The sequence below is a fragment of the Megascapheus bottae genome, chromosome 9 (assembly GCF_031878675.1).
Source record: "Megascapheus bottae isolate mThoBot1 chromosome 9, mThoBot2.hap1, whole genome shotgun sequence".
NCBI classification, from domain to species: Eukaryota; Metazoa; Chordata; class Mammalia; order Rodentia; family Geomyidae; genus Megascapheus; species Megascapheus bottae.
In genome coordinates this window covers 64,208,847-64,280,935 of record NC_143517.1, presented here as the reverse complement: position 1 = coordinate 64,280,935, position 72,089 = coordinate 64,208,847, and positions in this window count along the sequence as shown.

Sequence of the window (72,089 nt, the reverse complement as noted above, 5' to 3'; positions counted from 1 at the left end):
TTGTCTTTAAGTTTTTTTATAACTATTTCCATTTGTAAATTCGGACCATAAGATGTAACAATGAATTATTGACATAAGCTGATAAAACATGCCTAAGTTATTTTTTAGATGCCCAATATGTGAAGACTTGTGCTTATAAGCTTTTAGAAAAGTAGTAAGGAATTTTCTTATAGTCATCAGATTAGCTTATCATTCCCAGTAGTATATTCCTCAAAATTAGAGAAAGTACTATGACAATATTTCTAAGTTTTATTGCCCATAACAACATAAATTTATGTGATAAATTTGTAAAAATTAATTCAGTTGCCAAAAATACTTGGTAAACACACCTTTAGACTGAGTAATCTCAGTTGTAAAATTCCAATGTCTGCTCAGATATTATTTAGAAGTAAATGTGTAACTGACCTAAAATAGTCTGTATGTAAAGACATTAATCATAATGTTGTTTTAATAGTAAAACAATACTATGAAAATATATATGACAAAAGTATACGTATATGCATAACATGTACAGTAGCATGTTTTGCAGTCACAAAATCTGATATAAAGTGTTAAACAAAACCACAAGAAAAAGAAAGCAGAAATGACTAAGCAGTATTTGAAAGAAAATCATAATATTAAATAGTTGTATCAGAAAAACATAAAACAAACTACCATATTCTCAAAGTTTCACAAATAGATAATTGGCCAAAATCAAAGAAAAGAGACAAAGGTAATAAGGATTGGGCCAAGATGAATGGAACAGCAGCATAAACAGTAGCAGACTTTTAGGAAATCACAAGTAGGCTATTTAATAAGACTACATACCAACTAAAGATGAATGCTATATTAATCAAGGTCATTAAGAAAACATCTGAGACCCACTTTAGGTTTCTTAACAAGAAGTAAGAATCATCAGCAAATTTAGCAATAAGACAATGCATCCTGAATATAGACTGCTGTTTAAAAGAGACTAACACAGACAAGTTGATGGGCAGGTAACAAAATGTCAGAAGAAATAATCAAAGCCAGATAATTATCAGTGAATTAATATACACAACGGGTGTTGACAACTATGACCCTGGAGTCTGATCTAGACAAGAACCTTTTTTTTGGCAAGTACAGTTGTAATGGAATAACTTATAACTGATAACTATAGAACAGGGAAAATTTAAGAAAATTTATGAATGTTGGAAATTATAAATGCTTGCAAGAATGTAGAACCAAAGAAAAGCTTCTTCATTTCTGGTGAAAGTCTTAAATGGTGCAAATACTTAGACAACAGCTTGGTAGTTCCTTACATAACTAATTATACTTTTACCATTGGTTCCAGCAAACCCAGTCCAAATATACTCATTTACTTAAATGAGTAAAGAAAGTATGTCCACACAAAAATCTGTAAGGAAATATTTATAGTAGATTTACTCATAATTATTTGAGTTCCAAGCAACCAAGATATCTTTCAGTATATAAAAGGATACATAGACTTTGGTATATCTAGATAATTCATGTTCACTACTAAACTGATATGAGCAACAAATGAGAAAAAATTCAGGGAGGAAGCATAAAGATGTACTATTTCAATAAAAGAATACAAACTGAAAGGTCTTCATTTTGCATGACACCAACTATATGACATTTTAAGGAAAGTATACCCGTAGGCAGTAAAATGATTCATGGATCTAAAGGGCTGGAGCGATGATTTGAACAGGTGGAGCACAGAGGCATACCAAAACCATGATACTATTCTATATGCTATTCCAGAGGTGAATAAATGTGTCTATGTATTTCATAACCCATAGTCTACAGTGTAAAGGACCAAAGTACAGATTGAGTGATACAGTAACAAATACACCACTCAAATGTGGAATGTAAAGGCATGTCGTTCATATACTATGCATGTAAAATTACTCCACGAGCTGAAGTCTGTAAGGATTTGTTACTGTCGTGTTGGGGTGGGGAATCTATTATCAGCAAAGGAAATATTCTGCTTGTATCAAGCAGTGGTCCTTTTACGGTCTAAAGAACAGATAAAGTGTCAATTTTATATGCAATTAAACCCATATGAAAGAAAAAAAACCCATATGAAAATACTAAAACTGACCTTCCTATCCAAACCCGGATCTGAGCAAAACCAAAGCCCCTTTAGCAAAAGAAAATGGCTGAGAGAGAAAAGAAATGGGTTGTTTTCAAAAATTCTTTGACTTATTATAATTCTCCAAAGTGGGGGTAGGGCACAAGAGCCTATGTTTTTGCGTTTAACTGAATCTGATGGTTAATTTTTCCAACTTGAATGGGCCAGAGTATAATCCCATATTCTAAGAAAGTCTGTGACAATGTTTGATAGAAAACGTCGAGTGTGCAATCTCCTGTGCTTCACAAAAATGTTTCAACAGAATAGAGGCGAGTAGAACAGAGTTCTCCCTGTCCCACTGTCAGGCTAAAAGACGCGCCTTCACTACCTTCCCACTCTGAGGTAGGCTGAAGTTGACATCACTGGAGTTTTAGACTGGCTCAGAACCGTAGCACTGGTCTCCTCATCTCTATCTTGATGACAAGACATCAGAAATTCTCTATCCTTACAATCACATGACCCAGGTCTTCATCGTACCTCAACCAACTAAAAAAGAGTCTCTGTCCATTTCAGTATGAACTCCACCATCTAAAGTCATTTTTCAGCCAATATTTTTGAAGCTTTTTTTATATGAGAAATACATGAATTTGAGGGTAGGGTAGAATATTACAGATGAAGCATGTTAAAACTCTTATCCCCAATATAATGCTAGTTAGAGTAAGATCCTTTAAGGGAAAATGATGGTTAGATGAAACAATGACAGAGGGGAACTCTTCGTGAGATTATTTTTTTATATCAAACCTCTCTCTCTGTCTCTCTGTGTCTCTGTGTCTCTGTGTCTCTCTGTCTCTCTGTCTCTCTCTGTCTCTGTCTTTCTCTGTCTCTATCTGTCTCTCTCTGTCTCTCTCTGTCTCTCTGTCTCTGTCTCTGTCTCTCTCTACACACACACACACACACACACACACACACACACACGATACAGGGGCTCAGCAAAGAGACAGCTGTCATTATCAAGAAGAGCTTCCTGTTTTGGAAGTTCTTCACCTAGAACATCCCCCAAATTCATGGATTGCTCGTAAGGAGAATATGTTCAAATATTGTGAATGAAAGTCTAAATCTACTTTAGTCAGTAGAATTCATCCTGAAATAGATGAGGAGACACAGTGTTGTAGTAGAATAGAGGCTCAGTAGCTATGTGCATATGATTGTATAAAATGCCATTTATCAAAACGAATCCCCAGAAATGGAAGCAAGAGAGTTTTTGTTATTTGGCTTTTTTCCCATTTCTTGCTGTTTCGTTTTCTGTACCTTTTGTATTACATGTAAGTTTATCTGTTTGGTGAGAGAGTTGGGGGAGCACAGAAATGATGAGGCAAGGCGTGAACGAACAGCAAACAGCAATGATAGTCACTAGACACTATGTTTACAATGTTTAGAATATACAACTTGTGTGGGGGTTGAGAGGGAACCCTGGGGAAAAATGAGGGAAGAGGTGAGATCGTTCAAAACAAAATGTACTCCTTATTGGACTCATGTAATTGTAACCCTCCTGTACATCTTTATAATAACAATAAAATTTAAGGGGGGGAGGGAGAAGACTTCAAAATGAAACCAACCTTGTTAACATGTGTAGCTTGGACATTCTCAACATTCTCAGTGGAAAGCTGAATTTCTCTTGTTTAAGCTGCACAGTCTATGGCGTTTGGCTATACTTAAATTTGGTATATAGCCAATGTAAATCAATATGTAGGGTGATTATGAAAGACACATGTGACCTTCAGATTTATATTTTCTTTTCTATTTAATTCTTCTATTTGCTTGTTGTTTGATTGGTAGGTTGGTTGGCTGGTATCATGCGTGAACTTAATGCCTTCAACTTATATGGCTTGCTTTATTGCCTGATATGCTCCTAGTTCAGCCATACCTCCAGTCTGTCTTTGTACTGATTCATTGGAAACAAAATCTCCTGGGCTTTTCTGCACAGGCTGGCTTTGAACGGCAGTCTTCAGCTTCATTAGTATATGGGCTTAAAAACATAAGCCACCAATGTCTGGCTTTCATTCTCTTTTCTAGAATAGATTATAAAGCAAAGGTGATTGAGTATTGTGTGGTACCGGTAAGTATTTTCAATTTTGAAGCTAGATTTTTCCACACATTGATCACTTATTTTACCATTTTCTGACAATAAATATTAGGCAAGCAGAGAAGATTAATTCTTTCATTTGTTTCTTCAGCAGATAACCATAAATTGTAATAAAATCTTCTTTGTAAGATTATAGAAAAAATTATATGGGATAATAGTAATTATTTCAGTAGAGCAAATGCCTAATATAGCAAAAGTTTCCTAAGGAGGATTCATGCACATCCACATAACCTTAAACAATCATAACTTTATTTAATTCCCTGTACATTTATATGCTTGCTTTCCTGCTTTGCCCTTCAAGTTCTGAATCACCTGCTTTGCCCTCAGCCTGCAGAGCCATCAGCCTTTCCATTGTATCTAAAGGAGGATGGATCTCTTCTAGTTCTCTGCAGGAAGTGTCTGGCTGCAGCAAGGTAACATTAAAATGCAAAAAAACAAGGGAAAAATGGAAACACCTCTAATTTTAGTTTGCCTACTGATTAGCAAAATAAAAAAGCATGCTAGCAAGTGGAGAGTACTGGCATTCTATGTGGCTTGGTCCGGTGTGAGGTCTGACTACACACTCTTCCTGCTCTCTGTTTGGAGAGTTCTGTGTTCCTCTGGGCTCTGGCAGAGATATTATTTTGTTTTATTGTTTCCCTCCATGGCAAGTGCACAAATCTAAATGTCTGGCCCAGGAATTTGAACCATGGTAGTAATGTTGCCTGTTAGTCAACTGATTTGCAATCCACAAAGATATTTTTCTATGTAAACTCAACTCCTATCCAAGCCCTGTAAGACTGGCAGAGTATTTCCACCCATTTTGTAGATGAAGAAATTGTATTCTGTCCCAGGGTGTAGAGCTCTGGCTGAGAGAAGCCATACTGTATCTATGGATACATTTTCAGGCATAACGGCCTATGTGTGGGGATGAGTGAATGAATCAGCAAGTTCATGCAGATGAGCTGGCACCTGGGGAAAGGTAGAGCTATGCAGACAATATGGTCCAGCTGACATGCTCACCAGCTTTGCCACCTTTGGACTGTCACTGCCTCTGTGCCTGATGACACCTTTGTGGGTATTTAAGTTGCAGATGAGTTCCTGGGATATCCAAGTGCTCATTAATTGCAACTGCCATCATTTTCTTCTCTCTTCTCCAGCTGCTACCAAGACTCATTGCTTAGACTCAGCAACCATCATAGCTTGCTGGGCTTGGAAGCTGAGTGACTTTGATTGTGAGTTATGGAAGCATCCTTTTCTGCAAAGAGAAAATCTGATTTATTAACTCATAATGATCAAGCTTAAAAGTAGAATGTACCGGGGCCAGGAGTTTGGCCTAGTGGTAGACTGCTTGCCTAGCATGCATGTAGACCTGGGTTTGATTCCTCAGTACTACATACATAGAATAAATGCTGGAAGTGGTGCTGTGGCTCAAGTGGTAGAGCTCTAGCCTTGAAAAAGTCCAAGGACAGTGCTCAGGCCCTGAGTTCAAGGCCCAGGACTGGCAAAAAAAAATTACTCCCATTCATCTAAAAAATATTTTTGTTTATAGTGCTCAGGGAAATCAGGCAATGAGAAGAGAGAGGATTTACTTGAATTCACAACGTTCAACAGAATACACAACTTTAGTAGTTGGCTTCCATACCATGTCCTACCTCTTGTAATCCAAACTTGTATTTTCCTACTGTATTAGCCTTAGTAGTAGTTTATGCCTCCATCTTAATTATTAAGGAATTAATAATTGCATCCAGGTTAATAACTGTCTCTAGGCACTAGTGGATCATGTCTGTTAACCCAACTATGCAAGAGGATGTTACAAGGAGGATTGTGGTTCCAGACAAACTTGGGCAGGAAGATGCACTAGACTACATCTCTGGAGGGACCAGAAAAATCATGGCGGGCAGAGTGTTCCAAGCGAGCTAACATGAGACACTGACTTAAGCTAAGGTAGAATCAAAATTATAATGATTTGTTAAAATGTTTGGGACCCATTGTGCACTGTGGATATACCAAGTAAGAAGTCTCCCAAATGTCGAAAACACAATCCCAGGAGTCTCGGTATGGGACTGCTCTGTATACACTTACAAACCAGCAAATCTATGGCTTTCTTGCCTCTTGTGGAAGAGAAGAGTAATCCTGATGTGGAAGCGAGAGGCAACGTCAATCTTTGTAGGGACTTCACCATTTGTCAGCAGGTTTAAGCCTATAGAAAAACTGAAAAAAAGTCATTTGCAAAGATGTCTGATGTGATGGTTATCTCTAGGCATTTTTTGCTGAATGTGATGAATTTATTGATTCATAAGCAGGAAACTACAAGGTCAGGTCTGTTCTATCTGATGGCTTTGGGTTGAATAGCATCTAAAGTTGAGGCAGTGTTTCCTAAGAAAAACCACACAGAGTCTGAATCAGGAAAGCTTACCTAGGCTATCTCCAGACACAAAAAGGTGTTATTATCTGCCATGGCTGTTAGGTAATGGTAGGTGTTGGAGACTGGTCGGATTTGGGGCATGCTATGAATACAACCCACACAGTTTAGTAATAGGTGAGGGAAATGCTATATAAGAAAACAGAAGTGAAAAGGCTCCAAGGATTCAGGCTGAGTCGTCAGTAAAATATAATTTCTACTTAAGTGTAAAAGCAAAGATCAAAGAAAGAAAAAGTTGGAAGCAAAATGCCAGGAGCTCATGTTTGAATGTTAAGTACGTGTACATCATGGCTCACAAGGAGATAATCAGTTATCGCGATGAGTATGAACTTTGGAAGAAGAGTCTTGTCTGGAATATGAGCTTGGACTCACCCTTTGCTGGCATAAGTGATGGTCCGAGCTCTGGGCCCCCTCTTCTAGGCTGGTGCCCTATCATTAGCCCGCCCCTCCTCCGTGCTGGATTTTTCATGGGTTGTTATTAACCTATGATTTAGCTTCCCTGCGGACCCACCTGATCTGCGATTCACCTGATTTTAGGCCTCCTTGTCTTCTCTGGATGACAGACACATGCCATTGCATGTAGTTTCTGTCTGTAGAGATGGAATCTCATTGACTTCTCAGTCAGAACTGGCCTGTTATCATTGTCCTCTCACATCTTTCCACACGATTGATGGAGGTACTTTTACACCCATGCTTCGGTTGAGAAGCAGTCTTGGGAAGTTTATTTTCCAGGCTGCCTTGAATTGTGCTCTTTCTGTTCTCAGCCTCCTGAGTAGCTGGGATAATAAAACACAAGCCACCTTGGCTTGGCTACCTTCGCTAGCCTTTGAAATAATGATTAGGAGTGGTATCATCAGGAGGCTGCAGAGGGAAAGGAGAGAGGAGTGAGTGTTGAGGGAATAGACATGCATCCACCAGGAAGACAAGAAACAAGAAAGGGGAAGGGGGAGGATAAAGGTTGCAGCCAGGGAGCAGAAGGGCAGCGTTATACTCTGGAAGCTTATGAAAACCTCTACTTGATCCAAATAAAGGGGTGGGAAGCATTAGGACTGTCAAGTGCAGCTGAGGCATTGAGAAGGAGGACATGGAGGAAGCGACAGGATTAATCAAGAGCAACGTTATCAGTCTCTTCCCTGGCATCCTGACCTTTACACCCGAGTTGTTTTCAGTCCTCTGTGCATTCAGGATTCCAACTTAAGGGCACAAGGTCCTCTGCAATAGTTTACTGAAGTCTGATAAACTTCAATGTGGTTATATGTTTAAAAAAAAAACAGCTGGGTATGGTGACTCACCACCTATAATCCTAGCTATTCAGGAGGCTAAGATCTGAGGATCATGGTTCAAAGCCAGCCCAGGCACTAAAGAACATGAGACTCTTATCTCAATTAACCAGCAGAAAATTAGAAGTGGGGCTCAAGGGGTGAGGCAGTAGTAGCCTTGAGCTGAAGAGCTCAGGCCCAGAGTTCAAGTCCCATGACCCACAAAAAAAAACAAAAACAAAAACAAAACAACAACAACAACAACAAAAAAAGCATGTGGTTGTACTTGTATTAGAGAATGTTAAGTGGTTTGAGTGAGGCAAAGTTAAGCATCAAGGCTGCGTTCACATTTAATGTGCTTGTTCCTTTTGCTGGAGACATTTATACTGTCTCAGGCAATGTACCTGGCTCAAGGTCAGTATTCAATTAATGAAAGAATGGCATCACATGTGTTTCTTTTACCTATTGTCCACTGTTAGTTGACACTTTTTAAATGACAAGGATACCAGAAATGTCAGATGACTGAAAAGTCATGGTGACTTTGTGTCTGTGTCATTTCCAGTGCAAGTAACAACATCATGAGTTGTAAAATCAAAAATCCTCATGTGAATTAATCAATACAACTCAGTGTTATTATGTAATAATTTAAGAGCATTTTTCATCTCCATTATCTCATTAAATTCTTAAGGTTGTTAGTATTATCCTCTAGGGATACATAATTCATAACTCAGGTCATCTAAGATTGGGCTCATTTCTACTTTGACATTATCCAAATAAGCATTTATTTTGAGTAACAATAAATATATTAATGTTGTATGCCAAAGGTTCAGATGTTCTTTTTACTTGTTCTATGTTGATATTTACTCATGGAGAACTTGTGGCATCATATTAGGGTTCTTCTCTATAAATAATCAAGGCAGACCCTCCTATTCTACTCAAATCTCAGTTTGCCCACAGTTAAGAACTCCTGTCAAAGCTTTAGACTTGATCTTCTGATGGGTTATTGTTTCTCACCTGAGAATTTTCCCCTGCAGAGGTTCAGAAAGACTGCAATGGATAACAGGAGATGGCAGTGAGAGATGGGGGGGGGGTCCCTGGTGTTGAAAGGGCACCCGACAGCAAGCCCATGGAGAGAAATGTGCCTCTAACCAGAGACACCTGTAGCCTTGGGATAAGATTGGTATAATCACATTTCAAGGATGAACCAAATCTGAGACATGACATACATCCTGGATTGTAACCCACGTTCTTGGAACTAACCTGCCTTAGAGCCTGGCTGCTGTGTGCTATGTCCTGATACCTTCCTGTGATTCCTCAGTGACAAGCTGTCTTGTCCATCAGCTGTTGTCATGGATCCTTTGTTCTGATCCATTTCCTACTCATTTCGAAGCAGGCATCAGCAGAGCAAGCATATTCACCCAATTCAAAATAACTCTAAGATCTACAATCTGGTCAGCTAAGTAACCCAGAGTCCCATCTGTAAATACCCTCGCCTGTGGCTCAGCTGCCACCAGAAGTGGTAACGGAGCGGTTGCTGCTGGTGGCTCTGAGCTACTGGTTCTGAATAGAATCCCGGGAGTTGTGGGGGTGCTGGAGAGCCTGAACCACCGTCAGTGACACTGGGCTAATGCCAGCATTGCTGCCAGAGCCCAGAGGGCCTCAGGCATTAGCTGCACCAATGCCAAGATTATGGGAGGGAGGGAGGAGATAAGCCCCACTTGCTGCCTTCTTTCTCCCTGCCAAGTCCTCAAGTTGGCAGGATTTGGGGAATATATAAAGGATCCTGCCTCCTTGAAAGTCAAACATCAGAGAAACATGCAAGCTAGGCTGCAGAGCAGAGGAGAATAATAATTATGATTCGTGCTCAGGGTTCACTGTTATCCTTTTGCTATTGTACTGATATCACTTTTTAATAAAAATTACCAAGACCATTAGTCCTCTCTTCCAGGGGCCTACTAAAGTAATAGGTAGGGAATAGAAAACAGTCTACAATACATAAGGAAAATGTGGCATATGCACACAACAGAATTTTACCTATCCATTAGAGGAAAAAATGGAATTGTACTATTTGTAAAGAAATGTAAATAATTGGGGAAAAAGTTATGTTAAGTGAAATATGTCAGGCTCAGAGGAAGAAAGGATACATGTGATCACTTATATGCAGAAGGTAGATATTGCCTATAAACTTAAAAGTAAGAAAGTGGTATGTCATCCAGGCATTTACAAATATATTTACCAAAATATGGTAGGTTCAAATGAGACCACAAATAGTGTAATTCCTTATAAAGTCAAAGACAAAGTTCAAGAAAATAAACACCAGCAAGAAGGTACTTGAAAGTGGTAGGGTAGAGAAATGGGTTAATTAATGAAAAGGAGAAAGGGGGGCGGGAGATACAGACAAGAATTGAAGACAAAGGGTGAGCAAATGCATCAGTGATACTAACTGGAGACCATGTGGAAAATGAACTATATAGCTGGGCATGGTGGCTCACACCTGTCATCCTAACTACTCAGGAGGCTGAGATCTGAGGATCAAGGTTCAAAGCCAGCCAGGGCACATGGTCCGTGAGACTCTTATCTCTAATTAACCACCAGAAAACTGGAAGTAGGATGTGGATAAAGGGATAGGGTGGTAGCATTTAGCTGAAGAGCCCAGGGACAATGCTCAGGCCCAGATGACCCAGGATGGACCAAAAATAAGTAAATAAATAAGAAACTGGGAAAGGGCAAGGGAAGGAGAGACAATGTTCACAAAAAGATGTGATCTTTATCTGACATAAAACTGCTCCCACCTTCTGTATATGACCTTTACAGTAACCATTTTAAAATGTGAAAAAAAAAGAATCCAATGTGTATTCTACAAAATTAAGGAATGTGAGATAAAGGGTGGGTTGCAAGGCATAAGTGAGAACATTGAAACAGGCTACGTTAAACGGCAACACTTTTGAACAACGATTTAAATAGAATAAGATAAAGAAATAAAATTCAATGGGGTTGGATGAAAGCCCTCGCTCCCATTCTGCTCTGTTCTGGCCTCATGGGCCTCAGCTCTTCTTTGTGAGTGAAACCATTTTAAAATGTGACTCTTACCCTTATGAAACTTGATGACATTTTAGTAAGGTTCCCGACTTTAAGGCATCTAAAACATTTTTTTTTTTAATTTTGGCCAGTCCCGGGCTTGAGCTCAGGGCCCTGTGCACTGTCCTTGGGCTTTCTCAAGGCTAGAGCTCTATCACTTGAGCCACAGCACCACTTTCCGCCTTTTCTATGAGCAATCGAACCTGAGACTTCATGCATGCTACACAAGCAGTCTAACACTAGGTCAAATTCCCAGCCATCTAAACCAATTTTTATTTTTTTTAAGATTTAATTGTTTATTGTTCCTTCAGATGTAGCTTTTGACATATACTTCACAATGGAGGGTCTGAAATTGTGGTTTTCCTGATTTATAGGATTTCTTAGTTAAAATGTCTGCTGAATAAATATGGGTTTTGTTTTGAGGGAAAAAAGTAAAGGCAAAAACAAATGTTTTCAGCAAACATATCCAATAAAGAATTTCTATCTAGCAATGTACGACTCAGAATTTAATCTGAAGATATATAATCCAAATAAAGATGGGGAAAAAATGGATGCTTCACCAAAGTATTTACTAATGGCCAATATCAAGAAAAAGTTCTCAGATTTACTGATCATGAGGAGAATTCAAACGGAAGGCAACATAATGAAATCTGACATACTAAACAGAAAGAATAGAATGAAGACTGAAAATATCAGTGACAGTAAAATATGTGATAATTGAAAATTTCACACAATGTATTTTTCTTGCTGTGATTAGTAAAACAGCACAGATACTTAGCATTTCAATATGAAATTATACATAGACTGAACTTATGACCTTGGGATGCCCTTTTCCTGAATCATTGAATACCTGGCATGCCACTGTGCTGAGGGCCACACACACTTCATTGACTCCTAAGAACCTCAGTTTTAGGATGAAAAGGATTATTTTTACGTGCTTTCTTTTATCCTCTTTTTTTTCTGCCTGTCCTACAAAAGAGAAAACAGCTGCTAATGGACAAATTAACTTAGCAATTAAAAAAATAGCAATGAACAACACAAATATTTTAGCAAGCTTGAGAAAATGGATGCAAATTGGCCTCAAACCACCAATGGTGCTATATATGTCTCAGACTCCTGGTCTTATTTGGGAACGAGACATTAAACATTTGTCCTGTTTTGAGTGTCTCTTTCTTTTCTTAGGAAAAGCTTTTCTTTTCAGCTGAATTGATTGCCTTTCTTCTCCTATCTTTCTCTTCCTTCTTGTCATTCCTCTCATTTTCCTTTTTTTCTTTATCCTTCATAATCTTTATCTTCTTCAGATTTTATTTATTGAGATTTTTGGCACTAATATGATATACATTGAGACCCTTTACATGTGCTAAAATAAATTTGCTTTTCTTCCTGTCTTTATAATTATATCTTATTACACTTCTGTTCTTTGCTAGGTTATATAACTAAATTCTAACCAGCAATTATTCTCTGACTTGAGTTATTTTTGCCTCTATGCTTATATGAAAATCTTTTTACCACATAATAACCTAATAATGACAGCTCACTAACTGTAACCCTGCTAGAGTTTGGAGAGGAATCTTGTATCTTCTTGATTCTTCTAGTCCTTCCTTACCTTCTTCTTAGGTCTTTAACACTAATATACAAAGCAGAATCCATTATACACAACCCTACCTCTACTACTTTCTTCATTTCTTATTACTCAAGTTGATAGAAGGCTCTTGGGATTTTAGTAGGAGACAGTAATTTTCTTCTTTTAGGGCACAGCTAGATATAAGTGATGGGAACATATAAAGAAAATTTAAAATGGGTCTTTGGGAGAAAACACTATACTGTAGAATTTCTTGACATGATATATTTACCTTATTCCTGTAAAATGGAACTAGGGTTAGGCATTATTCATAGATAGGGCCAGCTCATACTCAAATCCCAGTGGCAAATGTCATTATAGTTTATTGAAAGTATATTTGTAAGGCAGATGTACACTGGATTGATTAATCTACACAACAAGATAAGTAAGAGTTTTCATTACATACATGTTACCAGTCAGTATGAACTCCATGATAAAGAGAAGAAGAAGGTTCCAGAAAGCAGAAATCCCTTGGATCAGGAATGGTGCAGGAATTACAAGAACCTTCCTCTTCTTCAGTGTAGCACGAGATGACAGTGACCTAGTAAAGCGGAAGAGATATCTGGAGTTGTTCTGTTGATCAGCAGGATCAGACTCACCTATGTTGAGCACCTTTGAGATTTCACTCCTGCTGTTTGTCCATTCTGAGCTGTTGTCTATTAGGCTTTCTCCTAAGCAATAAAATGTTTAGGGAAAAAAATGTGCAAACCATAACAAAAAGGGCAGAATGAGAAAAGCACTAAAACCTTATGTCTAGGCAGAGGAGGAAAAGAGAACAATACAGATGAATGTGAATACAAATTGAGTAGAATGTGAATTGTAGTAACGTGGATCAATGTCATTGTCATCCATGTAATCAAGGTTGATGATCCTAGAGAGTGATTTAAATTCTATAATTAAAACCAAGGCACATTTAAGATACTAGCCATCAGAGATGATGAAATGAGGATCACATAAATCACGAAAGTGGGAAACATTTTGCCAAAAAAGGAACTTGAAAGATGGCCCTCAAAGTTGTGACCTAAGAGAAAAGAAAGGATTGGAAATCTTGCAGAATACCCCAGTTTTCAGAGCCAATATCTTACAGTCACTTCAAAGCATCCATTTTCTCACTTAATGGAATCTTGTAGACCAAACAATGTAGAACAAAAGTGCACAGAGAAAAGAAACACAGCTAATTAGGGAGTGACAAGGATTGTGCAAAAATAACATGGTCAAAAATTAGAACTAGCCATGTGTCTTCAAGAACTAAGAACATAAGAAGGAGAGTGTGGCTGGAGAGCAAGCCCTCTGTGGAGTAACTGAAATAATAAGTTGAAAGGGTGTGCAGTTATTTGGGAACAGGAAAAAGGGGAAACATTAGAATGAGTCCCTAAGACAGATGTGTATCTATGTGTGCAAACAGACACCTCGTTCTCATCAAATGTCTGCAGAGAGAAGAACCATCACATCCTATGTATGTGTGTATTTATTTTGTTCATCACTGGGATTCTGGAATCCCTGAGTGATCCTTTTAAGAAATAACAACAGCCATTTCCCACCATTAAAAGTAGTTTTTACATTATTTGCCTATTTACTCAAAATTGGAAGCCAGTGCACTTCCAATTACAGTATGGCAGAATAGAATTATTGAAAACAAATTTTCCTATTAAGTGATCTTTTTAAGAGATCATTTCACCTTAAAGCAGAATTTTTTTTTACCTCAATATTGAGTATCCTTCTTATGACTTTGTAAACCTGAGCGCTGTCCTTGGGCTTTCTCAAGGCCAAGGACTTGAGCCACAGCACCACTTCTGGCTTTTTTCTATGTATTGGTACCGAGGAATTGAACCTGGGCCTTTGTGCATGCTAGGCAAGCACTCTAACATTAGGCCAAGCTCCTGGCCCCTAAAATTTGAGTTTAAAATTTATTTAATGCACATTATGAACATTATTTTTATGACAGTAAAAAGACAGGATGAATTAATTAGCAAATGAAATAATTCTATGAAGATCCCGTATATTCTGGTTCTTTCTTAGGCACCTTGTGTCCTAATTTGTGAAGCAAAAATGACTGCAGTAGACAATATTCATATCCCTTTAAAAATGTTAGAATTTCATGAGTGTGACTTTGGAAATTTTATAGGAAAATGTTAAAATTAATCATGATTTGACAATAGATATAATGAAGCCAATATTAGTAAATATGAAATATTTCATAGAATATTTATGAGGGTACAATGATAAAAACAAATGTTACTATTATACTTATCTTGGTAACTCTTGTGGTAGAGGGAGGAGGAAAAAGGAAAAATAATATCAATACCTAGTTGCAACCACCTTCAGGAATCATAATATTAAATGCTTTGTTGATATAAAAAAAACAGGTTCCAGTATTTGCAACCACTTCTTCCACCAACAATGAAATATTCAGCTTCCAGATATGCTTGTTGTTCATTGCTGCAGGTTTCTGTTTCATCTGAAAAATAAAAAATCAAGCCAGTCAATGTATTATCTTTTCTCTTGCTATTCTGTCTTCGGTTACAAAGATGTCACCGAGATATCAGATGGGTAAAGAAAAGATCTTATTGTCTACCCTACTAGGACATCTTAATTTTAATTTTTGTAGTCATATTTTTAAAAATTAAAAAAGTAACATGTAAACTTGACTAATATATTTTATTCAACTCAGTCTATTCAAACACTGCCATTTTAATATTTTATGAAAAATGATTAATGGAATATATTATATTCTCTCATCCTAGTAAATATTGAAAGCCAGTGCATATTTCCACTGTATAATAGCTCTGTTTGAACTATCCAGATTCCTAGTATCTGTGTCTATATATCTCTACCAGAGTGGAAAATACATCTCTAGATGTTTGAATTATGTGCTCCTTAGATGGAGGGATCTATTTGATCATTATTTCACCAAAAAGATAAAGCTATGACCCCTTCCCACTTTTCATCTTATGACAATAATCACTTTTTCTCCCAATTTCATAAGAATCGAGCTAGCACGATGAAGATACACTCAAGTCACACATGACATTTTTCTATGAAAACCTCAGCTGTCTGATATGTCACGAGGCCTTCCTGCCCTTCTCTGAGACTCCATTTCCTCATCTGTAAGGTGGAAATCATCTTGCCTCCACACCACCTTCCTCAGAGATTTCAAGGCGGGACTGAGAAACAAATGAGATGAGAACCTACGATTGCTTTATGAGCAGTGAAAATCTGTGTGGGTGAGGACCCTGTCTGCAATTAGTGTTCCAGAGCTTTCTATTTCCAGTGTACAGAATCCTCCTCATTCTTGGACATCTGCTGCGTCCATAGCTACTTCTTTCTTAGTAAGCGCTGCTACTGACATGGTGGAAACCTGATCAGTGGCCATGGCATGGATTGAGGAGTGACAGCAATCCCAGTGGGAAGTGCTCTCCCCAAGCATATGTATTTACACTGAATTAGAATCCTCTGGGAAGTCTCCATACAGCCGAGATTCCACCATGCCATCCATCACCAGAGAAGCTCGGTGAACCTGGGTCGGAAGCGGACCCACACTGATGACCCTATTTGAACTTGGCCAAATCACTTAGCCTCTCTGAACTTGGCTGGTGAAACCTAAATTGCATTAATGGAACATTTACCTTACAAGCCCGTTCATGAGGAGAAAATGAAAGCTCTTCTGAAGTTCATGATTCTTCTTCTTATTATTATTTTTTTTTACAATGAAACCAGGCATAAACCTGTATTGGCCAGATGGAGAGAATCAAGCAGTAGTCTGAATTCTGCTGCTGCTGCATTGATTTATGCAGAAAAGGTCAGTAAACCTCCATCTCTAGCATGAACTTGCCCCTTAGGGATGCATCCAAAAGTCATTTCTCTGCATAGTATGAATTATTTTAGGGGCAGAAATACAATGCACACACCAAAAAATATTCTGGTCTTCATGGGGAACTACAAATCAAACAAGCACATCAAATACTTTGTAGATCCAGGAATGCTGATAGTACAGAGAAATGAAGCCAGCTGAGGCCATAATGAAACTGACATAGAGGATATGTGACATGAAGTGGTGTCAGAACTGTGGTAGAAGCATTTTAAACAAAGGAAGCAGACCAAGAGCGCAAGCAGGAAAGAGCATGCTTTTTTTGTAAATAAATAAATAAAAATGGGTAAATGACTTCATGTGTCTTGGCCTTGAACAAATTCTTGCAAAAATAAACATATTTCTGATGAATCTCATCTGCAGTCTGTGGTGGTTATGTTTGCCAGGGTTCCATAAAGCACTGTTATATAAAAGCACGTGACATCCTGAGATTATGAGAACTGTGAAGATGTGAGAAATCAGTTTATATCAGCATGCCTCTGCATCTGTCCTCTACATTCCTGATACAATAACCCTCCAGCCACACATAGCCAACTTCACTTCATCTGCAGGGCACATCACTGGGCCCTCCCCATTTTCTAATTCAATCCAAACTTCTACTTTTAATTTTAAATGAAGTAACAGATGGGGCTTTTAGAAGAATACTAAGAAAGAATGTTAAGGTCTTATCATGATTCTGTTTCATTCTCTGAACAGGAAGAGAAAGAATTCTCAGCTTTGGATATTTGTCCCTAAAACTATGTCTGACAGTGCCTACAACTGGCCTTCTCCTGTGTCCTTTGGTGAAACTCAACAAGGAGGTGAAGATGCAGCATTTCTCTAGGTTTCTGACCAGATCAGTTTCTTAAGTGGATTGGGAAACTGTGGATTTGGTTGTAGAAAGCAGAGTACATTAGTGACCTAAAGGGGTCTTGAAGAATGTCATAACCTAGGGGCCTCAATTACCTATCTTTCTGGAGGACAGAAGTGTACAGTCAAAGTACAATTACAGTTTGTGTCTGATCAGCATTCTTTTTTGGAATGGCAGATGGTAGTTTCTCACTGTGATCTTCATGGCCTTTATTCAGTGTGTTTTGGAGGCAAGATATTAGACAGGGGCAGTGACAGAGACAGAAAATAAGCTATGTTTTGTGTTTTCTCTCTCTTCTTATAAAGATAGTAACCATATGCACCTCTATCTCTGCCTCTATTGCTCTATCATCTATCTATCTATCATCTATCTATTATCTATCTGTTCATGTATCTCTCTATGTATCTATGTATCTATTTATGTATGTATCTATGTATCTCGATCTATCTATCTATCTCCTCATCTGTCTTTATAATACAATAATATGGTCGCCATAGTTATCAGTGTTCTCACATTGGTTTTATTATAATAACAAAATGAATTTTCTCTGATAATGACAACAGAGGCAGAAAGAAAAAAGAAAGAAAGAGAGAAAGAAAGAGATAAGGAAAGAAAGAAAGAAAGAAAGAAAGAAAGAAAGAAAGAAAGAAAGAAAGAAAGAAAGAAAAGGGGAGGGAGGGGGAGAGAGAAAGAAAGAGAGAGAGACACAGAGAGAGAGACAGAGAGAGAGACAGAGAGAGAGAGAGAGAGAGAGAGAGAGAGAGAGAGAGAGAGAGAGAGAGAAAAAAGAAAAGAGCATAATTCTACTGAAGGCCACATGTTCACCATCGGTGAATGAATGAATATTCATTCATTTATCTTCCTCTTTTGCTTTTACATTTACAGTACTTGCTTCTACTTAAAAATAAAATAGTTGTAAGCTCTGAAGGGAACTTTCAAACTTAAAACTCATCAAATGTGTTAACCATTATTATTACTGTGATGCATTTATTTTGTTTTTAAATCTTATAAGCTAAGGTTCCAAGGTACTTAACTAACTTCCATAAATCTAATAACCAACAATGGTAATAATGTTTTTTTACTGATATAGTAAAATTCCCTTAGATTATTCAAGCTTGGAATGATAGCAAAATCAAATTTTTCTGTTCACATTTTAAATGAGAATCAGTTTAAGCTGCTGGATACCCTATTATGTCAAATTAGATTTTAAGATGCCAAAATTCTCCTAAGATGTAGGTGATTAAAATGTCAAGTAAGATCAAGTTATTTTGAAACAGTACAAAAATATTAATAGTATGAGTTATAATTCACTCCATCATATTCTAAATTGTCTATAATTTTCTATGGTAAAATTTTTATTCATGCATCAATCAATTCATACAACCTGCAAGGCATACCATGAGTTGAAAATATGAGATGCTAATAAGAATCTCTTGATGCAATCATCTGGGCCTACTATGTGCAAGCATCATATGAGCTGCAAGTGGTCACACAGCAAAAAAAGGGGAATGTACTGGAAATTGCCTCCAGTACTGAATCTCATTCTTTCTCCCCTCTTTGTATTTCCATTTCCCAAGGTTGCACATGAGGAGAGTAAAAATTCCGAGAAAGAAACAAAAAGAAAATGGAAATTTGTGGCATTCAGAAGGTGATGGAGAAAGAAAAATGGCTACACAGTTTCTAATTATAGTCTAAGAAGGGAACTTCAGAAAAGAGGAAAAAAAATGGTCACCTTTTGGAGGAGGTAAAGAGGTTCATTGTTGGTTTTACTGGGCCAGGAGCAAACAGTAGAAACACAAGCTGGTGGTAAGCCCTGAGGAGAGACTGTGGCTGACTGTGAGGGGGGAGCCTCAGTGCAATTCACATGGGAAACCAAGAAGGAGAGACTGTGATGGCAAAAGAAGAAAGGTCTGGGATGGTGGAGTTCTCCTAGCCCTATATTCTTTTTTTTTTTTTTTTTTTTTTGGCCAGTCCTGGGCTTGAGCTCAGGGCCTGAGCACTGTCCTTGGACTTTCTCAAGACTAGAGCTCTACCACTTGAGCCTCAGCACCACTTGTGGGTTTTTTTCTACGTATGTGGGACTGAGGAATTGAACCCGGGTCTTCATGCATGCTAGGCAAGCACTGTACCACGAGGCCAAACTCCCGGCCCATACCTAGCCCTGTATTCTGAATGAGAAGAATTCAGAATAGTGCGCTGAGTAGAGGTACAATGTGAGGAGCGGTGTTTATTTGCATGTAATGTTAGAAAGATGACACTTGCCTCTGCTCTGTCAAATTAAGGCTACAAATCAGAAAACAATTTGAGAGCTGCACAGTATTACCAGTGAATGGAAATTGTTCTTTGATCATAGATGTGGAGGAAATCTTTGACATTCTGGACAGAAGAGAAAGGAAACACGAAGATGTACAGAAAGATTCCAATCTACTAGTAAATGATGTTTGCCTTGAGGTCCTGTTAAAAGGGAATAGAGGTGAATGGAGACAGGTTGATGGTGTTCAGGTTAGGACATGCTAAATTTGGAAATTGAATTGAATATGATGTTGGTATTTTTTGGTAGGATTAGATATATGATCCAGGGAAAAAGGGGGCGGTGTGTTCTATGTAAGACAAGGTTGTTATTACTTAGTTATTTAGAAAATTAGTGTTTGGCATTAAACAACATTCCCCACAGGGAACTGACCATTAGAAATGTCAAGAGTTGTGGAGGAACACAGAAATATTCTCTGAGGCCATGTCTACTAAAAGCCGTCTTTTATCTCAGGTCTTCTTGGCACTGATTTAGACTAATCTAATAATTAAGTCAATGTACTGATGGCGTTGCACTGGTTTCTACTCAATTATCAAGACACAATTTGTCTTGCCTTACTCTGAAATCTTTCTATATTTTTTCTGCCCGTCCAGGCTAAGATTTTCACTGTTATTTACATGGATTTAATTGTGTTCTATATTTATTTTATCTTTTTTGCTCAAATTTTTGCCTATAATAGCAGACCCTGTAGAAAATAGTAACAAAGATCTCTTTATTTCTTATTTTTGTTACTGCCATCAATGTACAAATGAGTTGCTATTTAACAAAGCAGTTTATGAATACAATGCATTTTGATCGATGTCACCCTTTCAACATTCCTATTCTCTCCTCTCAACCCAGCCCTTCTTCCCTCATAAGTTTTCAGGATATACATTCAATTCTTGACTGCAGTCTTCCCCCTCATACCCTTCTCTTCTTCATTTATCAACCACTTTCCCTATGACCCCACCCTACCACTTTCAAGTACTTGCTTCCTGGTGTGTGTTTTCTTAAACACTGACTTGACTTTAGACAAAATTACACTATTTGAGTTCTGGGTTAGATCTTCTGTCTGTATTGTAGTTCATACATTTGTATACATTTGCATTCCACCCAATGGATGTTGGAGGCAAGGTAAGACTTGTTTAAAGATGCAAAAATACCTGAGTCAAGCCACTGTGTAAAAATCAAATCACATTTTAATTGTTGCTTCTTGATTGGAAAGAGTTAAGTTAAAAATAAGTCTTTTATTAAAAGTTAAGGGAGGGTTCCCTCTATGAAGCAGGATGATGCTGTTGCCATAGGAACACACTTTTCCAGACTACACACATGTAATCCAGTAGAAAGTATGTCCACCATCAGAGCCTCACTCCATACCACGGGCACAAAATCTACTTCCCAAAGAGTCCAAGCAGCTTTAGGAACAAACACAGGAAGAAGCTGAGTGCTTTACTGAAAAATAACTCTTCAAGTTTTCCATAAACTTCATTCCAGAGCTTTAGCCATTCTTGGTAATTGCAAGACATAAACTAGTTGTCATAGATGTTAGTTGGGGTAAAGTCATTCTGTGAGGGCTGATATTCCAGGGGCCAATGCTCTGCCTGCGTGTCTGTGTCTAGAGTTCACCCTGGCCCAGCCTGGCCATCTGGCCTGGTCAGTGTCATTATCACTGTCTCCTTCTCACAGCACAGTCCCCCTTCTTCTTGCAAGCTCCCTCCCTATAAATACCCCTCCCTAATTTAATGACAGCTGCTGCTTTCTGCTGCGATGGAGCCAGCCTGCCAGTCTCCCTGGTATTAAACATTTCCTCCCCTCTGGAGAGGACCTGTGAGTTGTGTTTTATCGGGTTGAGACATCTAGCATTGGTGCCACGACTCACATCCTGGCCTCCCTCTCCCCTACCTCCATGACTCTACTTGTACTGTTATCCTTAAAAAGTATTAAAAGTGCCATTTACCATCTTCCACTATCAGTTCAGGGCAGGCTTTATTTACATTTAAGGATGATCATGAGATGTTTATTTTTTTTTTCTTCAAGGACCACATGCCCTTAAGTCAGCATGAGGCTTGGCTATTTTTAACCTCTTCCGTAATTAACCAGATTGGGTTTTTACATATTTCTTGTTAAGCCCCAGTTTTCAAAAGCATTTTATCTGCAGTTTGCTGCACTTCCTCATTACATAAACATGCCTTTGTATTGGTCACTTTCACTAAGCTTGTTCAGGTTTCTCTTTATTCTAGTGACGAGCTCAAAATTCTTTTGTAGGTAATGATCCACTATATGCCCTTATGGATTTATCCTGTGTTTCATTTGCATCTTTATTCTTTTAGTCTTAGTATAAACTTTTCTAATCGTGAACTAAAAAGATATTCAATAATAAAAATCAGTTAAAGCCATTTTCAGTAAACACAGTACTTGATCTTCAAATTCCTACACCATAGCCTTTCCTGAAAATATCATATTTGGCATATTTTTGTTTTATTCTACTTTAGGGGATATCACCCTAAAATGGACACATTTAGCTACTTCTTTCTGAAGTTCAAGAAGCTGTAGAATAAGGTGAGAACTTCACATGACCATCTAAGTGTTCAGGGCATTCTAGCCAGTCTTTCATCATTTCTCCCTATCCTATCTGACTCATTTCATATTCCCTGCTGCCTTTTTCATGTATTTACATTGAATATTCCTTCTGCACCTGTCTCCTGTTCCTTTTTCATTCATCTATTCCCACTGCCTCACTAGACTGCTCCAGTTTCTGTCCCACTAATCAGACCATCTCTACTCTCAGATGTTCATTTTGTTTGTTAAACCATTAATTGCTCAAAAAGCTTAGTCCATGAAATTTCATGTCTGTACATACTATACTTTATTCAATTAATTAAGGTATGTGAACATATGCCTCTAAGTGTAATTTTTCTCTTCATGTAATAGAAAAAATCATGCATGCTTTAACTTTCAGCCTTGGGCAAGATTTATTTCACTCAAAATGATATTTTTCCAGGTCTATTCATTTCCCTGAAAATGGCATCATTGAATTTTTCCTAATGATTGTATGTAATTCCATTTTCTGATCCATTGCTTGGTTTTATTCTATCATTGTGAGGTAGCTGGACAGTTTCTACAACAAGGCTATTGTAAACCCTTCCGTGACATGCATGAGTGCGTAGGTGCCTTTGTCGTGTCCTGACATTCAGTATTTTGGATAAATGCTGTAGTGTTATTGTTGGATAACATGGCAATTCAGTGTTAAGTTTTGAGGAATCTCCATACTGCCTTCCATAGTGGTGGCACAATGTACATTCCCACCAACCATGGATGAGGTGTTTGTTTCCACGTTCTCAGCGGCCTCCATGGCTGCTCCTATCATGAATGAAGGCCATTCTTACTCGCATGAGATAGAATCACAAAGTAGTTCCCTTATGGCAAGAAATGCCAGGAATTAATGAGGACTTTTTCATATTCAGCCTATGACAACCTAGTAACATAGACACCTTCTGTACTATTGAGAGGTCAAGTACCGCCTGTCTTTTTCACACCAGAGTTCTGTGCTTCTATCTACAATCTTATGGTAAACCTGAATCAAGACTCTATGAATATCATTAGTCCCCAGAACAAAAACATTAGGAGGAAAAATAAAACTAAGAAATCAGCAGAAAGGTTATTGTTTGATGTGGATAATATTTAAATACTTGAATTTCATTCTTTTAAAATGTACCTTTCTTCTGACTTTAATAAAGCCAGCTCCATAAATGTTTACTTATTTATTTCATTTTTTTTCCAGTCCAGGGGATGGAACTCAGGGCCTGGGCACTGTCCTTGAGCTTTTTTGCTTGAGGCTAATGCTCTATCATTTGAGTCACAGCACCACTTCTGGTTTTGTCTGTGCTTGTGGTACCAAGGAATCAAACCCAGGGCTTCATGCATGCTAGGCAAGCACTCTACCACTAGGACACACACCCAGTCCCACAACTGTGTTTACTATAGCACTATTTACCATAGCCAAAGTATGAAATCATCCCAGAAGCCCCTCAGTGTAAGAACAGATCAAGAAAATATGTTATATGCATGTTTTACTTATCAGTTAGAAAGAATGATATTGTATCTTTGTAAAGAAACGGAAAGACTTGGAAGCCATTATGGTTTCCATAATGGGAAGTAAAGTAAAGTAAAGTAATGTGATGTAAAGTGAAGTAGATCAGACCCATAGAGAGAAAGGTTGCATGTTTTCCCTACAGGTGTAAGATATGGTTTTAATACATGAATTTTAGGAGCATACAAGGATCCAATCTATAGCAACTTTCTCACTACAGTTTTCACAGTCAGAAGGCTCCCATTTTTCCCTGGATATTTCATATATATATTTTTTCTGATATCCTTCAGATACTTACACTTATTTTTGAAGTGAGACCTGCCAAACAAAGGGATCTTTAGCAGCCTTTTAGTAGAGTTTGAAAGTAGGAGCTCAACAGAGGCAAGTTTTCCCCATAATAAATTTGGTGGAGTATTTTGCTCTTTGTTTATAAACATAGCACTAATGAGAGTAGAAGAAATTTTGTTTATTTTGTATCATTCCTACTCTAGATAGAAATCCCATCAGGGTAGAAACTTAAGAACTGCCTGACACTTGAAAAAGACTAATGTAGGAGAGATGGAGGAAGGAAGAAAGGAGTGTGTAATCAATAGCTCCACTGCCTTGAGAGCTCCAAGACACTGTGTCAACTGCTTCCCCGCACTCTGTCATCTTGGCAACACTATAAGGGTGACTTCCAGCAGCTTCCAGGTAACAAATTGAAGTGCAGGCATACACTGTGTGTCTAGTATTAAAACTAACTTATTATCTAGGTGTTGACTTCAACTGAAATGCTTCAGACATTGCTCAGTCTTAGTTTTTGTTTTTGATTAAAGTATCTCCCCCTCCCCCCCCTCTCTTGCTCTCTCTGGCTCTCTCTCACTCTCTTGCTCCCTCTCCCTCCCTGTCCTTCTCAACACCCCTCCCACACACTGTGGTTTTGTTACTAAATTCTTGACCAAAGCTCTGACTCCAGGATTTCCCCCATCAAAATAGAAGGAAAAAAGGAAGGAAGGAAGGAAGGAAAGAAGGAAGGAAGGAAAGAAGAAAGGAAGGAAGGAAGGAAGGAAGGAAGGAAGGAAGGAAGGAAGGAAGGAAGGAAGGAAGGAAGGAGGGAAAAGAGAGAATTTGAAGTCAGAAAAGAAATTCATTTAATGTGGTTCTATTTGGAAGAAAGCAATGTCTATCCAGCTAAACTGTCTTTGGGATATTGACAATAGTTCCAGAATTGTAAAGGAGGAAAACAAAGCAGGAAGAGGAGAGAAGCATGGATAGTTAATTAGTTTGAGTCAAACTTTGATCCATTTGAGCATTATCTCAGGAGAGAGATACCAGGGGGAAACTTCATGAGCCCGATAAGCAAAGACTCAAGAAAGAAGTTGTATGTATAAAAATGGATTATATCGAGCAGTGGCTAATTCTCCAGATGCCACCGGAGTAGTCTGGAATAGCACAGTGTCAGGACTGGGGATTGATGGTCTTTTGAGTGATGAAATTCCTCCTCTTCAGTTGTATTGAACACGCTTGTTTACCTGTCTTCCACTGTGGCAGAGGAGGAGAGATAAAGTTTTTGGAACTTCTCAAGCTTGTATTACCGGTTATAAATAAACACCTCTTAGACAATTGGCTTCCTTACTTTTATTTTGCACCAATCTGACTCAAAAGTACCTGGTAGAATATACGTTGAACTCTTGACTGAATTTTCTTCCTCTTTTTCTCTTTATTAGTTGTTCACATCTTTCCCTTTGACCCTACCCCACCCCTTCCAAAAGACCTTTTTCCTGGTATTAATTTGTTGAGCTTTTTCCTTGTCTTTCTAAGACATGTATGAGTTCACACTTGACTATATTTTGGTTAATAGATTTATGTGCATTCGCATATCACTCAGTGGATTTTCTTGTATTTAGCTTATATGGGAAAACATGAGACCTTTTTCTCTCTGGACCTGATTTATTTCACTTACCGTAATTTTTCCAAGTCTTTCCATTTCTTCACAAATGGTATAAAATCATTTTTCTAATGGAGTAAAATCACATGTAAATATTATATTTATATATGTATTTACATTTTTCTTGACTCATTCATCCGTTTAGGGTGCATCTATATTGATTTTATTCCTTGGTTTTGTTAGTGCTGCAATACATATGGTTGTGCTGGGGGCTTTATTATCACCTTGTTTATGGTCTTTTGGATAAAAGTGAAGGAACAGTTCAGGAGGAACAGGTGAGAATATTGAAAGAAGTGACAGTGATCAAGATGCATTGTATTCATAATATATATTGCTAAATGGCAACTCCATTGTACAACTTAAAGTTAATAAGGAAATAATGGACAAGAGTGTTTCTTAACAAAGAGAAAGAGATGCTAGAGGAAGTCAGGATGCCAGGTTTTTGTCTTGCTTTGTGTTATCCTTCAGGTATCTTCAGGCCCAAGTGATCAATCAGTCAATGATTCAACAAAATATCCTCTGTAGGTCCTTTAGAGCCCTACTAAATTGTTCTGTTATATGTGATCAACACCTCATTCTTCTCTTTCTACAACTGGGCTTGCTATACTGTTTAGGGTTTTCATCCTTCAAATTTTCAATATGAATGCCCTTATATGAAGAGAAGTAATTTTATCTTTATACTGAATTTACACAAATTCCTGTATTTCAACATGTGAAGTACAACAGCATATATGTTTCTTGGCTAACAGAACGAGAAATAACCTCAAAAAGTTGCTACGTGAGAAAGTAACCTCTCTGTCCTCTAAATGAAGGCTTGCCATACCAAGCTGGTCTTGGTCCTTAACATCTAGTAAGTCAACAGCATCATCTAGTACTAATTTTGAAGTATCATGTCTGAGAGTCACACCACAAAACTAGTAACGAGTCTTTCAAGAACCACTTGAGATCCTTTCATTTAGTCTCATCCTATATGACCTTATATACCTAGGTTTTAAGCTATTGTAATCCTCTGTTAGGAGAGATCTAGATGTGTACTAACTATGACAAATGAGGGAAACCATTGAGCCTATGTTCCTTTGAGTCTGGCTTACTTCACTTAATATGATTTTTTTCCAAGTCTCTCCATTTCCTTACAAATGGGGTGATGTCATTCTTTCTGACAGCAGCATAGAATTCCATTGTGTATCAATACCACATCTTCTCAATCCAATTATCTACTGAGGGGCATCTGGGTTGGTTCCATGTCTTAGCTATGGTAAATGGTGCTGCTAGGATATGGAAACAAGACCTTTATCTTGAGTGATTGTTGTTCTTAATGTACTATATTATTTCTCTTCTCCTTTGTTGTCCTTTGGCTAATCTCATATTGTTACTATATCTGACATTGTTACCGGTATATTGTATATATGCTTATTTGTTTATTTGAAATAGGAAAGGGAAGGGGGAAAACCAAGATGATTTGGGGGGGGTCAGGGGAGGGAAATAGGGACAAAAACATGAGAAGGGGTATCAACGTGTGAGAAGTAATGCACCTATTATCTGGCAAATGTAACTGTAGCCCCTCTATACAATACCTCGACAATAAAATAAAGGACCAATTGAGGTCTTTGGGTGGCATGGATCTTATGGAAAATGGCAGGAAATTCAGATATACATAAAGATGAAAAAATATCTATGTAATTTGACATGCACACACATACACACATGTCTATGTGTATTGTGTATGTTGATGAATATATGTGTATGTACACATATACAGATACATCTAGAAGTGTGTCAAGAATCCCAAAGGAACAAACAATTGCTCCATACTTGCTGACCATACTAATTGTGACTATATCTTAGGACATCACACACACACACACACACACACACACACACACACCCCAAAACCTTAGACGTTCAATGAAAAGATTCCCACCCTAGGATTGAAGATGTTCAGAATTTTGGCATTCAGCTACAGGGAAAGACGCAATTCATTATAGGAATCCTAATTTCTTCCCCATCTATAGTGATATAAAAGACTGGTGGAAGATGCACTTGGCACTGTGTTAATGGATGCTAATTAAAGTCCTGCTTTGGACAAAAGGAAACAGCTGAAGAAAGCAGAATACAATGGAGCCTCGCAGATGGCTCCTGGAACAGGCAAGGTGGGCTGGAGCGGGTTGGTGATTAAGACACAACACTACAGAACTTCAGCAGCTGAAGCAGTTCTGTTTGCTTCATGTATAAACAGTAGGAAGGTAATTATTCATATGTAAATTGTGATTTTACTTTTTCTCTATCCTTTAACACAAAAAAATCCTTATTCACTATAAATGAAGACTTTTTAACAAGTAACTGAACTGAACATGATTCTGTGGATTCTTTTATATTTCCTTTTTTCTGCTCATTTTCTGTTTTTAATGGTGCCTTCTTTTAGTTGTGGTTTTGCGAATTTAGGGGAAAAAAGGAAAAGGGAAAGAAACGCACGCACTAACATCTGGAACTGCTTAAAATCAATTTCTTTTTTTTCCTTTATTTTTCTGTTCTATAACTAAAAATGGACTTTCCAATTTACATCATGCTTTTTTCCCTCCCTTTCCTTTATCAAATAAATAAATAAATGCCATCTGGTCTAACAGCTCAGTTGCCAATTATCAGCCAGTGGCAATCCAAAACTGCCAGATAGTCAACATAGAAAATATGGTTTCGAGAAGAAATGCTAGCAGAACTTTTGCTTTAGTGTAGCTTGGCACCTTGCCAAATTAAAGCCCGATGCAAATACTATCTTGTCCCCTGGGGGCTCAGAAGAGTCCTTGCAATCTGGGTTTTGGTATATTAGCACCTTGACTCATTCTAATGAAGATGTCTTCAAACTTCAACTGTTTCATAGTTAATGAAACACATTGACAGCTGAGAGAGAAGATCAGACCAGTAATTCTTTTGATAGAGCTAGAGCATCTGCAATGTAATGGATTAATTCTCTTTTTTTCTTTTTCTTTTTCTTCATTTTCTGAAGATCACAGTGAATTTTGACCTTTGCCAACAATACGTTGCACAGTTTTTATCTGGGGCCCAGGTAAACTAAAACTAATGAACTCAACAAATATTAGTAGCCATTTAGATTCAGTCTCGTGGGGAAATAACCGCTTGCCTTTTTAGTTACTGTTTTTTTTTTTTGTTTTACTTTGTTTTGTTTTGTTATTCCAGTCGTGGGGCTTGAACTAAGTGCCTGGGCACTGTCCCTGAGTTCTTATGCTCAAGACTCGTGTTCTAGCACTTGAGCCACAACACCACTTCTGGCCTTTTTGGTTTATATGGAACTGAGAAATGGAATCCAGGGCTTCATACCTGCTAGGCAAGCATTCTACCACTAACTTACATTCCCAGCCATTTTTTAAAATTTAAAACTGCAACAGCAGGTTTAGCATCATAGGAAATTCACTCAAAATTGATCTCTTGTAAGAAGCTTCCCCAGTAGAATTCTTCACTCTGCCTCTTCCTCTCAGTCCATTCAATGTACGAGACTATGCCCTTAAAAATAGCTGTGGGTTTTCTTGTCAAATGGCATAAACTGCTTCTCCTGGAGCTCTAGAATTAATCTAAAGCAAGACTAAAGTTTGTCATTGGTGTCTTCACTTTGTGTCTTTGCCTTCAGTGTATTTTTCCTGTAATCATCTCCCAGCCATCTTGGAGTCCAGGGAGGGGTAACCCGATGATAGACTACCCACAGGATGCCAATGGCTCAGCATAACGAGGCCTGCTCCACCACTCTCAAGACAGTCCTAAGGGCACTACCACTGGATTGCCACACCACCTCTGCTGCCACGTCCCCAGCCTGTGGCCACCTCTGTGACCTTTGTGGAGTTCATTATGCATAAACTTTCACCTTTGCCATTTTGTCTATTTAATCCCATAGCTCCTATCAGGTGGACTGGGTGAACGGAGTTCTTGTCCTCCTCAGGAAGAGGATTCTGGCCTGTGCCATTGCAATAGATGCCCTTTTGCTGCCCTTCACCCAGGCATCTTTATTTGACGTAAATGACCCAAACTTTGGGTCACTTTGGGACTGGTCTCAAACTCCATATTCAACAGAGCATGGAACATATCATGGGGATCCTGCAATGGTATTTTTTTCTTATAATCCCTCTCTTATTACTTCTCCACACAGCTACTACTGGTGTTCCCCCCCCCCTCTCTCTCTCTCTCTCTCTCTCTCTCTCTCTCTCTCTCTCTCTCTCTCTCTCTCTCTCTCTCTCTCCCTCTCTCTCTCTCTCTCTCTCCCTCTCCCTCCTCCCTCCCTCCCTCCCTCCCTCCCTCCCTCCCTCCCTCCCTCCCTCCCTCCTCTCTCTCTCTCTCTCTCTCTCTCTCTCTCTCTCTCTCTCTCTCTCTCTCTCTCTCTCTCTCTCTCTCTCTCTCTCTCTCTTTCTCTGCCAGCATGCCATTTTTGTAGCGTCCTACCTTGTTGCATTAAACCTCATAACCAGTGGTCATGAGATTTAGCATTCCAGTGGTACCTCTCTTCTAAGATTTCTTTTTGAGCAATGTCTTCTCTCTACGTCAGAATCTCTCATCCTTTCTCATTCCCCTACTCTGGCTCCTGTCACACTACAGTACTGTATACTAAGTTAGTTTTGATGATAAAGAATTCATTTCCTGGTTCATTCCACCTAGAACTTCATGTGTGGCCCCCAACTCAATATTATGTGAGAGAAATTTTATATAACCACCTCCTCTATCAGTGAGCTTTTACGGAACTGCTTACACCAGTCTTTATTAGCCCTAATAGAAGATAGATTTGATTATTGGAAAAATTCTTCTGATTCAAAAAGACAAGAGGGCCGGGGCTTAGAAGATTGTTTCTAAGAAGATCATTTTGTTAATTAGTGGAGGCCACCAAACAAGTTTATGTAAGTTAAAGAATCTATAAACATAGCCCAACATGGTGGCTCACGCCTGTAATCCTAGCTACTAAGGAGGCTGAGATCTGAGGATCAAGGTTCAAAGCCAGTCTGGGCACAAAAGGACCTATGAGTCTTATCTCCAATTAACCTCTAGAAAACATGAAGTGGGGCTTGGTTCTAGGATAGGACAGTAGCTTTGAGCTGAAGAGCTCAAGGATAACACCCAGACCCAGAGGTAGGATGGTATCCTTGAACTGAAGAGCTCAGGGACATCACCCAGGTCCAGGGGTAGCGGGGTATCCCTGAAAAGCTCAGGGACAGTGCCCAGGCTGACTTCAAGCCCCATGACCCACAAAAAAATACATGAATAAAAGAAATAGAATTTATAAAACAGAGAACAAAAAATGTGTGCAATTAGTTTTGTTCTTCTTTTCTATTCTTGTATTAAAGTAGCAATGAAGTAGCTTTCATAAAGCTATAAAATATACCAAAATCATCTTCAGTTGACCACTGAGATCCACATAGAGGTTAGATAACAGAACGAGTTCCTTTCTCTTTTGAAAGGTTGCAAACCAACTGGATAGTACTGCACACCCAGACTGAGAAGAATGTTGGCATATTCTTCTTGAAAATGGACTGAAAATGGCTGTCAGAAACACAAATGGCTCTCAAAGAAAATGACTCTGTGCCTTCAGGCATAAGACCTAATTATTCTTATTATTTGAATTTGCATAGACAAAAATGTTGTGATTGCTCATGAACTTAAACAGTTTCCATTTCAATCTGTTGACATTGATTGGCTTGATGGTTTAAAATAATTTAAAAGCTATCATGGAACTATGAGAGAGTTTAAATAAATTCCTGGCAATGATTTTCATGGTCAGGTATTTTTGTACTTCAGGTGTTCAGATGATCAACCTCCTTCTTTTTTAAGAAGCACTGCTGTTTAGACCAGGGGCTATTTGCCTCGGAGGCAGGTGTTCTACAAGTTTAGCCTCATTTCCAGCTCCTTATGCTTTAGTTACTTTTTGAATAGGGTCTTGCTTTCATTGGACTGCAAGTTATCTATTTATGCTTGCCACATAGTTAAAATGACAGTCACATAGTGCTATGCCCAGATTTCTTTTGGGTAAGATGAGGTCTTGCAAACTTTTTGCACAGGTGACAAACATGGAGCTGTCTGATGTCAGATTTTGAGCAACCCCACCTAGCTAAATGATGGCTCTCTTACACAAGTGATACAGCTACCAGTGTGAGGGCTTACCTTAACTAAATTAAATGCTCATACCTTAAGTAGGATTACCATTGTATATCCCACCACCATGTTCCTTATTTTTGAAGGCAGAAATGTTGCTATGTCTTATTCACTGTGACATAATTGGACTTATCATTACGGTGCCTCCCTATGACACAAATATACAATCAGCAGTGTTCCACATGTACAAGGAATGGATATCTGTCAGAATTAGACATTTTAAAAGAAGAAAAATATTGTACTGCATTGCTTTTTGCAGTGTCTTCTACACATTGAATCTTAAAAATGCTTTTATTTCTAGAATATATTTTATACATCTCTACTGAAGAAAGATAATGAATTTAGTTACTCCTTTATTTGAAATACTTTTAGGTACCTGTTATCTGCAAGAACACACAATTCTAGTAGACAGGACCCAGAGATGAATAAATCATTTTTTTAATCAGGATGATCATTCTTGAATAACTAGTACATTGATAATCATAGGAATCCAGTATGACTCCTATAACAGAAGAAAAGTGTCAAAACACTGAAATGTCATCAAAATACAGTTTGTATGCATTTGGAAGTAGGTAGGCATTCCAAAACCAGAAAATATTTTCAGAGCATCTCAATAAAATTACAAGGGCTGACCATAGGAACAAGTGGATGGGGACAGAGCATTTCCTAAGTGAGAAAACGATAATTCAGAAGAGAAAGTTCTTTTGTCAATATGTTATTTTGTCATAGTTTACATATTTTGTCAATATATAAAATCACCTCTTTTTCCTGGAAAGGTTCATGTGAAGGAGAGAGTAGGAGAAAGTGTGGCTTGGTGGTTATTTCAGCTGATATAAACTAAATTATACAAATAATTATATTCTTCCCAAATCAAAGAAGGGTATTCTAAATTTTTCCTAAGAAAATTATGAATTTCCAGAGTCCTGTGATAATATTGGATATTGGTTTCAAATTATTAGTTTGACAAAAGTGTGGAGGGAAAAATAGAAGAGATGCAGGTGTGACCCAAAGGCCCAATGATGAAGTGAGAATTCTTTCCATACAAAATCAGTGCATTAAGGAAGCTGACTGGACATGGTTTGAACATTAATCTGATGTGGTTCTATGGAGCCAGACTTGAAACTGGATGGGTGGGCGAATGTTCTAACATATAATGGGAGAGGATTTTGATCACAGAGACGTGGAGATGAAGTCTTGTGGCTGCAGATGTTTGATGCTCCTAATTATAGTTGCAGATGATTTTTTTAGTAAGCTTTACTGTTCTCTATCTTAAGTCCTCCTGAAATCATTGGGTTCTAAACTAGTGATGTTTTGTAAGTTGACAGAATTCATGGCTTAAAGGGAAATTAATCATCATTTAAAGGAAAGTAAGCCATTTTGCTGCCACATTTTACTGATAAATCAAGGCTAAAAGATGGAAAGGCCTGCCCGCTGACCACACTAGCCAAGAATAAGAAGCCAAGTTAACATCAAACTATTTCCCAGTCCAATGTGAACTAGAGGTCAAGGAAGCCTCGGTTGTAGGCCTGGTTTTTCATATCCTCCCTGGCATTCCGAATCCTAATCTCGTCAGGTAGAACAGGTACCTGAACTGATTTTGTAGAAGGAGAGCAAACAAATCAAAACAAAGCATCGGCATTACAATTTCCAGGACAAAATTTGTCCCTGGTAAGACATAGACTTTGTTCATGTACTAAAGTGTGAGTACTTTTAGACAAGTAGGACTCACCTTTGGATGGGACCTGCAGCATTGCTTCTTTAAGAAGGCTGCTGCTCTTTTAATTCAGTCACAAGGAATGCACAGTAGAGTATATTAGCAATACAAGGCTGCTAGGTTCAAAAGGTAAGAGGTCAAGCGTACAGGATGACTTCAGTAAAAATGAGTCATTTCTTATTAATTTTTGTTTCTGGGGTACTGAGTAATTGAACCCATGTATGCTATGCAAGCGCTCTACCACTAGGCCACACTCAGCCCTGAAAATATGCAATTCTTAAATCTTCGAGTTCCTTTTCCAAATAATAAGAATAATCAATGTGCACACATCCCAGAAGTTCAGATATTACATATGAAAGGAGAGAAGCCCGAAATCTCCCATTCATTTGTCTTTATACCTGTTGAACCTGAAGGCTTGAGTTAAAGCCTCCACTTGCTGCTGCCACAATTTCTCCAAGATCCGGTTGCACATTTCAGCTAGCAGTCAGTTTTGGACGAGGATCTGGCTATAGACGAGCTGGTCTTCAACACTGAATTCTCTGATTACCTCAAAAACAATTCCAAAGCCTCTCCTTTGTCCTGCACATTTATGCCACTTTCCGTTCCTTTGATATTTCACTGTGTTTTCTTCCAGATATAATATATCATCCATTACCTGCCTCTACTGGACATGAAATCCTAACAGTGTTTGCCACAGAGGCCATTCCATCCTTAGGGAGTCAGACGCAGGAAGGCACTAGACAAGTCCCGACCCATCATTAAAACTGAAGTCCATCTATGCTCACTGTCCATATGAACTGTCCTTCCTCCATGGGGGATTACCTGAGGTATGCAGATTCTTGGTGTTTTATTCTTCTTGCTGTACTCTGAACCTCTGGTTTCCATTACCAGAGATCTCATTAGCCAAAGTAGCATTGGTGCTTTCTAAGCCTTTGACATAGTTTTGCCCCCAAACTGTCAGTATATCAGAGGCAGAGGCTTTAGATCCAGACAGATTGAGGTTGAACTCCCTACTTGGGTTACATAATAGGACACTGATTGAAATTTCTCTTGGTAAAAATACTGAGTCATTCTGAGTCCTGCTTAACTGCCCCCGAAAGTCATGATACACAGAAGAAGCCAAGGTTTAAGTGCCATTCATGTTCTCTCTTTTTTCTGCTATTTCCTGTACTTCAAAACACCTTGCTAGAACTCTAGAATAGAGTCCCACCTACTCTCACTGCTGGCAGTTTCCACTCTGCAATCCATCCTCCATGACACAGCCCAAAAGCTTTCACATGAGAGTTAGGTTGCTTGGGGGCTTTCTTTAAAACCCACGTGATACTTGGAATAAGATGCAAGCAGTCAATAGTCTTACAACATAGAGGAAATCAAGAACAGACTGTGCGCTCACAATGGTGGCCCTACAAGTGTATATTGCCTAGTATACTGTGCCATATTGGTTCCTGTGAATATGGTATTCACAGAGTGATGAAAGTTTCTAATGTTGCACTATACAGAATTTATCTTACAGTTCCAAGATGCAGTCCTACCCTCAACAGCAAGGTTCTATCTCAAACTGTTCCCAGACGATCTCCTCTGTTCACTGTGATGTGTTAGTGGTACTCAGACTTACTATTCTTCAGACATAGCACCGCTTCTGGCTTTTCTATGTATGTGGTACTACTGAGGAATTGAACCTGGGTCTTCGTACATGCTAGGCAAACACTCTACAGCTAGGTCAAACTCCTGGCCGTTCAGACTTACTCTTTCTTAAACCTTTCACATTCATGAGAGCCCTAAGCTTTCCAGTGCTTTTTCTTCTTCCAAGAAATAGATGAAACGCAGGAGATGAGTTAATTCTGTACTTTCATCTCCATAAATCCATCTCCTGTACCCCGGCCTTTGTGCCTATTGCTCTCAACTCTATCTCCTTGCAAATAGCATCAGGTTCTGAATTATTAAATACTCTGGGGCATATTCTTTATGTATTTATAGAACATGGGTGCCTCTTTCTCCTCATATGTATTAGTTCTGTTGGCCTATTCCAGGACATCACTGTTGTTAGGAGCGTAGACACTACAGTGGGGATTCCCAGATGGATTCCTGATTTCACCTCTTAATAACTGTGTGGTTCTGGGTAATTTTCCTAACTTCATTCTTCTCACTTAAAAAAGTCAGTTCTGAAATGGTTAATTTCCATCATATACAGCAAATTTTGTGCATTCTTGTTTAATAATTGGTATCATTATCCTCGACCCCTAAGAGTGAGACACACACAAAAGTTATAGTAATAATAATAATAATAATAATGATAGTAATAATAAGGATCTGGAGATGTAGCTTAGAAAAACAGCGATTGCCTACCTAGAATTCACTAGCACCAGGCTTTGAGCTCAGCACAATAAAAATAAAAACAACTCCTGTAATAATAAGTTTGTTCATTTCTAACATCAATTGCAACCACACTGACTGTTTAGAGTGTCAGGATCTAAAAGGATACACAGAAACAAACAAGTGAAAACTATGCCGTCTCTTGGTTTCTTTTGTCCCTACACAGACATCCAATTCCCAGAAGATGTTTTCAAAAAAACAGTAAATACGGAGGGTTAAGAAAATAAGGCTTCTCCTTACAAATATCAGAATCCAGGGCCGATACCGGACTCTAAAACAATGGCCTGTTCTTATGGACCTTTGAGTAGAAGTTCTCAAATCTTACCCAAAGTGATTCACAGTGCTTCCTGCTGGGGGCAGAATGTTTTCACAAAGTAGACACCACGTGAATTGCAGTTGGAAATAAAGTAGGAATTCTCTTCAAAGAAGAAGAAAAAAAAAGAGGAGGAAGAGGAGGAGGAGGAGGAGGAGGAGGAGGAGGAGGAGGAGGAGGAGGAAGACACCGACAATTCCAGGGAGATGGAGAAGACTATTACCTCTCAGAACCTCGGGGAAACGAGTAATGTTGGGAAGAGCACACAGAAAGATTCAGACGCACTTTGAGATCAGATGCGTGACTTCAGTAGTTCAGGGTTTGAGTTTTATCCAAGCACTAAATGAGAAATCTTAAGAGCTGTTTAAAGTTGGAATTCACAAGAATAATTTAGCTAATTAATTCTAATTCTGTGATCAATGAATAGTGCATTAACTTTGGCCCAAAGGGAAGACTTTCCTGACATCTATAAGGAGTCTAGGTTGAAGCTGAATCCACAAAGAAGATAGGAGGGAAGCAGATTTTACGAGATTTTAGAATATAGTCCTAATTTGGCTGCCCCAGGGATGTAATTTGTGACAGAGCAACAAATCCAAAGACACACTGGTATGTCTATTTTGGAAGACAGGGGGTTTATGCAAATAATGTCTATAGGAAATACAGGAATAGAAATAGCTCAATGTTATTCAAGTCTGAATTTGGATATTTTACTTTTGACTTGTGATAAATTGACCTAGATGTGCTTGTTAACAATTCATAAACTTCTTCCTGTAGGAATATATTTGTGAAGGATTTATATGTAAGCTAGACTTGTCTATTTGACTAGGACCCAGTTTTTTTAATTAACAACTAGAGTAATTACTAATATCAACTCCCTGTGTAATGTTTAGATTAAAAAACACATGAAAACTCAGTTTACATGGAAATGTAAGTTTAATGAACTAAGAATTAATTTTTCAATAGAAATATATAGTCTAATGTAGAAACTAGAATGAAAATATGTTTAAAAAATTAGTGTCAGAATGAGAGGAAAAGGTGTCAATCTGTCCACATTAGGAGGCATTTATAATGCCTGTCTTTTTATGCCAGTCTTGCATCTTGAACTCAGAGCCTGAGCACTGCCCTTGGGTTTTCCCAAAGCTAGGGCTCTACCACTTGAGCCACAGCACCATTTCTGGCTTTTTCTATGTATGTGGTACTAAGGAATTGAACCCTGGTCTTCATGCATGCTAGGCAAGCACTCTGCCACTAGACCAAACTCCTGGCCCCATAATCCTGGCCCCATAATGCCTGCCTTGACCTCCTGATTCTGTGGTTAATGTTGAGGCAGCAGACAACACCTTGGACCAGAGCTCCCTATGAAGTGCCTTTGCAGTAAAGCAGCATCCCTGAGGAAGAAAGTTGATGTACAACTTGTGAGAAGTCCTAAGATTACTGAGCATCTGAGAAAACCATGGCGAATCAGGCAGTTATCCTCACCTAGAAAGTTGGGGCCTGTGGAGCTGCAGCAGAGTAATTGTTACAGACAGGAAGAGATTAAATGTCTCAGTCTGTTGTCGGCAACATCTTGCTTTCTACTCTTCTACTTTACAGGAGGCCACTGGCCTTGCCTTTGGGGATGTGTGCAAAAATGCACGACTCTGGGCACTGTCCAGAGAGGACTTAGCTGTCGGTGAATGCAGAAAGAAGAAGGACCCTCGTTAAGAAAGGTGGGAAGACATGAATGAAACTCACTCAGCTTCTATTCTGCTAAGCTGACATAGCCTTTGGGTGATCAGGAGGATGTTATAATCAACAGTGTCAAAAGCAGCATCCATGTCAAGTAATGACAGTAAAATACTCAACCTGTCAGAAGCCGATTACATTAATAAACCATTAAAAAGAAAATCTCAGTCAAGGGCTGCTTCTGCCAGGAAGTGATAAAAGCTGGATTCAAATTTCTCAGGAAGATGAGGTCCTTCCTCAATGAAAGATGTTACTCCTGGCAGAGAATGCTCTGCTTTAACGTGGTGCATTCAGTACCTGACTGAAGGGCAGCTTCTAGTATGAACATTTATTTTCTGAGACCTAGTGGCACCCTCAAAAATATCAAAAAAGGGAATCTTCTCATTGAACAAGCTTTTGGGGGATTGGACTCAGGGGAGTATGGCAGTAAATGTAGTGTTTGCATTCAGATGGCTTATGGGTTCTGAAACGCTTTCTAAATCGCTCATGAATAACAAGAATAAGGATAATTGAAACATAATAAGAATGGATTAAATATGGACTTGCTCTCTGTTTTATCAATTTATTCTTCATATTTTAATTTAATTTTTTAAATTATCTTTAAGTAGTTGTGCAGAGGGTTTAAATTCAACCTGCCAATTTAAATGTAAAGTGCATCGCAATCAGTGTCATCCCTTCCATCATTCTAACCAACGATACCATCATTTCCTTCCGTGCCCATCCCTTCTCCTTTTCTAGTTCCACATTTACATATGTTCATTGAGTATTATGATTATATTTGCCAGCCATTCCTCTCTCCTTCCACATATGGTCCTTTCTTTAAACCCTACCTGCCCAAATATATAGTATGCTTCAGCTTCCTGATACTCATTTTGATGAACTGTCACTAACTGGTCAAAGGGACTACACCATGGAGTCCCACTCCTGTGTCCACATTACTTGAGCTCACTTGTGTATGTAGCCTCTGTTCTTAAATCACTCACACTTCCATTGAGAAGAGAAAAATGCTCCTTTCTTTCTTATAATAGGCTAAAAGGCGTGTGCTTAGAATCCCAGATATGGTAGAGGGGGAGATTAAGATGACCATGGAAAGAAACCAGCCCAGGAAAAATGTTAGGGAGAGTTTCCCCATGTCAGCTTATAAGCTGTCACAGTGACTCAACTCCGTAATCTTAGATATGATGATGACATGGGAAGAAGGATGAGGACTCCTCTAAGGCAAAAGTAATATCCCATCTGAAAATGAGCAAGCTTAAAGTGTTCGGGATCACAGTTCAAGTGACATGACTTAGCAAATGTAAGGGCCTGGTATAAAACCCCAGTACCTTAAAAAAAAAGGCTTGGGTCATGTGGGTAAAGTGGTAAAGTGTCTGTGACTGCCTAACAAGCAAATGCCTTGAGTTCAGTCTTGGGAAGGTAAGTGAAAGGAAGCACAGTGTTACCGAGATCTCTGACCACATCTCTGAAACTCTGAGGCCCAAGTGCTTAGCGTCCAGGCAGGAGCAGAGGCGTGGGCAGCGGCCATCCGTGACCCGACCCCATGCCCTAGCCAGTGCCAGAGGTGTGGTCTTGGATCCTTAAGAGAGAAAGTCCCTATTATGTGACCGACTCCGAGCCATTGACTTGGGGATTCATATGTTCTTGGATTTTAAATAGTCTTGCTAAACTTGTAAAGTGATCAGTCCTCCAAAGAAAATGGAGATATTGCTCTGGACCATAAATACTCTTAGAAAATAATCTAAGAATCATATATATATACACATATATGTACATATGCATGTATATATTACATATGATGTATTATATATACATTTTACATTATATATTTTATATACATTATATATAAATATATATTTATATAATATATATATTATATAAAACCATCTAAAAGCAGTGAACTGAGGATTGCCAGTGGGTCTTAGAGGATGGACTAAGTTGAGTAAGGAACTCTCTAGAAGGAATTTTCCAGAAAGAAAACTGGGCAGAGCAGCCGGAAATTCAATTCTCTGCATAATCATCCTTGGAATTGCTACTCCTCTAAGACAACAATGGAGGCACGAGTCGGTGAAGAACTCACTCACATCCTGTTTAACCAGTAAAAAGAATGAACAAAAAATTAACTCTTGTTAACAACTCCATTTCCTACACACATCACCAATTTCTGAAAGAAGAAAAGAAAAGAAAAATAAGTAGGAAAATAATTAGCTCTCGTCATTAACTCCATTTCTTGTCGACATTACCCATTGCTGTATGGGAAAGGGAGATGGCTCACTTACAGACCACCTTCAGGGGCCGGGAATTTGGCCACATTATCTGACACTCTGCAACACATTAGTCCTGAGCTGAGAAATTAAAAAAACAAACAAAAAAAACCTATGGACTCTATCAAATGTCAGAGAAAATTGCCTTGTTCCAAATGGGCTACTTGGAACTACATTTGTTACAATCTATTGCTAATTCCAGAGTGCAAAAAATTAGCTTCTCCTTAATTGACAGGTGCAAAGGAATCTCCCCAGGAAATTTCTTTCTAAGGGAAGATATAAAATTCCATTAGCAACAATGACAGCATTGAAGCCAAGAGGAGGTACAATTACTCTGATCTTTTATTTAAAATATTCATAGTAATTTGTGTGTGTGTGTGAGAGAGAGAGAGAGAGAGAGAGAGAGAGAGAGAGAGAGAGAGAGAGAGAGAGAGAGAGAGAGAGAGAGAGAGAGGGAGAAGGAGGGAGGGAGGGAGAGTAAAAGCCATTAGTTGAATGATTGATAATGGAACCTTTCTAATTATATCAGCCCTTTTCAAAGGAGACAGGTCATGGAACTTATAGATCCACAACTAGAAGTTTAAAGAGTTTTTGACAAATCACTATAATTTGAAATAGAATTGTTGAAGAGCAAGACAGATGTGAAAAGCTTGTTTCTTTTTTCATGCAAGCATTGGAGAGTGACAAGTTGAGTTTGCTTCCATAATGGAAGCAAGTGTCACAAGTCTGGTGACATGGCCTGAGGTTGATAATACTAGATTGTCAAAGGCCAAAGAAATGAAGCAGAGATTGTCCTCAATTCCAGGAGAGGAAAAATGCATGCATCTTTTTCCCATTATGCAGGTATGACTTATTTCTAAATAAGTTATTTTCCTTTTGTAAATAACATTTGTCCTTCTTACAGAAGTTTAAAAATAAGAAAAAGAAATTATATTTACTCTCAACTTCAATCCACAGTTCAATCCCCACTTCGAATAGTTTTAAAGAGTTGAGATTTATATAGTGATTAATAGATAGACACCATCAGGGTAATAGCCTAATTTTATTCTATTTGTCATCAACATAGTTTTTGTGATTTCAGCAGATTGCTTTAATCTTTTATTTTAAATGTATATTATATATATTATTGTGATACTTGAACATTATAAGTCTATTTTTAAATGGAATTCAAAAATATGCTCATTTCCTGAAATCACTATGGGAAATTTGTATTTTATTATTATAAATCATTACCTGAGAAATTAATTGCATTGGCTAATAAAAATACTGCCAGATTGTTTAAAAATCTCTAACACATATTGAATAAATTCATCAAAACCAGTAAAAATGAATTAATTGTATCTCAGTAGCTTTTGGGGTTCAAAATATAAGCTTTCCAAAATTCACACCTTGCTTGCCCAACTCAAGTCTTAGATTAACCCATGACAAAAAGTATATTGCTAATCATCAGAGAAATCTTCAGGTTAGGAAAGTATCTTTTAATACATTTGAGTCCACCAGGTTTATTATCTTATCTCCATTTTCTTCTGTTTGTAACTTTTAAAAATATATTTCTATCATCATACTGATGTACAGAGGGGTTACAGTTACGTTCATAAGGTAGTTGGTATATTACTTCTTGAACATTGTTACTTACCCTTTCCCATGATTTCTCCCACTTTCCCCCACCCCAGGTTGCAGAGTTCATTTCCAACATATTGTCTTGTGAATATTACTGTTACACTGATTCATCATTTTTTCTTTGACTAATCATCTTAGTTTTCCCCTTCCCTTTCCTTCCCTGATTCAAATAAGTGAATACAGGTATATACAATGCAGTAGGTACCAAAGTCAGATAAAGCAATAACAGAGGATAAACAATAAGGGAAAGAAAAAACAAAAAGAAAAAGAATAAATATTTTGACATAGAACAGTAAAATCCACAATCACAAGAATAAATCTCTTGTCTTCCTATCCTGGACAAACTCCATTTTTCTTAAAAATTTCTCCACATCAGTAGTCAAAAAATGAACTTAAGCTCTTGTCTATACTTTAAGTATTCAGTTTGTGTAACAATCTTGGAAATTAGAAGGCTTTGTGAAGCATGTGCATGTGTAAATGTGTGTGTGTGTGTGTGTGTGTGTGTGTGTATCCATGTGTATGTCTGTGTGTATGTGTCCATATGTGGTGCTATGTTTACTATTGGAAACCTGGTGACAACTGATTCATAGCTTTCAGTAATAGATTTGATTTGTCTTGCTGACATTTGTGGAAATAATGCCCAATATCAATAAGTGCTTAGATTATGTAAGTTGTAGCTGACCCTATAACTTGCTGGTTAATAACTTTGGATAAATCCCTATTCCACTCTGTACCTTCATTTCATAGGCTGAAAAACCGGTGAAATTATAATTTCTCCTAAGTTATTAAGAATTCATGAGATAATACAAATTAAAATAGTTTATAATTTTAACATGATAAATACAGCCTGAGAAAGATAGGCTGTTCCTCTTATTTTGATGCTAGAGTAGGGCAGAGCCTTTATTCTCACAAATGGACACTGTATATTGTGTTAGTGTCACATCCCAACACTGTCTGAAGTACATTTTCACAGACATTCGAAGTGTGCTCCAGCATCTGAGGGCAATCCCTGCCTCAGAAGACACAAAATACCCTCTGCTGTCCTTTTCCACACCAGAGTAGCAATCATTATGCATCCTTCCAATTCTGAGTCAACCCTTTCCTCCACTTTGTATTGTCTTTACAAAATGGCCACATAACCAAAGATCCATTTCCTCCAAAATGCCCACCTTCCTTCCCTGGAGTGAGTTCTCCATCTCTTACAGCTGTGGAAAATACTCTCCTTGCTCAGTTCTTCTCTTCTTCCTGCACCAAAGCTCTGGGTATAATGGAAAAAATCACTGTAGCAAAATCTCCCATGATGCATGGCATCTGTCTCCAGCCACAAATCACCTAGGGTAATTAAAGCATAATGAAATACCGTAGTCCGTCAGGGCCTCATAGGGGTCTTTCTGCAATGTTTACCTTCTACATTAATTTTCTAATTAGACAGCTGCATTTCATCTTCCCAAAGCCAAGTTCAATATGCTAAACTGAATTGATTATTTTTAATCTATATAATTTATATTTGGATTTATGATAGTTGCTGTGGATGAATAGGGTTTGAAACATAAGAAGAAATTCTTACTTTTCATAATATTGAGCTCTGTCCCCTGGGCTATTCATTTGTCCCTAACACAGTCCTAAGTGGTGGTTATGACAACCCTGTTCTGAGCGCTCAGGAAGAAATAAGAGACCAACCCACACAGACCTTTTCCTCTGGGAATAGAGCTTCAGGAAGAAGACCAGTACATATTAGTAATCATGACAGGGGTGTAGACTCTTGAGTGAGTAACACTTATGATAATGGTTGGGACAGGCTCAGAGGCATCAAACCATAGGCTAGAGAGACTTTTATTTAGTGCTATCATGTAAGTCTAAGCAGAAGGTGGTGTTTGAACAAAGCTGTGATGGTGACCTGTAATTGTTTCAACCAACCGAGAGGTGAAGACAAGTGCTTCCAGAAGATGGGGGACAAAGGGCATGGTCGTGAGTTTGTATGTCCCATAAGGTATGTCAAATTGCACGGTATTTCCTCTGTGAAAGATGGGGGGGGGGGGTCGGGGGCACTAAAGAGTAAGTGAAGGACTGAGATGAGCCAAAGAATCCTTTCTTTCCATGATATGATCGACTGAATATTTGGGTGTCTCCCCTTTCACCCTCTAAGTGATAATATTTGAAGTTGGAGATTTTGGCAGTTGGTGATCCTTAAATGATCTTATAAGCCCTGATAATGAGATTTGTGTTCTTGCCCGCAGGAGACACTAGAGCTCAGGTTCTGTGTAAAGCCACTCAGACACAGTAAGTAAACGGTTGCCTGATAAGGAAGAAGGGATTTCTCATCAGAAACCAGATCAGCTGCCATCCTGATCCTGGATTTTTTCTTCCCCACAACTATGAGAAATAAGTTTCTGTTTTTTTCTCTTGGTGCACGTGGAATTCTTTTTTTCCCCACACATTTTTATTGTAATTAGTAGAAGGGTTACATTATATTAACCAGATAGAAGGTGCATTACTTCACAAACATTGATACCCTTTCTCATGTGTTGATCCCCATTTCCCTCCCCCCACCCATACTCCTCATTTTGTTTCCCCGCTTCTCTATCCGATTTCAAACAACCAAATATGCATATATACAATATATCAGATAACCAGGTGAAATACTGTAACAATATGAGATAACCAAGGAACACCAAAAGAGATGAGAGATAACATAGTACATGAAGGACAACAATCACTCATTATATGGCTTTTGTTTCTATATCCTGAGGTCCTTTCATTTAGCGTCATACTATGTGCCCTTATGTACCTAGGTTTTGGTCTATTGTAAATCTCTGCTAGGAGAGCCCAAGGTTTCTACTGATTATGACAAATGAGGGAAAAAAATCATATTAATTGAAGTAAGCCAGACTCAAAGGAACATAAGTTTCTGTTTTTAAAGGCCAGTCATTTTGCTTATAGTAGCTCTGGCTAAATAAAACACAAGCCACACACTAAACGTCTTACATTTAACTTTCAGTAATCTTGTGACACACAGATAAGCAAAGAAGGCTTTCAAGAGATGGAACACCAGACAGGAAAACTCGAGAGAAGTGACAGAAGTAGAGTTCAGACGGCACTAGAACTCATTTGAGTTTCTCCACACAATGCTGATTCTCCCCAATGAACTTTGACGTGTGTATTCCCAGACATTTATCCATACCCTGCTAGCTGCCTCTGCAGTTTTCTTATCTTTTAAAATAGAGCTTAAAATTATTTCCTTCAAAAGGACCACAAGTCCGGTTATTTTATCACAAACACTGGAGAGGTCACAGTTCTTTTCTCCAGAGTTCTTAGCATAATCTCTATTAATTCATTTATTTATATCTGCTATATGTAAATTTATATATAAGCTAAACACTGTAAGTAATATTCAGATATTGCAAAACTAGCTAATGCCTTGTCTAATGCCTTGTATTTTGGGGGAATTGTCTATCTACATTCTATAACGCTATGCAGAATATAGGAAATAATTATTAAAAACATTATTCTGAAGTGCAATCTTCAACTTTGATGGCTCTGTTCATGGAAGCATTAAAGCACTAGACAAATAACCTTAGATAAAAATTTATCCACAAAAAATTACTTCTGACTTTAATCCTTTCCTTCGGCCGTTCCCCAGAGGATTCAAGCAGATTTGAAAGACAGGGAATAGGAAATGCTCAGTCATCCTCTCCAAAGTGATGTTAAGGGGACAGATACACAAGAGATGTCAAGTGGCCCAGCTGAAATGGAGAACTCACACTTTTATTTGATTATTATGATAATACTGACAGTTATAATCACCTTCATCTCAGAACTGATGCTGGATATCCAATAAAAATCCGATAAGGTGGAGCAGTGTTTGACATCGCTGCCCTGTTTAGTGGAAATAGCATTCACCAACATCCAGACACACAGTTCTGTGGATCTGACAAAGGACTCACTGTGAATGCAAGGCGATGTTGGGCCTCCATGAGACTGAGTGACCGGGAGAAGCTGTAAGTCTGGGAGCTTCCATCCTGTGTCTAATGTGAGAAGTTCTACATGAAGATACCAGCGATCAGTGAGAAGAATAATTAACTTTCTCCTCTTGCTTGCTCCAGAGAGCATAACAGCTACATTTTAACTGTTAGTTGTGTGACTTGATAGGGGCCAAGGATAAGAGGCACATTCTGGGGTGGAGGGAGTCTAAGCATGAATGATGTAGACATCAACTCTGATTCATAATGGAAGACCAAAAGGAGGCTCACAGATTGATAATCCACTATCTGACAAATGTAACTGTATGTAACTATAACCCCTCTCTACATCACCCCAACAGTGAAATACAATTGAGAAAAAAAGAAGAAGAAGAAAGGAAAAAAGAAACACTGGCCAACAGTGGCTATGTTGGAGAAGTATTGATGATGATGGTATCATACTAGCTTCACAAAGCAACATTGTCTGGATTCTTTCCTTTCACTGTCATTCCCGACAACAGAATTCCTATAGAAGTGGATGGTTAGAATAGCTGGGTCTCCAGCCTCCTTGTAATTCCATCCCCTACCACAAGTCCTTCCCCTGTATTGCTTGCTTTTCTAGCTTCCTCATCTAGAGCTCCTTCTGTTTCCTGCAGTCAATCCACATAACGATGCCAACCATTTCTTCACTGTACTCAGCCTGCAGAAATCCTTCTGAGGGTGCCCTAGCAATGGGCTTTGAGTTAAATCCTAACTTAAATCTCCAAAGGGGTACAGTATAGGGGAGAACCATAGAGAGGAAACTAAAGTCACAGTGATAAGACAAGAAGCTGGACCACTCGAAAGGGCATAAGATCTGGGATCAATCATGCAATTCCACAATGGGGGCTTACTACTTGAGAATTATTAAATCTTTAAGCAGCACCAATACTCTACCCCATTTCCAAATTAAGCACCATATAAAAATAAACCTCTGCCACTCTCTACCCGATAACAAAGAGCTTGAATTAGTAAACTACAGAAAAAGCTTGATTACTTCTTAATTGGACTTTCATTGAGGGTAGAAAATGGGCCTTACTATTGTAGCTTTAATGTTTTAAATATATATTTGTAGAGAAAATGAATTAAAAACCAATTTGCTAAGGAGTTTCAATCTTTTCTGAGCAGCTTTTCTTTGAAAGTAGCTAATGAGTAGCATTATTGGTTAAAATGGAACAATATAATTTTTTTCCAGCTGATACAGGTGCTAATTGGTAATAAAATAAAGAAAAATCTCCAGTGAGTTTGACTAGTATGAGAAGGGATGTGAATAATACATCAGCTGAATAATCAGAAACATCAGAAGTAGATTGTACTATGTTCAATGAAAACTTCATAAAGGAAAATTAAACCTCTTTTGATTTGTTGGCAAGGGACCTAGAAACCATTAAAGGGAAATTAATGGCTTCAGAAATCTAACTATCTACATCATTCACCATGTATCTTGCTTTCCTACTCACTTGTTTGAACTCCATGGAAGATGAAGACCCCTTCTTCAGAGAAAATTGACTTGGCAAGGAAAGAGTTTGTACCCAGGAGAAATAATTAGAGAATGGAAATTAGGTTATCATGTCATTAATAACAGCAGTATAGGCCAAACGGTGTTAATAGAACAATGGAATGAGCAGGATCTTAACTTTTATTTGATTTACTGTATTTAGAATATGAAGTTGTGACACAGAAATAGCAAAAGAATTAAACTAGCATCAATTTCAAATCTGGTTTGTTAAAAGTAAGAGCACAAGCCCTAGTACTGGAACAAACCAAAACAACAAAAATAAGAACTAAGTTCTTAGTCTCTCCTTGTGTTCTTTAATTGCAAGATGGGATTGTACCTTCTATTTAGTCTCACAAATGAAATCTGAGAATTATACTTAACATTTCTTTTCTTCAATACTTCATGACAAAAATGTGTGTGCATGTGTGTGTGTATGTGTGTATCTCTGTGTGTGTATAGTTGCATGCACACATGTATATATGTATATGTGTTAGGGAGAGGGTGATTATGGTGGCCTTAAAGTCCAGCTTCACTTGAGGAACTATTGGCTGGGGTCATACGTTCAGAGAATTCTCCATTGTCACTATGTTCTCTAGATTTTCACAGGAAGGCAAACGTTCTCCCAGGCCTTTAGTCATTTAGTTAACCAGTCCTCGCTTTCTTTAATTGTTTGAAGCCATCCCTTTTGAATTGCAAATGTGCAAGAAGAGGGCATCCCTACCTTCCTGTATCGAGGTTTAGATGTGCAGCAGTTACATACACTGGAGATCTAAGTGGGCCTGCCTCCTCCCCTGACAACCTCTCCTCCCCATACTTCCCAACAGCTCATGCCAAAAGCAATGCACTTGTTCTGAAGTGAAGCAGACAGACTCAGGGAGGAGACAATGGATCTTTAAGGTACCAAAAGCCCATTACCCACCTAGAAGATCAGTAGCTGATCATCTGCATAAAAAGAGGGGAGGGGAAATAGGAGCCCAGTTTGATTCATGTGTCCATAGGGATTTAACACCTCTCTGCTGAGAAACTGCCTTTATACCATTGTGCTAGCTACCACTGTGCTAGCATAAGGATTGCTTTTGATAGTGAAGAAAACTTACTAGCTAACAATACCATTACACCAGCTTGGTCATCACCAACAAATGCATGCTTTGAGTGGTATAGTTGCTCCACTAATCTTCAGCAACATCTGGCCCTCCCACCAGGTTCTGATCCTGTAAGATCATTGTCACTCACGCACAATACAAACTAAAGCCTCAACCAGCCTTTCTCTTCTGTGTGCTCAGGGTATGCCTGCTCATTCCCTAGGGCAGCTATAGAGTAAGGTCAGAACTCGGGGTTCAATCTCACCTTTTCATCAATGATCTACTTTGGATAGCTAAAGTGAATGCTAATATTTCAAACTTGTAATGATAGAAGATCCGACATTCCTGGTTCCAGCACTAGGATGAATGCCTTGATAGGCCCTTGTCCTCATTTCATTCCTGTGTCCTCCCTGCTTTAGAAGTCAGGAACAGTTTGGTCTTCCTGTAGACCAGAGCATCAGTGATCCTTTGCCTGTGGATATGCCTCCAGTTATAACTGGGCTAACTGGGGTATTCCAAAAAGAAGCAAGTCAGACTCAGGGATTGAACAAGTGGTTAGTGACAGCGAGAATGGGTAGTTGAGTCATGACTTAAGACCAAGGACTCTGGTATCCCAAGCCAGTGTGTTCCAAGCACATGTAGTACTTCAATACTTTTTCCCCTGATGTAATTGCCTCCTCTAATCTATGTAAGGGAATATTTTTTGTCTTCTATGTCTTCCTGCCACCTCCCCGAGCTCATTAGAATGCTGCACCTTTAGCTGCAGGTGAGGCATCTGTGTGCTCAGCGATTGTCAGCAATTCAGGTTAACTTGCTTTTTTTCTAGTAAAATCCGTTCTAGCCAAATTCTGTCCTCTTGCAAGAAAAAGAATTCAATAAAGGCTACAAGGCGGGGGAGCAAGATTAGGAAGGCTGAGAAAGGAAACTAGATAACTAAAGAAGAACAGCCCCAATAAGCCCACATTTCTTTCTCATCAGAGAGTTTGTGAAAGGGCCAGATTGGCAGGAATGAAAAGGAAAATCCTTTTTTATTACACGCGCCTGTACAGTATTATCTTTTCAGAGGTGTTTATGAAAACATTCACACACGGTAAAACTTGCCTCTATAGACCTACTTTTTATTGAATTTCTTCAGCTCTCCATCAAATTTTAAAATCCCTGCCTATTACTCCATCTCTACATAAATCATACCTTTGAATTGGGCATCAGAGTCTGGCTCAAATGCAATTCTCTCCAGCTCCAGATAATCTGATATAGAACCCTGTGCCTCCTGAATGGTGGTTCATCCAAGTTCCCAAATCACCTGGGAATACATGACAGTTGCTGTGCTTCATTCCTTGAGGGAAAAATGAACCAGGATCTAGATGAAAAGATGAAAAAAGGCAACTAGTGATTTTATTACCACATGCCCTCAATTGTTCAAGCACCGTTAGTCTATCCTTTGACGTAAACACCACGCCAGCCCTGAACTGTCACTCCTGAGAGCCTGCATTGGGCCCTATACCAGTGGGTTCCACAGTCACACAGGGTGCCAGCTACTACCAACGGATTGCATGCACAAGGGTCAAGCACAGGGTTACATTCACATGTAAGTGCTGACTGGATGAGATAACTGACATTGATGTCTGGTGACACAGACCAGTGCCAGTGCCATTAGAGAGAAGCACTTGACCTATGACTCAAAGTGAGCAAATAACCTGTGAATCAACTACTCACTGTCTCAATTTTGGAAATAGCTATGGATGTCCTACTCTGTCTGTGTATCTCTCCCTGCCTGTCTCTCTATCTCTCCATCTGCCTTCCCTTCCCCCCATCTCCCTCCCAATCCCTCCTTTTCTCCATTCCTCACCCTTCACTATTCTATTTTTCAGCCGCTGGTCCTGCCAGGAATATGAAACCCAATACTCAATTCATTTTAAAATCACAGTCACCCGTAGCTACACGTGCCCCGCTCTCTGGAAATTCCTTTCATGGGAATGAGAATCTCTGTGCTTCAGAGCCTCCTCTGCTCTCATGGCTGTATCTTTGTTTTCCACTTCCCTGATTTCCTCTCTGAAGCTACATCTTGATCTGTTCTGTGAGTAATGGCCATAAGCTGGGGCTCTGGACTGGATGACGAGTTTGCTGTGTGGCTTCCATCTTTTCTGCTGACATGAACATGATCTCTCTGCTCCTTCTGTCCCTCTGTGCATTAGAGGGATCTTTCCCAGAAAATGACACACATTCTCCTCACGATGAAAACACAGCAGATAGACACAGATCCATCAGGGGTTTGCCACATGCCAATATGCAGAAATTCTTTATCACCAGCTTCTGACATAGAAAGGCGATACACCAAGAAGAAATATTCTAAGAAGAAATTTTCTCAAACAAATAGAAGTTTTTGAGCTCAGGAAACTAAATGTAGAAGAAAATGCATGCCAGGTGGATTCAGGCTCTGTTCCGACAAGCACAAAGTTGATCACAAGGTCATGAGCAATAGGATTGAAGATTTTTCTATGATGAGGCAAAAATTCTCTTAATGAATTCCAGGGCATTTGGGAGAACATGCTCACAAATGTGTGTCTTAACCTGCTTCATGCTGCTATTCCAGAATACCAGAGAAGGTGTCATGTAGCAAAAATATACATGACTTTCTGACAGTTCAGGAGGATGGGAAGTGGGGGGTGGAATTGTCACTGATACTGAAAAACTGAAAAACTGCGGCATCTTGATCAGGCCCTTCGTCTCCAGAAAAGAATAAGCAGGGGTGCCTCTAGACGGGAGAAAACTCGTCAGTTTTTTTCTACCTAGGAAATAATCAAAGAAATAAAGGTCTTTATTTGGGAATATCAGAGTATTTCAAAAATCATTCATGTGTGTAGATTATATGCGCATTCACAAATTGAGGCAATAGAAGTTTAAGAAGAGAAATGAAAAGGAATAGAGCTGGTATTTTTGGAACACCTTTTGGTTACCAGTCTTTAAAAAGGAAGGTTGAATTTGCCCAAGATTAAATAGACAGGTGTGTGTCATAGTTCCCTAAAACAGTTGCTTTTCTTTTGAATAAATATGATGTCCTTAAAAATAGCAATTCCATTTTGATCTAGACAACTTCCCTCACCAGTTTAGTTTTAAGAAAACTCTTGAACTTCCCTGAGCCCTGGCTAATGGGAAAAAAAATGTCATGTCTTTCCTACAAAACTGTTGAGAGTTTTAAATCCCAAAGTACATACACAAATTTGGTGCATACTAAACAGTAGACAGCTACTAATTTTTCCGCGGGCTTCATTTATTTATTTGCCAGTCCTGGGCTTGGGCTCAGGGCCTGAGCACTGTCCTTGGACTTTCTCAAGGCTAGAGCTCTACCGCTTGAGCCTCAGCACCACTTCCAGCTTTTTTCTATGTATGTGGTACCGAGGAATCGAACCTCGATCTTCGTGCCTGCTAGGCAAGCACTTTAACCACTAGGCCAAACCCCCGGCCCCTGGGCTTCATTTTTATTAGGATGTAGTCCCTGGCACTGTCAGGGATGATTTTCATGATTGTAGCTATCCTTAACTCAGGATGGGAGAATGCTCTTCCTATCTATAAAGGTATGCTTTATCTATATGTCTGGAGTGACCTTACAATGATGTCATATCTACCACATTTCCTTCCCTGCATGGTTCTGATACTGGAGAAACTCTAGCAGACAAGATATCACCGAGGCTTAGGTTTGACTGGAGCTATGAAGAAAAGTAAGGCTTGTTGTGATAAGCCACTGAAATTTTATTTCACAGCAGCCTCCCTTAAATAACCTGATTCAGGCAACATTTACCTTGACTTTCCAATTCATTTAATTTTTTTTTCTGACGAAGCTGGTTTTAACTATTCCTCTCTGTTCACTGAGGCCCCTAGGGGCTCAGCAGCAATCTGATCGTGTAAGTGAATGATTTATCACTCCCCACTGGCCTCAAGCAAGGATTTGCCCCATACCATTCATCTCCTAAAATATAATTGGACTTAAAATTAAAACTGCATTACCTTCCCATTCATTGAGAGAAAACTGGCTGTTTTGACTTAAACAGCAGTTTCAAGCAAGATATCTATTAGGAGGCTGTGAAAAATGGTCACCTCCTGTTTTGCTGAAATCCACTATGGGAAAGGAACTGTTCCTAAAGGCTATTCTACTGAGCGTGTTGTCTGAGGACAAATGTTGTGTGGGTTGAGGATACGGCTCTGACATCCTGAACTCACTGCTGTCCCCATTTGGGACCAAGTTGCTTTGTATGAGTGTACCATGATTGATGTGCTTCGTCTTAGGATTTTGTATGAAAAATAAACTTGCTTCAGTGCTAATAGAAACATGCCATTCTATGAAAACAGGTGGAGTAGCAGGAAGAATGCAGCAGGCATAGGTCAGAGGACTGCCCTGGAAGCTGGGAGGAGACAGATCAATATCCCTTGTTGTCTCTAACTCTGTTTCAGGCCTCTCTTTTCTGCACCAGGCATGATTCACTGGGAGGGCATGGTTGCCTTTGTCCTTTTCAGTCTAGAGGGTTATTACTACTTAAAATGTGGGCTAAAGATGTACATGCTAGTATCTTCAGAAGGCTACTATGTGTGTATGCCTGTGTATGAAAATAAGAGGGGGGGAGGAGGGAAGGGATAAGGGGGTAGGAGAGAGGGGGGAGAGAGAGATTATGGCATTTTCAGGAAAATGACATAATCAAATGGACTGAAATATGGTATAAGCAAGAGAGAGGTTTGACTGTTTGAACAATTAACTAGTGGTTTATCAGAATGAACATCAGGAAGCTGAACCATGTTTTAGCTGAAAGGTCTGTAGCATGCTTGAGCTGAACGAGCAATGGCAGGTGAATGAAGTCGGAAGACTCAATGTACACACTTAGAAATGGAAATAAGAATATTGAGGAGATGAGTGGAGGAATGGAGAAGAGATCCATAGGGGTAGAAGGCTGAAGGGTAACTCTGATTAAGTGCATTGGGCATGTAAATAGTCAGGTTGAATTGAAACCCCCGTGTACACCTATTTGAAGATAATAAAAACCACTGTAGCATTGCTAAAAATGATTAATTGCTTACCACATTTCCAGTGCAATGGCACAGCACTACTTTGTCTCTTAGGCTCCCTGTGTGTACTTCACTGCATAGGTCAAAACTGCCTCAAAGTCAACTTGTCTAAAACTGTAATCATGATCATTATTTCAAACACGCTCATGTGATCATTTCCCCTAATGCTCAGACTTGACAACTAAGATTTATTTTTACCCTTTATTTTCTATTGTTCAGGGTCCCTGACTGTGAATAACAGAATTCACTCCAGTGATGTAAAGTGGGAGAGATGTATAAAGAGGCCATCATGTATCAAAATAGATAGAACTTTAAGAAATGGCTGGGTCTGGGGAGGGGAAGTATTTTTATGGTGGAGAACATTTGAAATTACTGACATATGCTGATAACAGAAAGCCAGCTCTCTTCTGGCTAATTTCATTATTAGTTTATATTCTTGGCAAATGATGGCCCTCTTTATTTTCTGATGCAAGGACAAAATTTCTTTCCATGTCATTCGTAAGTGGTTATCAAGGGATATTTGCACATTTATAAAATATGTGGGTGGATCTTAGGTAGATATCCAACCTGAACTTCCAGGCAAAATGCTTACAAAAAATTGTTTCTGTGAACACTGTAATATGTCAAAAACTGCTGCAGAGAGTTCTTTTATTACAGTTGAAAACTGAGCAATGCCATCACCGTACTGAACCCCAGAGAACCACTGCTTCATATTAGACCTTCTCTTGTATCAAATAAAACAGTATCCTATGTTCTACATCCCCAAAAGAGCTTACTTTTGAATCAAGGACTTACTGGCAAGTCTGGATTGGAGCAAATTGCATCTTATGCTTACAGTCCAAGAGCGCATGAATCTTGGAAATGCAACTTGCAATCCTGTGCATGCACACAGAGGGAGTCCTTGCTTGGTGTAGTGCCCCGTTCACTGGGACTGTGCTCTCTTCTTGCTACACAGTTCCCTCACCACCCCAGCGTCTGGTAGGCCTCTGATTAACAGCAGCACCTGTGTTGATATTACTTCAAAAGAGCATTCCTCTCTCTGATATTGCCTAGAAGCTGAGACGATTTATAAGGATCGTTTTTCTTTTTCTTTTCTTTTTCTTTTTTGCCAGTCTTGGGGTCTGAAATCAGGGCCTGAGCACTATGCTTGGGTTTTCTCAAGCCACAGCACCACTTCCATCTTTTCTTTTTCTATGTATATGGTACCAAGGAATCAAACCCAGGTCTTTGTGTATGCTAGGCAAGCACTCTACTACCACTAGGCCAAACTCCCGGTCCCAAGGATTTTTTAAGAGAAGAGTGATATCTAAGTAATAAGAATTGGTGATATTCTATTCAGATGTTTTTTTAGAAGACCATTGACTTTAGTAAATACTTGACCCGACTAACCAACTGGTAACCAAGAAACCAAAACGCAAACCTATTTGCTTAGAGATCAAATCACAAAGGAACGCTTAGTGTTTCCAAAATGAAAAAAAATGCATTACTATTGATTTATTGTATTGTTAGCCTGAACTTCATAATGCATGGACATGGATGAAAATGTAGTCATCATGGTTCACATGGTAATATATTATTATCAGGTCACTGGAGACCGTTGATGGTATCTCTAACTGACTGGTAACTCGTACTGCTGGCTGGAAGCTGGAGGCATGAGTGGTAGCTGTAAACTCACTTGCTTCCTCTCACTCTCACTTGCTGCTTAATTCTGTCTCATTCTGGTTTTGAATGAACACTAATCTCTTTTTAATCTTCTATTGTGGATCTCATATTGAAGAATGTACCTCAGGAGAAAAATAATGCTAAATGAACCTACAGCTGACAATATAAAACCTGAAGGGTTACTGTTTTATGAAGGTATTTATTTATTGCTAGAATTCTGCAAATGCATGCTATACTACTGCACAAAGTAGATGTCCAGGTATAATTAAGAAAGAAAAAAGAAAAGCTTAAGCTTTCTTTTTGCTGTGATAGAAAAATTTCAAATTTTGACAGATCACCTGCAAAATTCAAGAAAAACAGCCCACAAATCAACTTATATAAAAATCACTTAGTTGTAACAGCTACCACTGTTTGAGACAGTTTTAGTTACTGTCAATCACCTAGGTTCACTAGTCACATAAAGAAGAGATTTTTCTGGTTTGAAGAAATTCAGTTATTAAAAGATAGTCAGTATCTAACATTTTGGGAGAATTTAGATATTTAGTCTTGAGTAACTATCTTAAGCAAAATAAAAAGGCTACCTGTGTGCCTGTACCTGTGGAAACTCATCTTAGTCCATCATGACCGAGGATGGACAGAAACTAGAATCAAATGACCTGTGCTTTACCTACAATTGAGGGAAATATCAGAGTTTATTGTTCCACAACCAAAATAGAGCTGGGCCCCTGGAGACTCCTAGGTATGCGGTTATCTTAAGCTTTCTTATTGCTTTGCTAGAAAATATTTTAAAATATACAAATAACATTGCACAGAAAGAAGGAATTGCACTTTGCATCTGCTCTGACACTGAAGATGGGCCTGCCACGAGAACTACAATTACCCACCCTAGGAAACACAATGACTGTGCTACCAGTGTCATCACCCAATTAGGCCAGTAGATTTCCTGCTGCCTGGTTCTCTAATGGCTGAGCTAATAGAATCTAGGACTCATTTATAAGGGAAACAGGATACAACTCCTCCAGAACCCTCACATGAAGAATGAGGAGAGTCTCTAAAAGAACTCCTAAGATGTCTAATTGTCCCAAATCAGTGAATACCTTCACCTGCAGGATATCCAGTGAGAGAAGATGACAAGGTCAACTGGAACATAAGAGGATATGTGTCATGTGAGAAATATTTAGGAGAAAATATTAAGTCAGTTGGATATATATAGGTATAGATATATACCTAGTTAATGGAGAAGAACTAGCATTCACCAGAGATATCCAGAACAACTGCTGGATGGATGCTGCTGCAGTCAATTAGAAGAAAACCCTTAGGGGAAGCAGAAGGTATAGGAAGAGGTAATAAGATTAATTTTCATGGAGCTGGAGCTTTCTCTGGAGCACTGACATGGGAAGGCCTAGTTTGCTGAGGCTCACAGAAGTGCTAAATGATTCGCAGTTACAGGAGAAAACATATTCCTTAAAGACAGTGCTTAATGTGGCCAAAGTAATACAGGTGGAAGCGGTATTTAATGTAAATCTAATTTCAAGTACTTCCTTTTGTCACTACTTCAGTAATTTTTTAAGATTGTCTTCTGGGTTATGTTACATCACTGTGTATTTTCTGACTTCAGAAGAGGAATATGAGGGAAATATAATTATTGTGTTTAAAATGAAAATTTCATTGTGATAATCATCCAGGCCAAATTCAATGTGAAATATGACTTTTACTTTGCACCAGAAGAAAATAGAACCCTAGGAGAATAATGTGCTCAGGATGGCTTCACTGGTAAATGGGATGGGATGGAGTTTGTCTACTCTCCCTCCATTGGCAGTGGTAGTTCTTCGTCTGTGCATCTAGGACCCAAGGAACCAGGATCACTTGAGAGCTTACTAGAAATGCAACTTTCCAGCCATTACTACAGGAAAGGTCCAGGGTTGTCAAGCAGCCAAGGCGTGTGACTTCACCAAAGGCCAGACTGCAGAGTTCAAGGAGGCTTTCCAGCTGTGTGACTAACAGACTATGACAAGATCCTATACAGCCACTATGAGGATGTGCTGAGAGCCCTGGGCCAGAGCCCCCCATCACTGAGGGCTCAAGGTCTGGGGAAACCCAAGGATGATGAGAAGATTGCAAAGGGGCTGGACTGCAAGCACTTCCTGTCCCTGCTGCAGAATGTGGCCAAGAACAAGGACCAGGGCAACTAGAAGGCCAGCGGGTGTCATGTACTCGTCACACTCCCTGAGAAGATGACAGAGGAAGAAGTGGAGATGCTGGTGCAGGGCAATGTCGGTATTAACTCTGAGGTGTTTGTGAGGCGTAGCCTGTCAGGGAGACAGCCCTAGGGTTGGAGCTAGTTCAGATGACGCTGGATGTCTGACGACCTTCCCAGTATACCCAGGCCCAAGCCTTGCCCCACGTGAGAGTTTTGTGTGCCCTGGAAACTTCGTAGACTCCCTTGTCACAGCATACCTTTCCCATCTGGTCTTTCGAATGATGTTTGCTGTCAACACTCACCTCACCGAATAAATTAACTCTCAAAAGAAGGAAAAGAAAGGAAGGAAGAAAAGGAGGGAGGGAAGAAGGAAGGAAGGAAGGAAGGAAGGAAGGAAGGAAGGAAGGAAGGAAGGAAGGAAGGAAGGAAGGAAGGAAGGAAGGAAGGAAGGAAGGAAGGAAGGAAGGAAGGCAGGCAGGCAGGCAACATTCCTGATCAACCCATGTCCCCCTAAAGAACGGTGGCTAGTAATGTTTCCCCAAATGCGATTTGACCACCCTTTATGTCATTGTTTGCATCTCAAGTTTGAGCTATTTGTTTGTTTGTTATTTTTATTCATTTAGTCTTCCTGAATGGGTAGACCCCTCTAACTGGCAGCATGTGACAGAAAAGACAATTCACCATTCAAAGCTGTACTTTCCACATCTTCAGTCTAGTCCAACCACCCAGCCCCAGGGGAATTATAGGGCAACAATTAGATCCCTCTGTTCTCAAAGTTACCTTATTATGATATAAAATACTTAGGCTACAGGATGGTAGAGATTTTTACTCATGCTGGCTAAGAAAGAAAGACTTACCAAATAATAAAGAATTATTACATAAGGAGAGAGGGAGAGAAAATCCAATCACAACTGTGTTGTGCTTCACAGAAGAATCTAAATCATTCCCAGGCAGATGCAGATGTGATTCGTTCTACTGTAGATAAATGCAGAAATGTAGTTTGTTCTGATTCAGTATTATGCTTAATTGTTTTGAAGACGAATGCGATGCAATCAACCCGCATGCGGCTTTGTTGTTATATTTAAAAGCCAGTGCTGTTGTGATTTTCCTTGTGAAGATTCTCTACAGGAAAGAATTCAAGGTTTGTAGCCTCAAGACTCTAAACAATGAAGGTAGTGCCACACTTGGAGATCTAATTGTATGCAGTATTGTGAGTTTTTTTTTTCCTCAATGTATACTTTGAGCCAGCCAACTGCTGACACTCAGAATATACATGTGATATTTGTGGTTCTCAGGACAACTGTAGAAGAGAGATTGGCTCAGTCCTAGCAAATGAAGACACTGTATCAATGGAAAGAAACAAGTAGCTGAGCGTTAACAAGAGGTTGAGTTAGGGCCCTAAGTTTATTCCCACTTTACTTTCCCCTAGCCCTAGAAAGAAAATGAAAAAAAAAAATAAACAAAACAAGTAGACTTAAAAATGAGCAGATATTGCCTGTTGTCAGCTAAGTCTCCCATAGTTTCTTAGCTCATTAGCTACCATACTATTTGGTAGGTTTAATTATGTGCCCTTTTTGACTAAGTAGGACACAATTTACCCAAAAGCAGACCTCTCCCGGAAAGAAGAAAATCTCTTTTGCAATGAGTTGCCAAGTACAGAGAAAAAAATGCAAATAACACAATGAAGAGCAAACTATGAGCAAAGAGCTATATGCCAGAAAGAAATAATTCTGTCATTTCTTCTTCCAATTCATGGCACTTTTGTAATGTTCAGTCATATTAAATTCTAGAAAAACATCCTGTCATAAAAAAGAAAAATTCCTGAAAAATATCATTAAGACTAACTACATGGATATAAAGTGGTCCTATAGCACTGAGAGTTGGGCCATGTTCCAGATAATAATTAAAGCCTAAGAAGGAAATGGCTTGCTTCAACCCCATTTTTTTACATCTGGTCACATCTGTTTAGGAACTGTGAAAGAAGTATGCTACATTGATTTAAACCAATATGGAGAAAATACCATTCATGAAAATATTTTTAAAAATTCTGTATTTTTAAAAAAATAAATCATATAAAATTTATATTTGCATTTATAAGGGATGTAATTTTGGTATTGTTGAGATTAATGGATTATCCCTTTGGAACTAGAAAAATCTAATCCAGTTTTTTTCTCATCTAATTAAGATGAGAAAAATGGTTATTCTCAGTGGTTCCAAGATGATAAAACTATGTAAGTTTTCACTGGGAGAATCTATCCAACTCTTTAAGTATGTTATTTATTCTCCTAAGTCTAATTATACCACCTTGATTTTGAATTTTCATGAAGCTAGGTAGTTTGAGGAGCTGTGGTTCAAATCTCTGCTTCTCTTACAATTAAGCTGTTTATTTTATATGACATTACATTATATTTACATGGACAATTGTAGATGCCAATTTGAGATGTTGAGAAATCATGTAAAACATGATTTTAAAGTAAAGCGTGATTTTTTGGAGGTGGGGGGATTTCTGGTGTGTGTGTGTGTGTGTGTGTGTGTGTGTGTGTGTGTGTGTACATTGAGAGACTGACACTTGAAAAAGTGAACTAACTGATAAGTAAGAGTTGCTGGAAAGAAGAGGCCAGGCAAAATTTCTTCTCTTTCCCACCTGAAACACCCATCTTTTCTTCTTTGGACAACAGAGCACCATGTTCTGTGAATTGCAGTATCATTTCCTACAGGCTCCCAGACTTGTATTGAGCCATATCATAGGTCTTCTGTCTCTATCTTTCAGACAAGTTTTCATAAAATTTCCCATTCTTCTGTAATTGTGAGAGCTAATTCTTATGTCTTCTCATCTACCTATTGTCATTCTATCACCTTTCATCTGTCTTCCCTATTATCTATCATCTATCTATCTATCTATCTGCTGTCACTTACTCTTAGGGCTAGGCCTGAAGATTTCTTGGAGAATACTGTCTAATACAATATTTTACTTCCATCAGACAATATTTATCATTATATATATGCATAATATGTGAACACGGCCTGGTATATGTATGATCCATGCAACATAAAAGCATTATAACATATTTCATAATGTTTTGAGGTAATTAAATAGACCATAAATGTTCTAACAGTAAAGAAGCTCCAAAATATTTAGTTGCCTTTCATTCCTTCCATGTTGCTGACATCTCACAAGCAGTTACAGTGAATTTTATATTGCCTAATTTGTCCTCTGAACCAGCCAAGAGTAAGAAAACATGTACATGGGACACATGTATGGTTTTAAATAGGAATGTCTTCTTGTATTTCTGACACAGGTAGAATATCTCTCTTGGCAGATGAACTCTTTGGACAGAATATTTATTACTGGGAAACTTGTTCCTGGTCTGGCCAGCTGAATTGTTCAAGGAACTCTGATATGCTAAGCATAGCTGACAGCCACTATTGAGGTTAGGAAAATGACTTTAAATGAAAATTAGATAATCTCTCTTAAGAAGTGAGCCTCAGAGCTTCCATACTCTACAGCAAGGAAATAGTTTTTTCTTGGTCTTTCTTTTGAAATCATGACTATAGGACTTGGAAGAAAAGCCAGGCAGCAGTGAGTTGGAAAAGACCTGAGTGCCAGAGCCAGGAAACATTCTACGTATGTATCGGAATATGTCTGTCATGGTTGCCATGGTCCTTAGAACTTTGTTCACAGCAACAAGAGCAAAAAAGTAAGCAACGATAAACAAAGATAAAAAGAGGGCTGAAAAGGAAAACAGAGAGAAAGACAGGGAAAGAAGGAGATTATCTTTGTTTCTTTAAAGATCATATGAATTCTCATTAACCCAACTTTAGATTGCAGGCCCACCCAAAAGCTTGGAGAAGAGAATTCAACACAAGTGCCTGGAGAATGAAAGAGGGATGTATTTCCAAGAGGAAATCAAAGTGTAATTACCAGAAGAGGAAACAGAAACTGGGCAGGCAAAAAATAACAGATGTCCTCAACAGATGATACAATTTACATCTGCATTTCCATAACATGCCATTATACCTCATTTTGTTCCACGGTAATCATGGATTTTATTCTGACTTCTACACTGTCTTAAAATTTTCTTGAATACAATGCAAATGAGCTTTATCTTCTCATTCCAAGTACAATGCATGACACACAAACAGGCCTTTGTTATATCTATTTTAAAAGAGATTTTATTAGTTTCTTATTTCAGATTTCTTTGAATATTTTTATTAAGAAGTAACATGTAATAAATTGCCCCTTATCCTCATGATTTTAATGGCTTTGGATTCATCCTGGAATTACCATTTAGTCTGTGGCCTAATAGACTCATTTTAAAGAGAGGTTTCCTTCTATCTTGATTAGATCAAATTACCAGGTCTGGGTAGTTATTCTATTAAACCTACATGTAAACCTCAGGATTCTCTTTTTTCAGCATTGCAACACATAAAAAAGACTTAACTTTTAGTACTTAGAAAAAGAAATCTGGCCTATCCATTCTACTTCCATTTGTGTATACTTGGGCTCTCTTATCCTGATTTTAAATAATTTCCTCAAACAGAGTTTGAGATCACCTAGAAGGAACAAGACTACATTATTGGTACCACACTATCACATACAATAGAAGAAAAGAAGTGAAACTGAATGAGCAAATCACCCTGTTACAAGAGACTGTAGGATGGGGGGGCAGAGAAAAGAACAATTTATATATTTTCCCTTTTGCCTCAAAGTTTTAGCTTTACTCTGTGGCATAAACTCATTACCTTTTTTCAAATCAGAGTGCACCGCCTTTGTGCCTCTTGTCTAAGGTTGCCTTCAGATTCTTTTTTATGCCTCCAACAGTAACAGTGACCAATTTTTTTTCTGATATAAGGACATGCTTTCTGAGACATCAATATTGTACAACACTGAGAAGCGTCGGGATACACGAGAAGAGTTACAAATGCTTTTTGAGATTTGGTTCTCTGAGACTTACACTTTTCCTTTCCTTTTATTTATTTCCCTTATTTTTGTGTTGTGAGTATAAAGGTGATGTGCAAAGGGATTCTAGGTAAAGAGAACATTTCTTTTGGGACAATGTCATCCCTTTCCATGCCTTCTTTGTTCTTCCTTCCTTTCCCACCCATAAGTTGTATAGTTCATTTCCAACATAGTGTCCAGTGAAGACCACTGTGGCATGTGTCCACCTTTTCCCCTCCATTGCTGTACCTCCCACGACACTCCCAATGTATCAGTATATTTTCTATATTTCAAATCTACTCATATGTTCTAGTCAAATTCATGTATTTTCTAAAATGTATTCATTGACTCACCTGAGGAAATGAATCCTTTTACTCTTCTTTGTCTTGTGTTACCACATTTTCTTTCTCACATTTTTACACACTGTATTGTATCTCAGGACTCTTAACACTGAAGTTTACAGCTAAGTCTCCTTCTTCTTTTAGGCCTGCAATCTTGGGCAAGCTGTCCCTTTCACAGTAAAAAGCACATCACATATGCAAATTTAACCACAGACACTTTGGTATTCTTGACTTTGGTTGATGATAAGACTGACAAAAGAAGTGAGTGTGCATGTCTGGATTTGCCATCAAACTTTCTCTTGTACAATCTACCTATAACCTCTGGTAAGCTAGTCGGTGATCCTAGCAAAAGAACGATACAGAGTGTGGTGAGTGGATTCCGAATTCTAAGAAATGATCCTTCACCTTGGGCATCCTCTCTTTGAAGTGCAGAATACCATGTGCAGCCACAGGCCCATTGTTTTTGAAAGAGGTAGCTTTAGGTGTTCTGGAATTTTAGACTCCTACAAAATCTACTTAGTCCGTGGAATCCAAGACATTTGGTATATTTATCTCTGTTCTCTTGTGTTTGCTGTGTCGAAGGCACATTTGATATATTTCTTCTCATTTGATCTAATTATCATACTATAATAGATGTAGAGATCAATGTGATGATGCCTGAACTATCAGAATGATCAATATCACTGCGGAGTAGAGAAGACAAGAAGAGTTCCTGTTACTATTAACTAGCAAGGAATATCCATCGCATCTAATGGTATTCAGCAGGTATGTTGTGTGCAAGGAGATGTGTTCAGAAATAATACTTCACATAAACCATCAGTCACAATTGGACCGCAAATGTGTGTACCATTCCGGCATCCTTCACAGATCTATCCAACTTCCACACAGGCCAAACTAAGTGAGCACGTTGTGTCTGAGCTCCTTTCAACTATCTGATGATGATACTAGTCTTTGAAATTGCCGTGCCTACGAAGTTTTGCTCCTGGGTAGTATGTTCCTCAAAAGGGGAAGTCATAGAAATTTAGAATCCCTTCCTCCCATACCTGTTCTAAACTCAGAGAAAGTACAAATGAGAGTCTTCACATGTCCAAGAGTATCTATGTTAACTATTAACTTAAGAATTGGGAAAATATTCATGGATTTGCTTCACAAAGTAACTGACACTCTTGTCATTTGCACTTTGTTAAGAGGATGGCAAGGTAGGTACACATCTCTAATCCCAGTGACTCAGAAGCCAGAGGTAGGGGGACTATGGTTCAGTGGAACCCTGAGAACAGTTATCATGGGACTCTCTCTGGAAAACAAAACAACAATTCAACAAGTCTGGAACCAGGTGTAAAGTGGCCTAAGTAATTACCTCAGTTAGGAGGCCCTGAGTTCAGTCCCTAGTATTAGTAAATGAATGAGTGAATGAATGAATGAATGGATATTTTAACTAAGATTTGTATCAGATTTTATATAGTATTTGAGTTCAATAAGCTTTCTTTGAAAGCTACACCAGCATTTTTGATCTCCAGCAGTGAGAGTAAATTTATAATTTGCTTTGATCTTTCTCATAATGTAGAAACTCTAAGGAATATTAATGGGGAAGACATACAAGATGTGTATTTAATTCTGTGAGAATGATTCATTAACTGTCACAAATGATACCTGACCTTGATTATTAGTGAGTTTCTACTTATTTTACAGTAAGTGTGCCTACATTCTCTTCAGGGTTTTATTCTAGGCAAGGATTCCATCAAACCTGCTGAAATTAGTTAACACTTCACAATAGAACCATGTCTCATGGTCAGTGTGATGTCTGAAAGGACAGGTTTTAGTCTATATGTGGAGCTTTAACTAGGTATTTGACATTGAATAACTTAAAATCTCCCAGTTCTGAAACTAAAAGCCCAGATGAGATCAATGAGCTGGAGAGCGCCCAGTCTGCTCCTCAGGAAGAGCTGTGCTGCCCATCCTCCAGAGGAGGGGAGCACCAGGTTTTCACAAGGTAGAAGGGACACATGGGGCAAAGACGACACATTCCTTCCATCACGCCCTTCTAGAAGGACACCTGTATTTAACAGAGGTCAAGACTTCCTAACACGGTCACTCCTTAAATTTCACACATCCCCAAGCTGTTATATCTGTTGTCTGCAAGTATTTTGGAGGGGGAAGAGTAAGCAGGCCATGAGCCTGCTTTAAACAATCACCACACCATCCCATTCTGCATTGGAGGAAGCTTCTCTTTGACTAGTAATGAATCAAGATTCTCCTTGAAGGGCCTCTACATCCGTGAGTTTGCACTGAACTAATAATATTCATATCATATTCTCTTTGTTATTGCAATCTTAAAATCTGTATTCATGTACAATCTCTCTAGCTCTTTCTGGGAAAAATTCATAGATACATGATACTATATTATAGATATGGCTATCTATATGATATTCTATACATATCTAGTATCCCTAATGGCATACTATATAATGTTAACAATAAGTTATACTCTAAGAATGTCAGAATAGCTCAGAAATGCATGGCATTTTACTAATACTCCTTCTTACATTTCCTCATGCACTTTATATTTTTGCCTTTTTAAGATGGCACTCTCAAATAAAAGGTGAATACATAAGTTTTTTCCTTGGGTTCTCTTTCAAAGAAATCCGAATCACTATAGGAAGAAACAGATACTCACAGTTTGCTGGAAAAAATAAATACATGAATATATATATGTACATATATATATATATATATATTGCTTAACTTCTTTTTTGCCAATCCTGGACTGGAGCTCAGGGCCTCAGCACTTTCCTTGGACTTTCTCAAGGCTAGAGCTCTACCATTTGAGCCTCAGCACCACTTCCGGCTTTTTTCTATGTATGTGGTACTGCGGAATTGAACTTGGTCTTCGTGCATACTAGGCAAGCACTCTATCACTAGGCCAAACTCAGGCCCTGCTTAACTTTTTTTTAAAGAGTTCCAACTGTGAGTAAGTTTCTGCCTAAATCATTTCCTCAGGATTGCACTGTTTATGGAGATGAACCCAGTTTTTGCCAATCAACATAGTAATGTGGTCCAATTATGAGACCCTAATGCATTCAAAGCAATTGGGAGATTGAAAAGGAAAATAAAAGGAACGGAATTTCACTCATTGACTGAAATTTTAGAAAAAAAAACTTTAGGGGAAGTGAGATTATAAGGTAATGTATTTTATAAGAAATCTAAGATAAAGACAGATGTGGCAATCCAAAACCTGAGGCAGAGGAAACAGGATGTTGCAGCAATCACGCTCCTACCTGAGGGATTCTGAAACATGTGAGTGGGACAAGGGGAACTCTTACCAACTCAATAGACCTTGGCTATGGCTTGTACATATGGGGGGAAGAAGGAAGATTAGAAACACGATGAAAAGAAGGCACTTCTCAGGTGGGTGCTGGTGGTTTATGCCTGTAATCCCAGAAACTCAGGAGGTTGAGATCTGTAGATTGAAATGTGAAGCCAACCACAGGCAGGAAAGTCTGTGAGGCTCTTATCTCCAATTAAACCACCAGAAGACCAGAATTGGAGCTGTGGCTCAAATGGGTAGAGCCCTAGCCTTGAGCAAACATTGCTCATGGACAGCACCCAGAGATCAAGCCACAAATACACTTCTCTTATCTAGTGCAAGATCGACTGTGGACATGGTGAGAGAGGGGTTTTAGTTTATATCTAAATTTGTGTATGGGAGAAAACTACAAGGAAGTGACTGTCCAGTTGAGAAGAGGTAAGGGGTAAACATAAGGACAGGAACCCTAAGACACAAGCCACTTGGGCTGCATCTTAAGTGGAAACCTACAGTGTAATACATTTCTGAGTTTATTACTAATATTATTATTTGTTTCAGAAAAGTGGCAATTACAGATTACCAAGATGCTTCCAGCATATCTGTCTCAGTTCTTTCCTTTTCATAGAACAAAACCTTTGCATATTTCAAAACTCTTTTTTTTATGTTACCCATAAGAAGTGGACAAGTTAGTTGTCAAAGCCTTTGTGCTAAAGAGGCATCACTTATGCAAGAACAAGTCATGGTTCAGAGCTGATTAATCAAATCTCATTAGGTGGCTCACTAATTGATCCCAGGAGCTTTGACCTCTGGCCAAAGAGCTCAATACTTTCTGACTTGTCTGGAGACAAATGAATAGAAACTCTACTGGTTAAAACCACATAATTCAATTAACCCATTTAATGAATTTAAGAGCTATTCAAGCCATTTAAGTGTACATTGAATTTCAGGAATAAATTGAATTGGAATTTATCTTCTTGTACTTTTGTGGTAAATACAGCTTGGATCCAAAATCTTACATGCAACTTCAAGAAATGGTTTCATAAAATCAGTTTGGTCAGTCTCTGCTCTGGATACTTACTAAATTATCCTTCCTTATTTTTTATTTTTTGTTTAATTTTGAAACCCTGCCCATCTGTGTATTTTAATGATTTGGGGAAGTATTAGCATCTATAATCACTTAGTATCACTAAAGAAATAAATTAAAAAGAGCAAAGTACAATTGGTTAAATCTATAACAATATCCTTAACAATAAAGGATCATAAGCATATGAAAGAAAATAGATAATCATATGAATTTTACACATGGTCAGAATGATAAATAGAAATATCCAATGAGAGTCAAGTGAACCCATGCTCTGTCAATATATCCAATATATATTAACATTTTACAGTAGTTTAAATGAATAGGCACAACATTCAAAATAAGAAAAGTTACATATGTCATTAGAAATCCAAACAAAACTGAAGATCAAGACAAAGATGGAGACAAAGAAAAAGAAAAAGAAGAGGAAGAAGAAACATTAGCAGTTAAACTGGGCATGGTGATTCATATCTGTAATCCTAGCTACTCTGAGGATGTCAGTTCAAAGCCAGCCTAAGCACTAAAGACTGAAAGACGCTTACCTGGTATTTTATATAGATGTTTACTTGTTTATTTGAAATAGGAGGGGGAAAATAAGGGGAGGGGTGGAGGGAGGGAAATGGGGACAAAAACATAAGAAGGAATATCATCAACGTGAAAAGTAATGTACCCCCTATCTGGCGAATATAACTGTAACCCCTCTATACATTGAATTAAAAAAAGCAAAGAAAAATAAAAAAGACTGAGAGACTCTTATCTCCAATTAATCACTAAAACAAAGGGGGTGGCTCAAGGGGTAGGGCAATAGCCTTGAGCTGAAGAGCTCAGGGACAGCACCCAGGGCCCAGGCCAGAGTTCAAGCCCTACAACTGACCCCCAAAAAATAAAAACAAAAAGAAGAAGAAGAAACAGCAGCAGCTAATAGTACTGTTAACAAACATCTACAAGAATTTATGTAACCTTATCTCCTTGTTCTAATTGTGCTGGCTGTCTCTTATATTTCCTTTGTTTGACGGTCCTGCTTCCTTCCACTCTGTTCACGGACTCTTGATTTTCTTCGCAGATGCTTCTAGATCTTCCAAATCACAGTCATCACATCAAACTCATGACTAATTCTGGCTATGCTGTCTGTCCCATATTTCTCAATGGTGGCCCATAAAGTTGAATTAATCTCTCCATCAATCACTGAAGCATCAAACTAAACAACCAGAAGAAAAATATATCAGCTAAGCACCAAGGAGAAAACAATTGTTTAATTTATTTTCCGAATCTACGGGGAGATGCTCTGCCATGGTTCTTGAAGCAGAACTTAACATTAAAGAAAAATGAGGTAACTATTATGTATTTGTATTCAGGTTAATTATATACATCCATAAACTAATTTGTGCTAATATGAAATAAACTGCCTCTAGTGATTCAGATTCAAGTAATAACACTTATTTGGCAATAATATAACAATACATATTTAGCACACAAATATGTTAAATACTTATTCTGTTTCGCATTTGGGTTTGGGTTGTATATTTGCTACCATTAACCATCCAGTAAGTCAGATATTGTGTTCATGGACAAGTAGAAACAGAGAAGCTCAAAGGTAGAAGACTCATTTAGGTCCATTGGATAAGTAGCAAAATCAAAATTCTACTGAAGCCCTTGAAGCTCCGTCTTCTCTCTGTTGGCAGGTAACACTGGAACATAGTTAAGTGCCTACACTGGAAATGTAAACACACAGTGAAAAGAAGGATAGGACCAATAAAAGAATAAACACAAGAAATAGACATAATTCCAGGATGGGCCTGGAAGAAAAGAGGAGTTCACAGATGAAGAGGTAAAATCCTATTTAGCTTCTCAGTTTCTTCATTTTCTAGAGTGTCCATAATAAACTATTGTAGATGGAGTGGTTTTAACAATGTAAGTTAACAGTAACCAGAAGTCTAAAATGGATGTGCCTACAAAGCCGGTCTCCTCCAGGGCTTCCTTCCCTGATTGGAGAGAATTGTCTGCTCATAAGTCACTGCGTGTCACTTCCCCCTCTGTATTTATCACCAAGTCTCTTTTTAGAGGGATAACTACCCAGATAGGATAAAATCATCCTAATGAATTCATTTAACTTAATAAATTTTTTATATAAAAGAATCTATACTCTATATCCCTCATCCCACAACCAGACATAGATTCATCAAAGAAAGAGAACTATAGACCCATTTCTTTGATAAATATTGATGAAAAAATTCTCAGCAAAATACTTACCACCCATCTTCATCAACTCATCAAAAAAATTAAACACTATGACCAAAAAGGATTCATCACAGTGATGCAAAGCTGGTTCAACATACACAAAACAACTACACCATTAAAAGATGGGCCAAGACTTAAAGAGAGTCTTCTCTGAAGAAGAAATAAGAATGGACTAGGGACACATGAAGAAATGCTCAACATCTCTGGTCATAAAAGAAATGCAAATCAAAACAACTCTAAGATTCCATCTCACTCCAGTTAGAATGGCCAGGATCAGGAAAACTAATAACAACAGATGCTGGAGGGGATGTGGCCAGGAGGGATCACTACTACACTGTTGGTGGGAGTGAAAACTCGTTCAACCACTATAGAAAGCAGTATGGCAGTGCCTCAAAAGGCTAAACATAGAGCTCCCCTATGACCCGCAATTCCACTACTTGGCATTTACCCAACCATCCAGAATCTAGGGCATACTAAATCCACTAGCACAACAATGTTCATTGCAGCACTATTTACCATAGCAAACATATGGAACCAACCCAGATGCTCATCAGTTGATGAGTGGATCAACAAGATGTGGTATTCATACAGAATGGAATACTATGCTGCCGTCAGAAAGAAAGAAATCACCCCATTTGAAAGGAAATGGAAAGACTTAGAAAAAAATCATATTAAGTGAAGTAAGCCAGACTCAAAGGAACATAGGCTCAATGGTTTCCCTCATTTGTCATAATCAGTAGAAGCCTTGGGATCTCCTAGCAGAGATTTACAATAGAATAAAACCTAGATATATAAGGCCATATAGTGTGATGCTAAATGAAAGGACCTCCAGGATATTGAAACAAAAGCCATATAGTGAGTGATTGTTGTCCTTAATGTATTATGTTATCTCTCATCTCTTTTGCTGTCTCTTGGTTATCTCGTATTGTTACAGTATTTCTCCTTGTTATCTGATATATTGTATATATGCTTATTTGGTTATTTGATAGGGAAGGGAGGAAAACAAGATGATAGGTGGGGGTGAGGGGAGGGAAATGTAGAACAATACATGAAAAGGTTATCAATGTACGTGAAGTAATGTACCTTCTATCTGGTGAATATAATTTAATGCTTCTCTTAATTATAATAAAAATATATGAAAAAAGAATCTATACTCAAAATATAATTACCTTGATAGGTAACTGAAATTATAAGGAATAATTTGAGAAACCACAGTTTGCTACATAAATCTGAGAAATGATGTAACCTTGTCATTATTCCCATCTTCTTAAAAAATTCTAAAACTTCCTCATTGTATATGAAAGTCAGTGGGTGACTGAATCAAATAACCACTTAGTTATGCAGTCTTCTCCGCTAATAATTCTACTGTTAGAGAGAATTAGTGATCTTCCGTCTTTCTCATCAGAATTGTCATTCTTTGAGAATCTTCAGAATTAGAAGAATGCGTGCACAGAAGAACATATAATGAATAGTTTTCAGTTAAAGTAAATAAAGGAAAGATAATTCATAGTGAAACTGATATGAGAAAAGGACTCTCCAAAAGGTCACTGACGCTCTTCTCCCTCTAGAGTACCTCAAATTGTACCAAGTAAGGGGTTTCGTGATGACACTCCTCTAGGAACACCTCATGTGCTTTGACCATGTTCATACATTCTAATATCTTATTTGTCCTGCAACCCTTTCCTGTCAGAGCTCCTCTGCTCATTGGACTCTCCTTCCTTCCAAGAGTCCTTGCTAGGTTTTCAAACATGAATCATTTTGAGTTTATTTTCTTCTGTAGGTGTAGGCCATTGAAAGCTGAGAGTGGACATACACATTAAGGAGAGACTTTAGAAGAGGCTTGGAGAGGAGGCCTTAGTTATTACATACAACGAAAACCTAGTAGGTTTATTTTGTCAAAGAAATGCTGAAGGTAAAGGCCAGGGCACGGAAAAGACTCTGGTTTTATTAACCTACATCTTTGCAAGTGTTTAGAGACGGGCTTAATTCCATAAATCTTGTCTCTCTTGTTCTCTTCATTTTCCTCGTCCAGACCTGCTCTTCACTTGGGTTTTGGGGAATGAGCACTTTGGGAGAGACTACCGTGGGAGTCTCCCGGGAGATTCTCCACATTAGTGGAGAACACTAATGTTCTTCTGGAAACCACAGCCTGTGGACCTGGTGTCCCCAATCTCAGGCTCCCATCTCCAGGCCTCACCGTGTGGATGGGACTGGGACACGTTTGCCTCCGTTCATCTTAAGAGCATGAAAAGGCCCTCTGTCACTTCATCACAAAGACAGTATCATCTCATCTGTTTTGGGGTTGTTTTGTAGAATTTAATGGCCTACTTTACAAACTTTGCCTTCTGGAGCTGGAGCCAAGAAATGCACGTCCTGGCCCTAGATACACTCAACGTCCATTTTAAATTTTTTTTGAAACTATGAGTTTGTAGCCAGTCATCATTTTTCCTGGTAGGAAAAATGTAGACTTTGACACTTCGTAGTCTTTCCTCTAAGCCTTGAGAAAACTCCATAAAAGAAGCATGTAATCTTTTTAGCTGATGAGAAGCCCAGTTCAGGAAGGCTTGTTGATCAGCTCCAATGCATTAAACACATTTCATATTTCCTCCTCCTGCACTGTCTCTGCTCTCAGGTGGTCCACAAAATGGCCACTGCTCACTGTGCTGAAAACATTTGGGCTTACACTGCTTTTTTATTTTATAAATAAAACATTAAATTCATTTACATGCAATTGTAATTTTGTAAAAAAGTGTCAAAGGCAGAGATAAGAGTATTGCTGGGTAGAGATTAATTCCTTGGACCTTTTAAATAAATCATAAAATACTGGAAAACATATTGCCTATCTATTCCTCCTCTTTACAGCTGTGCTAAGATATCTGGTAATGTAGAAATGAAATAGCACTGAAAGTATTTTATGTCTATTCCATTTGACTGTCACAGGGCTCTTATTTTTGTTACAGA